This window comes from Peromyscus leucopus, chromosome 19, assembly GCF_004664715.2.
Source record: "Peromyscus leucopus breed LL Stock chromosome 19, UCI_PerLeu_2.1, whole genome shotgun sequence".
NCBI classification, from domain to species: Eukaryota; Metazoa; Chordata; class Mammalia; order Rodentia; family Cricetidae; genus Peromyscus; species Peromyscus leucopus.
The window spans coordinates 40,461,607-40,522,554 of record NC_051079.1 but is presented as its reverse complement, the minus strand read 5'-3'; the positions used below and the strand labels follow the sequence as shown (position 1 = coordinate 40,522,554).

The 60,948-nt window shown below is 40.1% G+C and overlaps 1 protein-coding gene across 3 annotated transcripts; it reads right to left on the bottom strand.

Annotated features, from left to right (window-relative positions):
• Nucleotides 1-2,122: 2,122 nt before the first annotated feature.
• On the bottom strand, nucleotides 2,123-46,743 carry Snx2 (sorting nexin 2). 3 transcript variants are annotated; one of them, XM_037197145.1, is made up of 16 exons: nucleotides 46,570-46,743; nucleotides 33,411-33,528; nucleotides 28,131-28,294; nucleotides 24,337-24,403; nucleotides 24,020-24,063; nucleotides 22,435-22,576; nucleotides 20,430-20,508; nucleotides 14,759-14,834; nucleotides 13,961-14,074; nucleotides 13,609-13,702; nucleotides 11,018-11,222; nucleotides 6,042-6,186; nucleotides 5,605-5,616; nucleotides 4,343-4,423; nucleotides 4,166-4,237; nucleotides 2,123-2,262 (listed from the first exon to the last, which is right to left on the bottom strand). In XM_037197145.1, exons 1-16 carry the CDS (start codon nucleotides 46,675-46,677, stop codon nucleotides 2,212-2,214), a joined length of 1,572 nt encoding a protein of 523 aa, XP_037053040.1. In that variant the 5' UTR covers nucleotides 46,678-46,743; the 3' UTR covers nucleotides 2,123-2,211. The 3 variants fall into 3 exon arrangements, with proteins under 3 accessions (XP_037053040.1, XP_037053042.1, XP_037053041.1); XM_037197147.1 differs by lacking the exon at nucleotides 46,570-46,743 and adding an exon at nucleotides 28,957-28,978 and having other exon boundaries at nucleotides 33,411-33,522; XM_037197146.1 differs by lacking the exon at nucleotides 5,605-5,616 and having other exon boundaries at nucleotides 46,570-46,742.
• Between the last annotated feature and the right edge of the window lie 14,205 nt (nucleotides 46,744-60,948).

Here is a 60,948-nt window from a genome sequence, read left to right as displayed (position 1 = left end):
AAGCAGTGCAGTGATGTAAGGTTGCATTCCTTCTCTGTAGTTTTCTTAAAAAGCAAACATTATTTTATAATTCTGGGATCATTTTTCCTGTTCAGTCCATTGAGCTTTTTTTTAGTACACTGTGTCAGGTATTCTCCTGGCTTCTAGTAGTCTCATGTGAACAGACCCACAGTGGTGCTGACGTTCAACCAAAACCCATACTCAGGACATGTGAGACACTTCACATATCCAGTAAGACACAGGGGGACGGGATCAAGGAGTTCCAGAAAGGCTTCCTTCGTGTGCATGCTTTTGATAGGAATAGTAGTAGGTTGGAAGTGAGACTCTGGAGATAGGACTATCCTCAAACTAATAATCCTGCCTCAGCCTCTCAAATGCTGGGATTAGATATGTGCCACCATGCCCAAATCAAATAAATGGATGTTTTTAGTAAAAATACTTGAGTTTTTTCTTGTTTATTTTGAGATAAGGTCTCTCTCTGTAGCCAGGTTGGCCTCAAACTCCCAAGCCTGGTTCAGTCTCCCAAGTAGTAGCATTACAGGTATATGCCACCACACCCAGCTTAAGAAGACTTAGTAAAAACTAAAAATTTGGAGAGCCAAAGGCACTGTATGTAATCAGAATGTAACTCAGACAAGTGAAGGATCAAGAGAACCCGGCTAAGATGGAATAAGTAACCCAAGGTCATTTAGCATATGGATGGCAGGGTGGTGGTGTTAAAAGTCTGCTGGCCTGCCTGGAGCCCTACTGCTAACTACTCCAGCATGCTTAGAATACCACTGAACAAGCACCAGACAGTGGAGTCAAAGGGGACTTCAGTGTTTAGCAGAAGATGCTGCAAACAAGCTCACCACCTCAGGACCGTGTGACCAGCTGACGATTGCTCGCTATCTGAGCAGTATGTTGAACAGGCAATCTTAGAGAAGCCCAGGGTGTCACTGCCTCCCTCCATGCACCTTCCTTTCCCTCATGCTGTGCCCTGAAGATCCTGGCTTTGTAGATGCCAAAGACAAGGAATGCAGTTTCATTGGCCAAGTTTACACACCTCTTCAACTGTATATTGCTGTTACCCGACTGGGGGAAAATTAATGATGCCAGTCATAACTTATAATTTCATCATCATTAGGCAATGCACATCAGTCATCTAAACAGGGCACACTAAGACTGTGAGAAGCTGCCAAAGACAGTGCATTTCACTTTCCTTCAAATTTGTTTTTGCTGTCCTTGGCTACTCATCAAACCATGGTGTTTTAATATGGCACCAATTCCTTGTCAATCATGACTACAGATGACATACTTTCAGTTTGAAATAGAAACAGAGGCAACAATAAAACATTTGAAGATAACAAGATGAGCTAAAAAAAAAAAAAAAAAAAGAAAAGAAAAAAAGAAAGGAAAAGATACCCATGACATATATGACTGAAACACAAACACCATCCTTTGTTTTGACTCTCTAGCCCAGACTGGCCTTGAACTTGCAATGATCTATTTACTCCAGCTTTCTCAAGTGCTGGGATTACAGGCATTATTGTATGCCCAACCTCTCCTAAATCTTAAGTTGGGCATTTATAATATTCTCTTCTTTACCTAAAATGATCAAGATCATTGTTCCCTGATTTATGGTTGTTTTATAAGAAAATATATAAACTTCATTTAGCTAATCAATATAAGAACTTGGCATTTTCTATCAATTAAAACATTTAAGGAATAACAGTATTAACTATATACAGTTAGAAGTATTACTTCCTAAAAAGATCCCTAACATGTTAAATACTCAAATAATTTATTACTAATATTTCACAAGTAATATCATTTTATTACTATAATCACAAAAATCATAATTTCTGTACAGGAATGTATAAGTGAACATTAATCAATGCATTTGCTAATTTGCTTCATGAGGGTAAACAGACTACAGAACATAAAAGAAAAAAGATTGTAAAATTTTCTGGCCTTGCGGTGCACTTTTTAGTGCAATTATTTAAGACACAATAGTGTTCAATTCAGCAAAATATTGCAGAATGTCATGCCACAGTCCACTTAATTCAAAGAGGGTCAGGACATGCAGCTTGTAATAAAATGTCAGCGCATAGGTTTTTATATATAAAAAAACCACATGTAATTCATAAAATATATAGTGGTTTATTTAGATGGTTTCTAGATGATCTCACTGAGGAATCCAATGTCTCCTTAACAGGGATAACGTTATCGCTAGGCAATGGCTTTGGCTTCAGGTAGGAATGCCTCCCAGTACTTTATCAGCTGTGGGCGATAATAAAAAAGATATTTTTGTTACATTTTTGTCATTTTAATGCAGATATCCTTTTTTAAAAAGTATATACATAAACAGCTAACTCTAATTTAGTCTTTTAAAATTTATACATATAACTGTATGTACTTATGGGGATCACCTGTTCTTACTTGTTTGAGAAAGGGTCTTACAGTTAGCTCAGGCTGGCCTTAAGTTTCAGGTTTTCAGGCCTCAGCCGCTCCAGTGCTGGGATTACGGGTGCAGCCCCACACCTGCCTGTATGTGGGTTTGGCTTTGTTTTCTGATGGCTTCTTCAAACAGGCTCTCCCTACTGTGTAGAGCTGTGTGGCCTTGATTTTGTGGCAGTTTGTCTGCCTGTGCCTCACTGTGCTGAGATTATAGAGTTCATCACCAATCCTGGCCACATATGGTTCTTAAATGGATCATTTCCTCACCAGATGTCTTATCAACAGAATTAATATGTAATCTATTTAAACATTACTCCTAGATAACTACAGATTCCACTATAAACAACATAACATTTATTTTATACTTCTTAGATATATGCAAAATTATAATAAAACATACTATTATTAAATAGTTAAAACCTGACCATTTCCAACATAAAGCAGTAACATATCCTAATTTCATGTATATTCACATTTTGTATTATTGCTAGTTAAGGAGACTAGAATAAAGCAGGAAAAAAGTCAATACTGAGTAAGGAAGGAAAAGGGGGCCCTGGAAAAACTAGCTGCCAGTCCCCGGGTCACTCAGAAAACAGACTGACTATATACAATTTATCTGACTTAGGTTTTTTTGTTTTGGGTTTTGTTTTTGTTTTTGCTTTTTGAAGACAGGGTTTCTCTGTGTCGGCCTGGCTGTCCCGTTCGTAGACCAGGCTGGCCTTGAACTCAGAGATCCACCTGCCTCAGCCCCTAGAGTGCTAGGTGTGCACGACCACCCATGGCAGTTCGATTTTTAAAAATCTAACTTGTTTAGCCCATTTGAAAATTATATTATGTAGCCTGGTTAGCCTGAAACTGACTACATAGACCAGGCTCACCTCCAGGGTACACACCTCTTCTAAGTGCTAGGATCCAGGCTTGCACCACTGTGCCTGGCTTGAATTTAAAGATATAACATAGTATATAGACAAGTTGCTACTTCTGAACATTTTAAAACTAACCGGAAGAATTATTCTTATTAAAGACACTAAGTTATTTGATTTGTATATGCAAGACTATTTTTTAAAGATTTTATCTAATGTATCATGAAAGCTCATAGTCCTAGGTTGTACCAGTTAATAGCATTCAAGTACCAAAAATTCCAAGTAAAACAAAATTATCAAAATACTACAAAGAAAAAAACTTTTACAGCCAGGGACCATGGTGTTCTGCTACAACCTGAGCACTAGGCAGGCTGAGGCACAAGGAAGCAATTTCCAGGGTACCCTGAGGTATATTCAGAGGCTGTCTCCAAAACAGAATGACCCTCCAAGATAAGGGGACAGCTGTTATTTGCTTTCATGTGTAAGTGTTCTGTCGGAATGCATGTACACCTGGTAGAAGTTCTGGGAGGCCAGAGAGGGTGGTAGATCCACTGGAACTGGATAGAACTGCTATGTGGGTGCTGGGAATTGAACCTGGCTTCTCTGTAAGAGCAGGGAGTGTTCTTAACCACTAAGCTATCTCTCCAGTCCCTCTGACTTTTTAGGGCCTAATTTTGGGATTGTCTATCTCTGTGTATTATTCAGTAGAGGCAAACAGACCTCAGACAGTTTCCAATTACTTCAGTATTTTCCCCTTCATTGTCCTAGCTTTCTTTAGTCTAACTTTCATTTTTCCTCCAGCTTAAAAGCCTTTAAAATAACTTTCAGAAAAACCCTAGAAGTTGTAAGGAAAATGAGCTTACCTGTTGCTGTGTTTGTACTAATGACTCCAAGTACTTGATGATAACAGATTTAAAATCTTTCACTCTTTCTTTCTGTTAAAGTAAATACATTAAAAAAGGGCATTAGTGGGAAATTAAACTGAATTTTACCACAGAGCTGCAGCAAAATTTTTAACAGTACAGAATTTTGATACATGCCTCGAATCTTCCCACTTCTTTTCGAATTGTTTTAGAGATCTGCTCAAAGTCTCTCTCTCCTTGTTGTACTTTCGCCTCCCACTAATGAAAACAAAAGAAGAGGAAAAACTGCTTACTTTTATCTGTAAAGAAACTGTACTGTCATGATTACTCATTTACCTTAACCCAACCTAACCTAACTCAGTGGTGTGTCTAGAAGCCAAAGCCACAACTCAGTGGGAAGCACTTGCTGTGCAAGCGTGACCGTCAGCGCTAGATCTCTCGCCCCCAGCAGATGCCGGGTGGGCACGGCAGCTTGTCTGTAACTACAGCACCCTGCAGGCAGAGACACAAGACCCCTGGGGAAAGCTGGCTAGCTAGGCAAGTCAAATCAGCACGTTCTGGGTCCAAGTGAAATACCGTGACTCAATACATAGGTGGAGCGTGATGGAGTAAGACATCCAAACATGATATTCTGGCCTCCATATGCATGCACACACATGTATGTCCATGCACATACACATATGCCGGCACACATTACAGATGCATACATGCACACCCCATACACACACACACACACACACACACACACACACACACACACACACACACACGGGTGCCTTTCACTTCCTAATGGTACAAATACATGTCAACTTAAATTCCACTAATAGTCCATTACTACATTTATTTAAGAATAGAATACTTCAATATTTAATGAACTATAATGTCCTGTCAGGTGTGGTAGCTCCTGCCTGTAATTCTAACACTGACAAAGAGGACTGTGAATTCCAGGCTGGCCTAAAATTAGATCCCATCTCAAAACCAACAAATGAAAGAGCCACCTTCCCAATCAATGCCCATTAGACACAACTGGAGGGATTTTGAGTATAAAGTTCACTATCAAATAAATTAAAAGTCCTGCAATTCAATTTTTACAAATTTTGAAATATACCAACAATATTAATGCCAATAATACATGTTTATCACAATTCATATGGTCATGGAAATACTTCAACATATGATAAACACTTGAAAAAACATTTTGTAATGGTAAAATGACTAAATTTTTTTAAAAAAAGGAACTATTTATTGTCTAATGAAGACCCATCAATAATCATTAAATTCAATATGATAACAACAAAATGTGACTAGTGACCAATGAAACAGCTAAAATAAAGATTTAAGCAATGAAATGGTATTTTCCCACTATGCAACCAAAACACTGGTCCATACTCTGCAAAGAGCAGGTGTACTTATTTGTAGTAATATAAAGGTTGTCCTACCTCTTCAATTTCCTTATTGAAGCATGGCAAAAAAAGTGTATAAATTATAATAAACTTATACAAATGTATTAAAATACCATATATAATACATATATATGGGGGATAATATTGCCCACAGAACTACCTTTAAAACCATTTTAGACACAAAATGAGTAACCATCTGAAATCAAAACAATTTGAAAAGAAATGTCAAAATGCAAAGGTTAACTAGATCGCTTCCTTGCATGCTTCTTTACGAGTTTCATAATCATGTGAGGTAAGAAAGGTTCCTGGAGACTTCAATGATGATAAAAATGTTAAATACTTCTAACTCACTCACATAATTCATAAAAATATGAAGAAGTAGCTAAGTGCTGAATGATTCAGAAAAAAATATGAAAAATTATGCATATATGAATGACATGAAAAATCTGAGTAAAGAAAGTGTTATTAATTACCTCTCTTATTTCATTTTTAGCTTGTTGAATTTTATCGGGTTTATTAGCAACCATCATTTTTGCTTCAGTTTCACGTTTTTTGAGCAAAGTAATTTGAGCATCTTCCCATTTCTGCCAGCATTTCATGCGATGGTCAAATACCCCTGTAAGTGGATGACATGAGGATATTAAGCAATAGTGTAAAAATACTTTCACTACAATCTAATATAATAATACTGTAAAGTCAACTATTTAAAATGTGATCCTAATATATAGAGACAACGAAAATATGCATGCCAATAGCATTTTCACTAGCTTTTAGGATGTTAGGCTTGCAATAAGATGTAAAAGAGTTGTATAATCTAAATAAAGATGTATTTAATGAAAAAATACTGATATAAATTAGAAGTTCTTCTACTGAACAATATACAAAATAGATTTAAATGTTGGAAAGACAGAAATTAAAAACATAAAATGGGCCAGGCCAGGCCTACCCCTGTAATCCCAGTACCATGAGACAGAGGCAGAGAGACTGTTGCTAAGTTTGAGACCAGTTTTGTTTATATGGTGAGTTCTAAGCAAGTCAGGGATACACAGTGAGACATAGTCTTAAACACACACACACACACACACACACACACAAACGGGGTTGGGGTGGGGAGCAGAGAAGAAGAAAAAGAGGGGAACCCCAAGTAACAGGAAGTGAAGTACAAATATTATAGATGACTCTCATAGAAAAAAGCAAACCATAAAGGAAAAAGTAAAGGCCTAACAAAACGGGGAAGAGGTGAGTCCTGTGCATGGTGAAAAGGGTAAAGAACAAACCAGCAGCAGAACTACATGAAGAAACTGACACAGAGACTCTCCCAGAACAGGCCAGTCAAATTCACGCTTCTTTCCAAGGGGTCTGTCAGAGTGCGATCCAGTGAATGAAGAAGTAGGTGAGACACAGACACAGGAGGGCAGCAAGGATGTGAGCAAAAAGAAATGGGACGGAAAACCCACTCTGAAGTTCTGTCTCGCTTGATGTTGAAGGTATGTTAACATTACGTTAACTATTTACTAACTCAGCAAACAAGCCATTTATTAACAAACTAGGTGAATTAAAAGGCACTACACCAGGGGTTGGGGATTTAGCTCAGCGGCAGAGCGCTTGCCTAGCAAGTGCAAGGCCCTGGGTTCAGGCCTCAGCTCCAACAACAATAACAACAACAACAACAACAACACCCCCACAAAAAACAAACAAACAAAACAACAACAACAAAAAAGGCACTACACCAGAGATATTTCAATTTTAAAACACATTTTAGTCAAGAAGAAGCAGTAAATAGCTGGGCAGTGGTGGCACACGCCTTTAACCCCAGCACTGGGAGGCAGAGCCAGGCGGATCTCTGAGTTCGAGGCCAGCCTGGGCTACAGAGTGAGTTCCAGGACAGCCAGGACAGATACACAGAGAAATCCTGCCTGGGGGGGGTGGGGGGTGGGGGGGAAGGGAAGCAGCAGCAGCAAATAGCTGGGTGTTATGCGTTCAGGCCTGTAATCCCGATACCTGGGAGGCAGAGGTAAGAGAGGCATGAATTCAAGGCTACCTTGGCCTTGACCCTGCCTCAGGAAAACAAAACAAAAGAGAACATCAGGAACTGGGCCCCAAAGCAGCACAAATCTGCCGGGGGATGGGGTTGGGGGTGGGGCGGTGGCGTGGTGGTGGTGGTGGTGGTGGTGGTGGTGGTGGTGGTGGTGGTGCTGCTGCTGCTGCTGCTGCTGCTGCTACTGCAGCACATGCACACCTTTAATCCCAGTGTTTGGGAGGCAGAGTCAGGAGGATCTCTGTGAGTTCGAGGCCAGCCTGGTCTACAGAGCAAGATCCAGGACAGGCACCAAAAACTACACAGAGAAACCCTGTCTCGAAAAACCCAAAAAAAGCACAAATCTTACTTAGTTCAAGCACGACCTTGCATCTAGGAAGCTCTTCTTTTGTGCAGTGCACCTCTGTAATATGTGCTAATCATCCTCAAAGTATTCCTAAATTCAAATTATGATCATATTCATGCCATCTTGACAGGAATAAAACAAAAGGCCAGTTAATATCAAGTAGCTATTAGAGACAGGCATGATTTTTTTTTTTTAAAAAAAGGAACTATGTAAAAAGAAATTAACAATTAATTCAAAGAAAAAGAGAGAAATGGCCTAGGGCTGGGTATGGCTCTGTGGCAGAAAGACCTGGGTTTCTTTAAAGAAAAAAAAGCAGCAGCAGCAGCTAGGCATTGTGGGACACACCTTCAATCCCAGCACTTGGGAGGCAGAGGCAGGCAGATTGCCATGAATTTCAAGGCCAGACTGGTCTCTCTACATAGTGAGTTCTAGGACAACCAGAACTACATAGTGAGACCTTGTCTCCAAACAAACAAAAGCAAAATTGAAACAAAAAAAGAGGAGCTGTGGGGGTTGGCTCAATGTTTAAGAGAATTTGCTGCTCTTTCAGAGGACCTGGGTTTGGTTCCCTGCATCCACATAGTGGCTCACAACAGCCCACTACTCCAGTTCCAGGGGATTAAATACCCTCTTCTGACCATATAGACACCTGGTAAACATGAATACATATGAGAAAAACACTCATACACATAAAATTAATAAATCTTAAAAAAAAAGAAACAGGGGCTGGAGAGATGGCTCAGAGGTTAAGAGCACTGCCTGCTCTTCCAGAGGTCCTGAGTTCAATTCCCAGCAACCACATGGTGGCTCACAACCATCTGCAATGAGATCTGGTGTCTTCTTCTGGCCTGCAGTGCAGGCATGTGTGCAGGCAGAACACTATATACTAAATAAATGAATAAATAAATAAATAAATCTTAAAAAAAAAAAAAAGAAAGAAACAAAGAAAGGGGAAGGAGGAAGATAGCCACTTTATTGTAAACAGAAATGCCACCATTAGGCAGACGAAAGGAATGAATATAAAAGAAAACTGAGTTTCATATCTTTATGTATAAAACCGTTGGTCAATAATTCTACTTCTAGGGATTTTTTTGTCAAAACACCTTGTAAAATTAAGCTTCAATTGCTTGACTATGCCATGGGCTTTAGTCCCAGCATTACTTAAGCAGACGGAATTGCACACACTTGTAATCACAACAGGAGGCAGGAAGCTTTCAAGTCCAAGGTCATCCTTAATCATATGGTTTCTAGGCCAGCCTGGGGTATATGAAACCCTGCCTTAAAAACCAAAACTGGATCAATAAAGTGGCATGTCTATAAATGATCATCTGGAGATAGCTCTGAAAAAGACTGAGTGTAAGACGCAGGCCAAGAACAGTGTGTTCGCTCCTTTTTCAGAAAGGGAGGGAGGGGTATGGGGATGTGCTGAAAAGGACAACACAAGGAGGGGTGGGAATGGAAATTCTCTAGAGATAGATAGCTCACAAAGTATCAATAAACAGGCAATGTGCCGCTGTTTTCTCTATAAATGAATACTAGTTTGCACAAAGAAGTAAAGAAGATGGTCTCATTAGCTCTCTAAAATGTTTGAATTCAAGGTAAAGCAGAGGGTAAATAGCTGGATCACCCTCATTATGACTTTTAACCATAACAGTAACTCAAAGACACTGTAACATCGCAAAAATCTTCTGAAAAATGTTGACAAACTGATAGCTCAGTATGAGAGTATGAATACTGAAGGTATTTGTAGAACACCAATTTTTAACTAGATTCCTTCTGCAACCACTCAAATAGGTTTCTTTATTTTTTTTATTATTTTTTTTTTAAAGATTTATTTATTTATTATGTATACAGAGGAGGGCGCCAGATCTCATTACAGATGGTTGTGAGCCACCATGTGGTTGCTGGGAATTGAACTCAGGACCTCTGGAAGAGCAGTCGGTGCTCTTAACCTCTGAGCCATCTCTCCAGCCCCGGTTTCTTTAAAATGTAATATCATTACATAATATAATCTACGGTCTAATTTAGTCTCATTTCATCTATAAATACGTGTACATATTTGAGTACAGAGACAGAAAATCCTTTTATTGTCCAAATTCATGCTAAAGACCTTCTGAACCATTAAGACAATAATCACTCCTACTTTATCCTATTTCTTTTTTTTTTAACTCCTCAAGACAATTCTGGCTTTGTAGACCAAACTGGCCTTGAACTCGATCCCCCTGCCTCTGATTAAAGGTCTCACCACTGCCTGGCTTTTATCCTATTTCTTATGTGAACAAACCTGGTAGGCAGCTTCAGTTACTGCTAGAATAAGCAAATAAATACAAATAGTTACATATTTGAATATGAATATGTAAACAAATATATACTGTTTTCACTTCTTATTTGGCATTCCTTAGACTTCTTACATTTTTTGGTTGAGGCTACACTTTAATGGCTGAGTCATCTCTCCAGCCTTCTTTTTCTTTTTCCAATGTTCATTGGTGTTTTGCCTATACATATGTCTGTGTAAGGGTGTCAGAAATCTTGGAACTGGAGTTACAGACAGGTGGGAGCTGCCATGTGGGTGCTGGGAATTAAACCTGGGTCCTCTGGAAGAACAGCCAAGTGCTCAAAACTGCTAAGCCCTCTCTCCAGCCATCCTTAGACCTAAAAACTGTTGTACCGTACTATCCATGTCGGAAGAAGAAATTGGTAAGTTACAAGTACTCATTTTGAAGTTATTTTTATGTTGTAGTGCAGTATAGGATTTGCACTTAAATGTATATCTAGTAGACAACCAAATGAGGTTGTGCGTTTTTGCTTGAGCATGCGCACGCATACACACACACACACACACACGCACACACGCACGCACGCACGCACGCACGCACGCACGGTGTAATCCAGACTGGCCTAGAATTTACTACGTAGACCAGGCTGGCTCCGAACATGTGATCCTCCTGCATCTGCTACCCAAGTGGTAGTATTATAGACAATTCGTACTGTGTCTAGCCTAAACTATTTTAAAGCCAATGGCTTACGTAAAAGAATGTAAGAAAGCTTGTGGGAGAGGGCTTACTTTCACTGCAGCAATGAGCCGAATGTAGTCACTAAGAAGCTCTGAGAACATGTAAAAGTCGGCAAAAGCTTGTTCTTGATGTAACTGGTCTATCTTCTCCTCAACCTCTGCAAGCTGAGACAAGGCTCTAGACAGGGCAGTGTGGTCCTCAGAATTACCTAGCATGGCAGCACTCTTAGCAAAGGCAGCTGTGTTGGCTGAAAGTTCTGAAATAAAAAAGCATTTAGTATTTATTAGTAAAATGTTAATAGTCTCTCTAAATTGTATTTATTCGTGAATTTAGTAAATTTTAAATTAAATGAAACAGCCAATAACATGCCTCGGGCTGAGATCCTAGCAGAAGCACCAGTGCCGCCCGTCCGAAGGAGCAGCTGCAGAGCACTCACCAGCAGGTACAAAGAAGGCCTGTGCTTACACCAGTCCCAGCACAGCCCCACAACCCTCCAGAAAAGAGCCACAGCTGTGCCTTCAGATGGCGAACTGTGTCTGAATAATTCAGCACCCTGCCTTCCCTTTTCACCCCAAAGTACTCATTTATTCTCTTCTGCATTCTTTTAAAGAGCTAAGTGTGTTTCTAACAGGAAAAGTATGAAGATAAAAATTAAAGGGGCTGAAGAGATGGCTCCAAGGTTAAGAGTTTGTACTGATGTTCTGGAGGACCGAAGTTTGTAAACCCACACACTGGCACACGCCAAGTACTTATAATTAAGGATAATACTTTTAAAAAGATCATAATTAATTTATACTACTCTTTGGCATTTAAACATTTGTCAATGAAAAATAATACCTCAATTTTTAATGAGAATCTTATCTACCCAGAAAGAAAAACAAGGTAAACTTGTAGATACAATTTATATCAACTTAAAAAAAAAAAGAAAAGAGAAAAAATGCCAGGCATAGTGGCACACACCTTTAATCCCAGCACTTGGGAGGCAGAGGCAGGCGGATCTCTGTGAGTTTGAGGCTAGCCTGGTCCAGAGAGTGAGTTGCAGAACAGTCAGGACTGTTTCACAGAGATACCCTGTCTCGAAAAACCAAGAAACAAACAAACAAAACTAAAAAACAATTTATATCAAATTAAGTCATTTTTTGTTTATTTGTTGTGCAATGATACTAAGAGTTAGGTTTTTTGTTTTTTTTTTTTTTTTTTTTTTTGAGACAAGAGCTAGCCTGGAACTCATTATTTAGTTCAGGCTGTTCTTAAACACATGACTTCTCCAATCAGAATTTCTAGATTATTTTTAATATAACCATTTCAGGTATTTCAAATGAAGAAAAATTAGGTGTTTAAAGGCTACTGACAATAAGTAAGAATTAGTATTTTCTGAAAACTGTTCCATTATCTATAATTTCTTTTTTAAAAAATCCAAAGTCCACTTCCTAAGAGACATATAATACAAACAGTTAAGCTACAACAAACTATTAAGATAGAAATATTATCATTCTGGGGCTGAAGAAATGGCTCAGCAGTTAAGAGCACTGGCTGCTCTTCCAGAGGACCCAGGTTCAATTCCCAACACTGGCACAGCAGCTCTCAACTGTCTGTAACTCCAGTTCCAGGGGATCTAGCACCCCCACACGAACATACATGCAGGCAAAACACCAATGCACATGAAATAAAAATAAATAAATCTTTAGAAAATATTCATCATATATATAAGTAATTAGTTTTATTACTGTTACTTTAATGAAATCTATTAAACATTATGTCACATAGTAAGTATCTTAGAAAACCATTATTAAGAGTCTTGGACACTAAAAATACCCCCACCCCTAAAGTCAAACAAAGCAAAACAAACAAACAAACAAAAATCCAACCCCAAAACCTTGTGGATTAAAAAAATTAAAACTTAAATTTCTATCAACTTTTTACTCCCCAAAACCTAGTTTTAAATATAGTTTGGGCTTCCTAATTTTTTTCTGTCTCTAGCCCAGGCTGGCCCTCAACTCCTGACTGCCTGCTTTATGTGGTGGAGCTCAAACCCAGGGCCTTCAATAAGCACTACCAAGTAAGAGACATCCTCTAAATACTATGGAGACAAGCAAAATAATTCACTGAGTTTTTTAAGAAACAGAGACACAATACAAATACTTCAAGGGAAATCTGTAAATATCAATTTTTAGTCTTCCCCACCATGGGTCAGAGAATTGAACTCAGGTCTCATGTATACTAAATAAGCACTCTACCTCTGAGCTATCATCTGAGCACTATAAATACAAATTGTAGAATCTCAAATTTATATTATCAGTTACTAATAAGAGATTCTTATCTATTAAATTATAAATGTTATATATCAAGAGTTAACCAAATGAGTAATAATTTTAAATTAAAAGTTTTATAAGCCTTGATTTTTCTAATTTCAAACCAAGTTAGATCAAACTACAGCAGAAAGTCTTGAATGGGATTGAAACAAACTACTCTCTTTTTCTGTCTTGATACAGTCTCACTACGTACTCTGGGCTAGCTTCAAACTCCCAGCAGTTCTGCTTCCGTCTAAGTGCCCCACACCCAGCACAAAATACTCTCTGAAACCACTGTTTTCTCCTTCCCATAATTGCTGCCGAGTGTTCACTTTAACAAGGCAAACAAACCTTTTCTATGACAGACCAAGGCTTCAACACTGGCATGAAGTTTCCGAAGTTGCTGGTCAAGATTTTCAAATTGTTGCTGCTTTTCTTCAAACCACTAAGAAAAAAAAAAAATGAAAAATGGAGCTAATTTAGGACGAATGAACCATTGTAAATTAGGTTACCAATAGCAAGCTACCTTCCTTGTGTTAGAACAGCAAATTAGCTGTATATAACCATGGTGGTCAACTGGTGTAGTTCAGAACTGAACTCAATAAGCAAATTAATATCCTATTTTCTGCTTGTGCAGCTTTAAAATGCAATTGTTGGGCTCATTAATTCATTTCATTATTCAAGTCGAAAAATCAGCTCTTACTGCATCCGATTCATTCATCTTGATTGTCATTTTGTTGACAGCGTCGGCCGCCTTGTTCACCATCCTCAATATTCCTGCTCCACTCAGAGCCTGTGTATTAACTGCTCTCGGCAGCTGGAATTGAATGACAAATAAGGGCAAACAAACCGGTTAAAAGCCTAGAGATTTAACTGGGCACAAAAGGAACCCCTCCCGAAATAAAGAAAAGAGAGAAGAAAAGAGAAAAGAGGCTGTATTTTCTTCACCCTCATACATTTCAACAGTGAGATCTAATTTCTCAAAGGCACTACTTGTACATTCTCAAAGGAAAACTTAAAAAATAGACTTTCCATTTGCTTTTCTTCTGCACGTTTACATTTAGATGGAACAAACGCTGTTTGTCAAAATACATTAAGAAATTGCCAGGCTCTAACGCTGGCCACCTGTCTGCAAGCACCAACAAGCTGCTGTGAGCAAAGACGCTCCTGAGAAAAGTCTCCTCATGCTGCGAAAACTATGCTTGTGAGTTTCTAGAAAGTTCTGAGACTCAAGCAAAGTTTTTTAAAAATCTCAAGCAGTAACAATTAAGGCAGTGACAGTGAAATTATTTATAATCTACTTGATTAAATCCAGTTTACATTTTTCAAAAAAGGACTGATCAACCTCTATCACTAAAAGAAGGCATTTGATAATTTAATTAAGCAGAATTCAAAGTCCCAAACATGGTCTTACTGTGTTCACTGAACTAATTATTTACTGAATATCTAACCTTATATTAATTACAACAAATACAAGTGAGACAACTTAAAGTAGAAATACCTCTGAGCTCTCCAAGAACTGCCTTAAGTCAGGATCTTGAAGCAAGGTTGGATGCTTTACTGTTCTTTGAAGATACCTATATTTAAGAGTTGAATTGATCCAATTTTAGTATACAATTTTAAATTGTGTTTCAACAAAAGAATAAAATAACTAGGTAAAAAATATCTTCAATCTATCTCTTTTTAGTCTGCAATCACCATTTCTCTAGAATTTTATACAAATTGATAGGGTCTAGAATTTTACACAAATTGATAGGGCATAGTGATACACACACACCTTAGTCCCAGAATTTGGGAGGCAAAGGCTGGTGAAGACCTTAGTCCCAGAATTTGGGAGGCAGAGGCTGGTGAAGACCTTAGTCCCAGAATTTGGAAGGCAGAATTTGGGAGGCAGAGGCAGAGTTTGGGGCCAGACTGGTCTACATAGCAAGTTCTAGACTAGGTCTACACATGAGACCTTATCTCAGGGAGAACTTTATAGAAACAAAATAAAAAGATTTTGTTCATTTTTAAAAATTATTTTATCTGTAAGTGCCTCAATGTGCACATACATGGCTGGTGCCCATGGAGGCCAGAGCTGGACTCAGAGGCAGTTGGGAGCCACCATGTGGGTATTGGGAACAAACCCACATCCTCTGCAAGAGCAGCAAATACTCTTAACCTTTGAGCTATCTCTCTGCTGTGGGATGTCTTTCTGTATGCTGTGAATATATGCTGTTCTCATTGGTTAGTGAATAAAGCTGTTTTGGCCTATGGCAAGAAAGCTTACAGCCAGGCAGGAAATCCAAGCAGAGATACAGAGAGAAGGGCGGGGTGAGAGAGACACAAACCACCGGCCAAGGAGCAGTGAGATGCTAGGGACTGCTGGGCTGGGTAAGACCAGAGAAACATCTGACTACAGATTGGAGAAAATTCCACTACATCTCTCTAGTCCCTTTGCTCATCTTTTGAAAGTGGGTACAGAATAAATAATTTATCCACTTCTCACTGTGACATTTTAGTTAGAAAAGGATGTATGAGCTTGTGTAACAATTTTCCTTTGGGTAAAGTTAATGTTTCCAGTTATAATTTTAGAGAATTAAGTTAACATATCACTATGTATATTTTCTTCGCAACAAGTGTCATTACTACTGTCTCCAAATTAGGCGATTGCCTATCAATATTCTGTTTGTTGGTAGATTTAAACAATAGTCAGCTTTTGGTCCTTGGTTCTGATTTGATGAAGACTAAATTTTAACATTTCCTTTTTTCCTTTCTATTGTTTGGAGGTAAGTTCTCATTAAGTAGCCCACACTGGTCTTCTCTTTGTGTCCTCTGTGTTAGCTTCACATGGGCTGAAGTTACTGGTGTATAGTACCATGTTTAGCAATTTCTCTGGTTTTTTTTAAAGGTTTTATTTCATGGTTAACCCAATTTTAGTCATTATCTTCCTAGAAAAGTCTGTATTTGATTGCCATCCATAATAAATTAGCAATCATGATTTCACAGAAATGAAAAAGGCTAAGTAGGTGATTTTCACTTATCTAATTCAATTTTGTTAAAAATGTTTCCCTCCATGCTGGAGGGATAGCTTAGCAGCTAAGAGCACTGGCTGCTCTTCCAGAGGACCTAGCTTCAATTCCTAGCACCTACATGGCAGCTCACAACTATCTGTAACTCCAGTTCCAGGGGATCCAACACCCTCTTTTGGCCTCCGTGGGGACCAGGTACACGCATAGTGCACTGACCTGCATATAAGCAAAACATCCATATATAGTTAAAAAAAAAAAAAAAAAGTTTCCCTAGATTAGTGACCACAAACAGTAATGTTTCTATTGTATTTCCAAATCCTCAGGGCTTGCTGGCCAGCCAGTCTCGCCAACTGGTAAACTGGAGCACTCCAGGTTCAGTGAGAGACCTTGTCTCAAAAAATTAAGGTAGAGTGTGACTTAGCATGATACCTGATGTCTCAATCTCTAAACTCATGTGCACAGGCAGATACACACACACACACACACACACACACACACACACACACACACACACACACACCACCTGCCTAAAGTTGGGGCTGAAGAGATACCTCAGCAATTAAGAGCACCAGTTGCTTTTCCAGAGGAGCTGGTTTAATTCCCAGCACATACATACACTGCAGCTCACAACCACCTGAAATTCCAGCTCCAGAGAACCCAATACACTCTTCTGGCATTAGCTGGTACTGCACACATATGATGCAGACATACATGCAGGTAAAACATCCATATTACATGACAAGTAAGATGAAAATAAATTAATTTAGAACATAACATAAGAAGAGTTAAAATTTTAAATGTTGATACTTTTAAATAGTAAGAGTCAGGTTTACAATTTTAACAGTGAAATTCTCCTAACACTATTGATAAGTTATTCAATTTAGACTTCACACTACATGAAGCAGTCTGTATAGATTGTTAATCTCAGTGCTGGAAAACAGTAGGTGCTCACATACAATGACAAGACATGTACCACTCAATCTCTAAAAAGCTTTCCAGCCAAGTGTGGCAACATGTGTAATCCTCAACATTTTGGAAGCAGCCAAATGGCCAACCTGGGCTACGTAGTGAGACCCTGTCTCAAAAAGAAAAGAAAGTGACAAACATTCCATATTTTGAGCCTAAATAAAAATTCCTACCACTACTTACACTCTTAAACAACTTTCCAAAGCACACTTTATAGGTTACAAGCTTCAAAGAGTAATAAAAAGACTAATCTATAATTAAGAAAGTTTGGGATATATTATATATATAATTTCTTCTTTAAAAAAGTCATTTGTGGTCAGGCAGTGTTGGTGCATGTGTTTGGTGCATGCATTTAATCCTTGCACTCGGGAGGCAGAGCCAGGAAGATCTTTGTGAGTTCGAGGCCAGCCTGGTCTACAGAGTGATCCAGAACAGGCACCAAAACTACACATAAAAACCCTGTCTTGTAGAGAAAAAAAAAATGGGGGGGAAAAAGTCATTTGTGGGGCAGGGGGCACCTGTGAAAGGTCAGAGGACAAGGACAACTTGCAGGAGTGTTTTTACCTTCTGAGGATCAACCTCAGGTTGTCAGGTTTGGAAGCCATTACCTTTACCTGCTGAACCATCTCATCAGCCCACATATTCCTTTAAGAATCACTGAGTAGTATTAAACTGATACTGCAATGTAATATACATGTCTTATAAGATTTAACTGTTTTGTTTTGGTTTTTGAGATGGGATCTCACTACATAGCCTTGGCTAGTCTAGAATTATAGACTAGGCTATCCTTGAACTCATAGAGACCTGCCCATCTCAGCTTCCTGAGTGCTGGGATTAAACACACTTGGCAAGATTCAACTTTTTTTTTTTTTTTTTTTTTTTTGGTTTTTCGAGACAGGGTTTCTCTGTGTAGCTTTGCGCCTTTCCTGGAGCTCACTTGGTAGCCAGGTTGGCCTCGAACTCACAGAGATCCACCTGGCTCTGGTTCCCGAGTGCTGGGATTAAAGGCGTGCGCCACCACCGCCTGGCTAAGATTCAACTTTTTAACTTTGGTAAATTCTGTTACCAAAATTCAGTTGACAATGGATCTTGTTTTTACCCTGGCACATAAAAGCTTTCTGAGGAATCAATTTCAGAAAGTAGTATTAGAGAAAAAGATATAAAACTTTTTTCTTAAGGGCTCTAGGTAAGTAAATAAGGAAATAAAAGATACTGTGGCTTTTGTAATGTTAAAAATGAAGAACGGGTTTTAAACAACAAACATTTATAAACACATGCCAACTCAGGGAGGGCACAGTGAGGCCCAAGTTCAAGGGGAAAGAAAGAAATAAAACATACAAACAGAAAAAACATGATATAAAAACCAATATGGCCAGGCGTTGGTGGCGCACGCCTTTAATCCCAGCACTCGGGAGACAGAGCCAGGCGGATCTCTGTGAGTTCGAGGCCAGCCTGGGCTACCAAGTGAGCTCCAGGAAAGGCGCAAAACTACACAGAGAAACCTTGTCTCGAAAAACAAAAACAAAAAAAAACAAAAAAAAAAACCAATATGAAGAGAAAGAAAAACAGGAAGCCTCACTAAAGGAAGTAAGTGTAAAGGCAACTGAAGTTGATGCTAGCTAGCATCATACTCCTAAGAGGTGGCCAGCAGCAACCCAGGTCTGCCTTAAGCAGAATGAACTGAACAGAATCATTTGGGCTATCCAATTTCTACTTGCATATGAAGACAAAACAAAGACGGCCGCATAAAATCCTTAAAATGAATAGTTAAAAATGTATGTCTGTGCATCATATGTGTGCAGTACCAGCTAATGCCAGAAGAGAGTACTGGATCCTCTGGAGCTGGAACTTCAGGTGGTTGTGAGCTGCAGTGTATGTGCTGGTAATTGACCCTACCTCCAAAAAACAAAACAAACAAAAACGGTTTGTTGTACTGTGAAGCTGACTGCTGACAGTCTCACTGCTGTTTTCACATTTCAGCACAGTAAGAAAGGACTAGATGCTAAGAAGCTGAGAGTGGAATATTCTAGCCTGTTATTGAAAAGGTAAGTTTTAGGCCAGTGTGGCAATGCATTTGATCCTAGTACTACAGGAGGCAGAGGCAGGCTGACCTCTACTCTATGCTCAAGGCCAACCAGGACTACACAGTGAGACCTTGTCTCAAAAAGTAAAGAAGAACAGCAACTCTTTAAATCTATAAAACATGTATAATTATATATTCTAAAGGAAAATATAACATAGCTGTAATTAGTCTTTATATAATGAATAAGCAAGGAGTAAAATTACTATCCATTAAAGTCAAAATCAAGTACACAAAAATGACAAGGCACACACATGCAGTCTTCACTGTTTAGAGTGCTTATACCAAACAAATATTCAAACAAAAAATTAACTGAGGGATGGAGGGCTGGCTCAGTAATTATAAACAGCTGGTCCTGGAGAAGATCCAGCTCTGGTTCCCAGCACCCACACAGTGGTTCACAACCATCTATAACTCTAGTTCCAGGAGACCCAACCCACTCTTCTGAACTCCACTGGCACCAAGCTTGCATATGTGGTACATATACTTTCCATCAGGCCAAACACTCATATACATTAAAATAATTCTTCAGGCAAAACACTCAAATACATTAAAATAATTCTAAGTTAAGAAATCAATTTAGACAAACTTTAACTAAATTATTAGGTAAGATAATAAGTAAATATGGCATAATTAAAATAGTAGATAAATATGGCATAACTTTCTGAGAATCTAAATAATTTATATCTGCTGTATTTGGGAAGGGGCTGTACTAAGAGTCTGGTCCAAGGCCCCAGAAATGTTCTATAGGCATTTCTCCATGGAGGACCAGTCTTCTCCCTGTTTCTGTTTGTCTTTTGAGACTTGAGTCTTTCTATGTAGCCCAGGATATGCCTGGACTAAAAGTTCTCCTGCCAGTTTATTGAACACTGGGACTGCAGGAGTATACACCTCACATGGCTTCTCCACTTATCAAGTGTTCCGACAAGCACAACAATTTCCATGCTTCCCTCTTACAACTACAGCCATTGTTCAGTGCTCTTGGTGATTATGATGTAATCCTAACATCAATTTCCTGCTTATGACGTGGTATAGATGCAGGTGTCATGCTGCTAGTCTACAAAGCTGAGGACTAATGAAAGCATGGTAACGGTGGTGCTATGACTTGGAATTACCTCTCCAGTGCTGCTCTTCGTTTTTCTACAAACTCAGTGGACGATGAGTCTTCTTTACCTACTTTGACCTTGGTCATACCTTTGAAGAAGTTGGATGAAATTTGTAAGAATTTTAGATTTTGAAACAGGTCATCATAATATCTTCATAATCAAAATATACTCTTAACTTTATAGTAATGTCCCTAGGTTGGTAATTGGGATCTTACTTAAAGAGGAACCCATTTTGAAGAATTACATCTCATAATATGTTAATATCTCTAATGAATAAATATCTATGGCAGGAACATGTATATAAGGTATAACTTGAGCTGTATTTGTGAGTTTTGAACGCACACAGTAAGTTTATATAAAAGTTTACAAAAAAATTCATTATTTGTGGTATTTCACATTTTAAAAACACAAATGTTTTGATATTTCAAAACTATTTTCTCCCTAGACCTGACCTAAGTCCCCAGCCTAATTTTTTTCTCTACATTTCTTTTTAGAAGGATGTCAGTATTTACTTCTGTGCATGTGTGTATATCATTATGTATACATGCAGATAGGTGCTGCAGAGACCAGTGAGGACAGCAGGTCCTCTGGAATCAAACTCCAGTTCTTTGCAAAAGCAGCAAGCACCGTCTCCTACATTTCAACACGTAAAATGAGTTTAAAAAACTATAGCCACTGAATGTCAACAGAGGTGTTTATGAGAAAATGTGTTCAATGTAATGGATGAATTCGCTAAATGTTTTCCCTGCTTCAGAACTAGTGTGTTCTTATTTGTCATGACCAGTTCTGTTGTTTTTGTCTTTATTTTTTTGTTTTGTTTTGTTTTTCCGAGAGGGGAGGGGAGGGGAAGGGAGGGAAAAAGAGGAGAGGAGACAAGAATCTGTGGGTTTGAGGCCAGCCTGGTCTACAGAGTTCCAAGATAGCCAGATCTACACAGTAAGACCCTATCTTGAAAAAACAACAACAAAACCCCAAAAACTTAGCCCAGAAAGTTTTCTATTTAAGGATCAAGAAAAAGATAAAACAAATTAACAAATTCATTTGAACACATCAAATTTCAAAATGATAAATTATAAAATGATTTCAGGCCAAACATTTAATAAAACTAATGATCAGCAAAATTTATTTTAAATATATTTCAGAGTAATAATTTTGAGTGTAAAGAAAATTAAAGTGGGGTCATCAAAAACTTAATGACTTAAGGACTTAAACAGACTGGTAATAACCTACAAATTTTAAGACATAAGTCTTAAAAGTAGAATAATGGGGGCCAGTGAGATGACTCAGTGTATGAAGATGCTTGTTGCCAAACCTGACTAACCTGAGTTCAATCCCAGGGATCCATGTGAAAGGAGAGCACCAACTTCCCTGCATTGTCCTGACCTCCAAATGCATGTGGTGGGAAGAGTGACACCCCCCAACACACACAGGAAGTGAAGTAGCAAAAATTTTATAATAAAGATAATCAAGGCTTTCTGCTTCTTTTGAAATGTTCTGAATTTGATAACTAAGCCCTTAATGCTGATCACAATAGAAATGTTTTTTGTTTTATTTCAGGCAGGATCTCACTAAGCTTGGCTGGGAACTCAATAAGCTAAGATAAATTCAAATAGTCCTTATATGAGCAAAGCTAAATTGAACTTCTCTTTGGACAATATATAGCTGAGCACCAGATAGCACCTAGCTCTTAGAGAAAACATTAACATTTTAACAACATTAAGTATCACCAGAAAAGGATTCAGTAAATTGGTATTCTAATGACCTTAGAAAGTTAGTTTCTAACCTCCTTCAATTTGATCAATTTCAACCCAATATTCAACAACCAGATATTTGTATGTTAGAAACTAAAACTATGAGCTACACATTCTTCAAGGATACACAAGATCATCACAGCACATATAAACCTGCACCTCTAGAGAGGAGCCCTGAATGGGGATGATTAAGGGACACATAAACCAAAACAGCTAAAATTGAATCAGGAAGAGTAAAAAGTAATACTCTGACATATGCTTACCTACTATACTCTTTTCTGGAGCTGGTGGCACAATGTAACCAACATGTAAATATTTGCTTGCTAATTTGCTATGCAAACCAAGAAAGTCACTGAATCTTCTTTTGACTGAAAACTCACTCTTACTGAACATGGAAAGAGAAGTCTACAAATGAAGAAGAGGTATTTCACATTAATAGAAAGCTATCATTTACAAATTAATGCTGCACATAACTGCAAGTATAGTCTGCTCTATTTTGCAAATAAATGCAGAGTACTTAGTGTGGCTTATACATAAAGACAACAACAACAACAAATAAACTAAAATTTAGGTCCTAAGACAGTTTTTGTTTTGTTTTAATTAATATAAGAGGTTAGAAAACACTTGCTTCATTCTATGTTTAACCTATAATGCATTCTCTACCGTATTTTTGCTATTATTTTCACCCTTTTTTGGTTTCGAATCAGGCAAGTCTTGATATATAACACCTAGGTTAGCTTTGAACTCATGATGCATAGGCTACTGATTCTTCAATATTTACCCATGGCACAGCCCTCCCAAAAGGGAGCTCCACACAAATCTCACTGAGCTTGAACTCACTGAATTTTCCGTTAGAGTAAGAGTCCCAGAAGAACAGCATTTTCCTCTCCTGTTTCCTGCTAGTCCCAGGTGCTTGCAACAGAGTCAATGAACAAATCTCACCCCATCTCACTGTGTCCCTCCCCATCTTGGCTTTCTCCAACTACAAAGTTCCTATATCATAAATAAGTATATTCCTTACTGCTTATATTCAAACATTATTGGTTCTCCTACCTACATAATTAAAAAGCAAACATTTATTTTGATTACTTTCAAAACTCTTTCTTCAGTATCAAGTGCCAATGCCATCCCTAGTTGTAGTTGTTTGTGTGTCTCAAGCTGGCTTAGAACTCACTATGAACTTCTTTCTGCTCGTCTTGCCCCTGCCTACCTCCTGAGTGTTGAAGTCACAGGTGTACTCCACTTCCCCTGTTTTTCCTGTATACTGGAGAGTGAATCCAGGGCTTCATGCATGTTAGGCAAGCACTCTAACCAACTAAGCTACATCCCCAATATAAAGTTAAGATCATTACGACAGACTGCTTTCTGTTCCAAGACTTAATCCTTTAATAACTGCAGTAGCCTTTTAACTAGAAATCTTGACCTGTACTTGGATCCTCCCAATTCACCCTGAGTTAAGACAACTGTCCTAACAAAAATCTAATAGTGCCATGCTTTTGTCTGAACCTCTCTAACAGCTCTCCTGCATGCTAAGGATAAAATAAAAAAAACTCCTTATTGTGGCCACTCGAAATACATGAGATGAATTCAGTCACAAGTTACTTACAGACGAGACTCTAGAAAACGCAATGCCTTGACTCTGGGCTCTTACACAGCAAATCTTTTGCCTGAAAGAAGCACCCTGCTCCTCCTTCCCTCACCTATGTTTTACCTTAGAACTACTCTGGCCATGCCTAACCTTCAAGTCTACGTTAGTTTACTTCCTGCACACTCTCGTTCTTATACTCACATCCTCGCTACTATCCAGAGTGAGGGGCCAACACTCCATTAAAAAAGCAAAAAGCTCACCTTTGTTGTCACTCTATATGCCATGTAAGCATTCATGCCATCACCTATAAAGAAAAAAGTCAAAGAATATTACTACAATTCAAATGCTTGGGCTAGACGAGGTAAAAGGTAGACTGTTTGCCTAGTGTATGTAAGACCCTGGGTTTAATTCTTAGTACCACCAAAATAAATTAATTGAACTAAATGCTTTAAAAATAAAATACACAAAAAAAATTTTAAAGAAAAAAAAAACACTATAACCATATATTTAAGTGGAAAACTACAGGATCTAACAATCAAGATAACAAAAAGAAGTACAAAAAATAATAATGACTCACCAACTTTTTCTGGATCTGACACACCAATTTCTATATCAAAAATATCTCCATTTGCTTCTTCTTCAATCTATAAAAGTATATTTTGGTGTTAAAAAAATCCCATTTCTCTTGAAGGTAACCGGCAGCTGTCTAAGTAGACTCAAGGCCCTGTCAACAGGAGGGAATGCATGCCTAGTACTGCAGCTCTGGCCAGCTCTCTGTGTCTGAAGAGATCCTACTAGTGTCCTTTCTCCAAACCAATAGGATTTCTAACTGCATTCTAAATACTCCTCCGTATACCCACATATAGGTGTAGCTCTCTCCCATCATCAAAGAAGCTTCTTTCTGCAAAATAAAGAGACTATTACAGAGATCCCCAACTAGTCAACATATAGAGAATGAGAGACTGCCACGTGCCCAGCCCGACTGACAGATCTACAACGCAACCCTACCTCTAAGGCTCAGGAAGACCATGGAAGAGGGCAGAAAGACTCTAAGAGTCGGAGATCACTGCTAGATATTATCTTTAGGCACGACAGGAAAGCCACACCCATGAAACCTCAGCAATATGGTTGCCTCAACAAGATCTGCAGATGACAATATCAGCTGACATGCCAATGTGGGTGGGAGAAATTTCACAAGATCCCTAATCTTAGATGAAGAGCTATAGATAATCACTGGCTGCCCAGAGAGGGAGAATCTGTGTTCTCTAGGGATGAGCCCACTAATGGGAGATCCAATATCAAGTGGACAGTCATAAAACACAGTACTCATGTATAAAATTTTCAAAGCACACAAAAATTTTAAAATTCCAACTTATATTACTGTTACAGCACCAATGACTAGTTTTTACTATTTCTGACTACTAAATATTCATATCACAATAATTTAAAAATACATATGCTGACTGTAAACAAACAAAACACTCAAATAATAAAGATCATATGGAGAACAGAAAATGTCTTAACTCCTCAGATGTATATATAGAAAAAAATAACAGAAAACTCTTTACAAAAAGGGGTGTGTGTGTGTGTGATTTTCTAACTACTGTGACTTTTTTGCTGTTGCTGTTGTTTAATATGGACTCTCTTGTTCCTTTGCCTCTACATCCTGTGTGCTGGAATTAGAGTATGCTTCACCATACTCAGCTAATGAATGCAATCTTTAGATTTAGAGTAATAAATGCTTAGTGCCTTACTTTTATTTAGCTTCCCAACCCCACAGATTTGACTAGTCTACCGAGTTAACTTAGTCTAGGGTTCCAGTTTCTGGCTCTCTAGCATTGGGATTTATGTTGGTTAAGGTATCCAAACCGCAGGCACACAGGCCTTGCCCTGTAATTTCCAATCCTGAATAACTAAAAAGAACTCATTACTTGAACTAGTAGAAATTTACATACTTGTAGAAATTATATCTAAAACCAACTTTAACAGAATGATTCCGCTAATTAATCTAATAAAAAGCACATTTTTTTCTTGAAGACAATAAAGGCCCTGTAAAACTCAATTTTCAAAATCAACAAGTAGGAAGAATAATTTGATGGGACTACAGAGAGGCCCTTTTGAAGGCAATTTAAAAACAAGCATTTTGGGGATGGAGAGGTGGCTCTGCTTTTCCAGAGGACCCAGGTTCAATTCCTAGCACCCACATGACGGCTCACAACTGTCTTTAATGTCAGTTCCGGGGGGCGACACCCTCATACATACATGCAGGCAACACACTAATACACATGAAATAACAATAAATAAATATTTTAAATTACAAACAAACAAACAAAAAAACCAAGCATTTCAGCCAGGCTGTGATGTCCCTCCCATGCCTTTGATCCCAGGTCTCAGGAGGCAGAGGCAGGTAAATTTTTCAGCTCAAGGCCAGTCTGGTTTGTATAGTGAGTTCCAGTACAGCCAGGGCCACACAGAGAAACCCTGTCTTGAAAAACAAAACAAAGAAACAAACCCAAGCATTTCAAATATTTTGCTACAGGAAGAGTTTGCAGAAAGGTCAGTGGGAACTTAACTCAGAGGTAGTGTGCCTGACTAGCATAAACAAGGCCTGGATTCAATTCACAGCACTGAACAAAAGCAAAAAACAAAGGACAAGAAATCTCAGAGTATTAAATCCCCAAAATGTCAAGGCAATATTAGCAATATAAAGCTGTAACAAAGCATATTCTCCATCTTTCTTTTCAAAGTCACGTTTTTATAAAGACATTAAGCTAATCTTCTCTACATGGACACTGTGATTTGGAAAAATGTATTAACTGTTAAGTGAACTCCCCTTTGTAAGCAGCAACCAAATGAGAAATGCAAGCAACAAGTCCACCCCAAGGGCCCTCTTCCAGCTTGCCTTCCAGTGAGGCCTTTTCACCCTGCCAAGGCAGCCGCTGCCCTATATCTAACGCTGCACAGACTGTTCACTAATTTTATCTGTTTTTAATGTTCATATTATGGAATCATACAGTGTGAGTACTCATTTATATCTTACCACTTTCCCTTTGAATTATTTTGAGGAGGTTATTCACATTTGTACAGTCATTCTTTAATTACATTGGTTATAAATTTCCAGTTGAATAATTTTTAAATGTTTTATATTTAAAATAATCTCCATACCATGATTTTTTTCTTCTTCTCCAAATGTGTCATTTCTTTTTTGTTTCGTTTTACTTTGGTTTGTGTGTGTGTGTGTGTGTGTGTGTGTCGTTTCTTAATAATTCTATCCTTTATAATAAAGTAAAACGATTATCAGGTCATGAGAAAGCAACTTTAACTGATCTGTGCCTCTTTAAAAACAAACAAACAAACAAAACAAAAACAAACCCAAAAAACTAAAAGCTTGAGGCAGTTCAAAAAGAAATAAAGATAAAGGCTTGGGCTGGGCATACAGCTCAGAGGTAAACCAGTTGTTTCCTTTCATGCAAGAGCCCCTGGGTCCAATCCTCAGTGCTATAAAAATAAATAGGGGCTAGATAGCAATCTTAAGTATCAATAGCATTCACTATCCAAATAGTACTCACTCTCAAAGAAAACCACTTACAGTACCACTTAAGTACTTTCACCCATCACCTGTTCAGCAAAGGAACCCTCAGAGGCATACACTATTATTATCCTAAGACCACAAATGTCAAATACCTCGATTTAATCATTAAACAGTCTTCTTTTTTGACAGCTCTGGGGACAGAATCTAGGATCCTGAGCATATGAAGCAATCACTCTACCACTGAGTTACATTCCAGCTTCAAACTCTTTGATTTAAGAAGGTTAAATGGTAGGGTTTGGTAGGGTGGAAGATTTAGAGAAGCTAGACCGGGAGCATTGTAGAGTTTTAAGCCAGTCAGGATACTTTAAGTCCCAGGCCAGCATGGGCTACAGACTCAAAAAGACCCTGTCTCAAAATCAAATCAAACCAGAACAAAAAGAATGTACATAATATGCTAGGTCAATTTCTTAAGATATCTCTCTCTCTCTCTCTCTCTCTCTCTCTCTCTGGTGTGTGTGTGTGTGTGTGTGTGTGTGTGTGTGTGTGTGTGTGTGTGCGCGCCTCCCACTTATCTGTTTTAACACCAGGTCTCACACTATGTAACCCTAGCTGGGTTAGAACTCAATTGTAGAACCAGGCTGTCTTCTAAACAGAGAGCTACCTGCCTCTGCCTCTCAAGTACTGGGATTATAGACATGTGGCACCACACCTTTTTTCTTAGTAGAGTTTTTCCATCCAAAATGTCTGAAAGGCTTTGATTAGGAATAGTTGAACAGGAGAGAAGTGCTGGGTAAGGAACAAAGATATGTATTCTTTCCACATTAAAAACATCTCCATACCTCTTCCCTGGATCTATCAAAGATCACTGGAGCAGAAAGACTCTTTGATTCGATTCTAGGAGCAATGAGTGCGGTGGGCGTGACAGGAGTGACTGCAGGCGAAGGGTCGGAGGAGAGGATAGGCTCCCTTTCTGGACTGTCCAAAGAAACTTCTTCTGTGGCTTCTAGACATAAATGAAACAAGTTAATCAAGGAAGTACAGCATATAGCAGCTCATGAAATATGAAAAACATACCTACAAACAAGTCTCAAAAGTACCATGATTTATAAGTTATCACTACAAGGGACTTTATGCAACTAATTATTTAGTTGTTTATGAAAATTTTACGACAAACAGGAACTGCGTTGATTTTTATGAAGAACTATATTAAGTCTGCTTAATTATCTATACTAGGGGAAAAGCAATGATGTGCATAATTCCACATTCATTTGTGTTTGGATTGGTAATACATTTTACATGTGGTAACTTACCTTTCAAATATTTTATTCGGGCTAATATGATTATTTCATACATATAAAAACAAATTTTATAAAAGAAAACTACCTTTAACTATCCCAATTGGGATTAAAAATCTGTTATGGAAAACCCACCAAGTTAGTAATCTAAAGCAATTAATTGCCAAAGATTACTGGATATTAGTTGAATATACAAATATGACACAAAGCAAAGAGATGTTTAAGTTTTAATTTTAAATGCTCATTCACTTGAAATATCTAAAATTAAATATATTTAAAATCAAACCACATTAATAAACTGAAGTCTACAGGCTATAATACTGTGCTAAATGCAATGAAGAAACACAAAGAAATGGAAAAAAAATCATACCTGCCCTCAGGGAGTTTATAATCTAGTTGAGAAAACAAGACATGTGGAATGTTAAAAAATAATAAAAGACTTAAGAGAACAATACAGAATGTTATAAGACATTCAATTACTATATGAACGATAGAACAAACACTATAATTTGAGTAGACACAGGAGCCAATACTTCAGGGTGTGGAAAATCAGAAATAGTCTGTGACTCTGATTTGAGATGGTTTAAATAAGGTATAGGAAGAAGTTGGAGAAAAATTCCATGCAAATAGAATAACAGCATAAGTAGAAGAAAAAAAAAAAAAGGCCAGGATAGTGAAATTTAATCAGCAAGCCTAAGACAAAACAGCCCTGCTGGCTTGTAGAATTAATACCTAGAAGATGAAATTATAAGGCAAACAAGGGATCAGACCAATGGTTTTCAGCCTACGGTTTCTGGATTCTTGGGATTTTGGGAAAGCAGTAATTGTGGTCAGTGAGCCACTTTAAGCAGTCAACTTGAAATTACACAGCTTGACATGTTATCAAATTATTTGGACTGGCTATTTGGATAAGATAGCTGGTATGAATCTCTTCAAATTTATGTATTAAAAGAAAAATGATTAATAACCAAAACCTTCCAAACTATGGTAACCAAAGGGGAAAATATAAACTTCAGATACAACAGACTGAATATGCCTCTGACAGAACAAGCTAAAAGCTTAGACCACTCAGGCTTTGTAGATATTTGTCACTTTTTTTTTTTTTTTTAAAAGAAATGAAAACAGGGCCAGAGAATGGTTCACTGGGTAAAGGTGCTTTCCACCAAGCCTGACAATTTGAGTTTGATTCTTGGGACCCACATGGTAGGAAGAGAGCTAATTCTACAAGTTATCCTCTGACCTCCATGCACACACGCACACACAAATGAATTCATAAATAAATAAATGTAATAAGAAAAATCTGAAAGATGAAAATAGTCAACAATAAAGTTGGCATGGTGGTGCTCGCCTTTAATCCCAGCACTTGGGAGGCAGAGACAGGTAGATCCCTATAAGGTTGTGGCTTGATCTACATAGTGAGACCTTGTCTTAAAAACAAAACAGTCAACAAAGTATGAAAGTACAAAGTAGTACATCAAAACTAGGTGTGATGGGCTGGAGGGATGGCTCAGTTGTTAAGCTGCTCCACTGGTTCCCAGAACCCACATGTAAGCTCATCACCATCCGTAAGTCCAGTTCCAGGAAATCTAATGCCTCTACAGGCACTGCATGCACCTGGTGACATATACGAATGCAGAAAAAACACTCACATGTGTAAAAACGCTTTTTTAAAGAAACCAAGGTGTGAGAAGTTTGCAGAGTCCCATCAACGCCCATGAACCCCGAGGAGGCACTGCTACAGCAATACCAAATGAGCAGCAACAAACCAAAAACAGAAATGCACTGACATCAGTGTAAACTCAGCGGTTCTCAGCTTGTGGGCTGTGACCTCTCACAGGGGTCACATATCACCTATTTACATTATGAAGTAATAATAAAAATAATGTTATGGCTAGGGGTCACCATCACAACATGAGGAACTGTACTAACAGGTCGCAGCATTAGGAAGGTTGAGAACAACCAGTTTAAAGCCATCCAAAGCTTTTCAGTGACATTTTACTACATTGATGCAAAGTTTTGGGTGCTCGTACTAGTTGCTGCTTTAACAACAAAGGACAGGAAACTTTAAGTAAGGCTAAGCGGGATCTAAGCAACTAATATGGAAAGAGAAGAAATCAAATCGATAGGCATAGGTTCAGCACACTGACGGTCTGCCTTTAAATTTTTGGTATTTGGTTTTTAAGACATGGTCTGGGCTGGCAGGGGTGGCACATGACTTGGAAGGCAGAGGCAGGCAGAGCGATGTAAGTTCAAGGCCTGCCTGGTCTACAGAGCTAGTTCTTGGATAGTCAAGGCTAACAGTAAAACCAAATAAAAAAAGTCTTGGTCTCATGAATCCTCCAACTCATGTTACCGAGGAGGATCTGCTCCTGCAGTTGCCACCCCACATGCTGGAATTGGAGGTGTGTATCACTATGTCCAGACTTGAAATGGGTGACATGACTTCTAGCTTAAGTAAGCAACTACAAATATAGAGGGCTCAGTTCCAAACAGAGGAGCTAAAGGTTAAGGAAGATAGAGAGCTATATAACTTGAGGGTGTATACACATTGATTTTGTCAACATTCAGGCATTCTTTTAAGATGTACCAAATGGAAAAGAAGGGTTAGATAGATGAACACACTTGGTGAATATCTTATAAGGAAGTAACAACATGTCACAGTTAATTTTTTTCAGTAGGATGCTGATATGAACTACCCGTAAACTATATAAGTTTCTAAAACACAACAACACATACAGCAACACTAGCTGGTTTCTTCTTCTTCTTTTTTTTTTTTTTAAGATTTATTTATTATGTCTACAGTGTTCTGCCTGCATGCTTTGCCTGAAGGCCAGAAGAGGCCATCAGATTTCATTATAGATGGTTGGGAGCCACCATGTGGTTGCTGGGAATTGAACTCAGGATCTTTAGAAGAGCAGCCAGTGCTCTTAACCACTGAGCCATCTCTCCAGCCCATAGCTGGTTTCTTTATGGCTTATAAAATCACAATGGCTACTTTGCATTAGCCAGATCTGTATTCTGTGCACCGAAAACATATTACTACTAGATACAAGTTTCATCATCCTGATTTTAAAAAAATATCTTAGATCACCCAAAGATGTCATTATAAAACATAGTTAAGTTAAACTGTAAAACATAAAAATGATTTTATTTAAAATTTTCTTGTGTGAGTATGTATGCATGGCGTATATATGGCAGTGCACAAATACATGCCACAGAGTACACGTAGGAGTCAGAGGACAGTTTTCAGAGTCAGTTCTCTCAACTTCCTGAGAGTTCATTGGATCAAACTCAAAAATAGTCAGTGTTATACAGAAAGAACTTCACCCACTGATTCCTTCTCACCAACCCCAAATTATTTAGTCTTTAAACCAATACTGACAATACGATGTTGTTCTTTCTTTCTTTGACTCAGTCTTGCTAAGTATCCTGATCTTGTTATTCATTATATAGCCTAGGCTGGCCTCACACTCACAACAATCTTTGTTACAGGCTATCAAAATGAAATTATATGGACTTTTGCAATAAAGAATTGTACCTTCGAAGTACAAATGTGAATTTAACAAGAAGTTGTAGATTTTCAACACTGTACACAAACTCCTTTGTTACAAATAAATATTTATGCTTCTAAAAAAAAAAGAAAAAAAGAATTGTACCTTCAAGCATAATTTATATCAAGGGCTCAAGGGGCACAGAGCTCATGGACCACTACAAAAGTTGAGAACATTAATAACTTAAAGCTAAAAAATATTTACTATTTTAATTTTGTGTCAATATTAAAATTGTAATTTTTGCTTTTTAATATTAAAATGCTAACTTAAATCTTAACTTAATTTTAAGGCATAACTATTTAGAAGAGTCAAGCATTTTTTAAAGTTAGAATGGACTACACCAAATTCTATCCTTACATCCAAAACAAACTCAAACCATCAACTCACCTAACAATAAACCTATAACACACAGTGATTCTTTTTTATTTTTTATGTGTATGGATTTTTGCCTGCAGGTATATCTATGAACTACATGTGTGCCTGGTACCAGCAGAGGCCAGAAGAAGGCATCAAATCCCCTGTTAACAGATGGCTGTAAGCCACCATGTAGGTGCTAGGAATCAAACCTGGGTCCCTGGAAGAACTGCTGAGGCTTTTCTCTAGCCCCCATATAGTGATTCTTAAATCCATACTTTGATTTTGCTTTGTGACAACTTGTAAGAAACGTTAACAACAAAAACAATAGAGTCATTGCTACCTCCCAAGGGTATGGTCAATACCATGTACCTATTTTCAAATGCTTAAAAAATAAAGGGCAGTTTTGCTTCTCTTACTGGTCTGTGTGTATTTCTTACAGAGCGACCTAACTAGATAGGCCCTAGCCTGCTAAGTTTTTGTTTTGTTTTGGGTTGGTTATAGCCCTATAAGCCAGGCTGACCTTGATTTTTTTTTTTTTTTTTTTTTTTTTTTTTGGTTTTTCGAGACAGGGTTTCTCCGTGTAGCTTTGCGCCTTTCCTGGAACTCACTTGGTAGCCCAGGCTGGCCTTGAACTCACAGAGATCCGCCTGTCTCTGCCTCCCGAGTGCTGGGATTAAAGGCGTGCGCCACCACCGCCCGGCGCCAGGCTGACCTTGAACTCATAGCAATCCTCATGCCTCAATGTCCCAAATGCTAAGATTACAGGCATCAACCATGCTCAGATTCACTTTTTAGGGTGTTACAAGAATTCCCATTAAGGCACAGAATTTTAGTTGCCTTACAGAGTATTCTAAAAGCATATATTATTATAATTGGCTATTACTAAAAAAAGAAAAAATCAAGATATGACAATTACCTGCAAAAAGATCTTCTCTGTCATCGTCTAGAATGACTTCTACAGGTTTGGAGCCATTGGAATTTGCACTAATATCTTCTGCAGGAAGACTGGCTGGTTCAGGAGAGGATGGACTTGACTGTTAAAAGAACAATAGTGGACAATGGATTGGAATGCTTCCTTGCTTTTTATTGTACCTCATAAACTAAAGAAATACAGCATTCTCTTGATTAGAGAGGAAAACAATGCCAGACAGTGGTGGTGCACACCTTTGATCCCAGCACTTGGAAGGCAGAGGCAGGCGGATCTCTGTGAGTTCAAGGCCAGCCTGGTCTACAGAGTGAGTTCCAGGACAGCCAAAGCTACACAGAGAAACCTTGTCTCAAAAAACCAAAAAAGAGAGAGAGAACCTTGTCTCAAAAAAACAAAAAAGAGCAAGAGGGAGAGCAAGAGCGAGAGAGCGAGAGAGAGGAAAAGAACAGCTACTTATATTTTCTTCTCTAAGGTTCAAAATACACTGTAAGCAACGCCTTTGCTCAACAGTCTCTTAATATCATCCCTTTAAAAGCACGTATTTATCATCCTTAGTTATAATTAACAAAACCATACTATCCACAATACAACAAAATTTGGAACAAGTCGCTTGATTTTTAAGAGTCAGGGCTGGAGAGACGGCTCAGGGGTTAAGAGCACTGACTGCTCTTCCAGAGGACCTGCCTGGGTTCAATTCCTAGCACTCACATGGCAGGTCATAATTTTTGGTAACTCTAAGATCTGACACCTTCACACAGACATACATACAGGTAAAATACCAATGCATATAAAATAAAGTAAATAAATTATTTGAAAAACAAAACAGAGTCTGCTGTGGATATCGCTCTGTATAAATAAAATGCTGATTGGCCAGTAGCCAGGCAGGAAGCATAGGTGGGACAAGCAGAGAAGAGAATTCTGGAACAGGAAAGCTGAGTTAGGAGATGCCAGCCCACCGTCCAGGGAGTAGCATATAACAGGCACACAGGTAAAGCCACGCAACACGTGGCAGCATATAGATAACAGAAACAGGCTGAGTTTAAGTGTAGGAGCTAGTCAGTGGTAGGCCTGAGCTAATGGCCAAGCAGTTTTAAATAATATCAGCCTGTGTGTTTATTTGGGTCTGAATGGCTGCAGTACTGGCGGGTAAGAGAGATTTGTCTTGACCAATCCAGCAGCTGGAGAAAACTCCAGCTACAAGAGTCAGTGTTTTTTTTTTTTTTTTTAAGATTATGGTTATTTTTCTACTGGAGGCAGATATTTCAAAGTCCTGCTTTAGAATAGGAAAATAAAGGGTACACATGGTAGTTTACACCTACAATCCCAGAATTTGGGAGATGGGGCAAGAGGATTAGGAGTTCAAGGTCATCCCCAACTACACTGAAAGTTCTAGACTAGCCTAAGGCCATGCCTCGAAGAAACCAAAAGAAAAATACATGAATAAAATAAACTAGAGCCTGTGAGACGAGTCAGCGACAAAGGCTCTTACTACCAGACATGATGACCGAGTTCAGTCTCTCAGAGAAGTGAGTCTCCAAGTCACCTGCAACCTCTACAAGTGTACTGAGGCACACAGGTTTAATGCTAGGTGAGTTACGAATAAAGCCACTTCTAAGATTCTATATTTTCAAACTAAAGCTATGCTATCTCTCAAGATACTTTTTCTTTTCTGGTGACAAGGGGTTTTATATGTAGCACAGCCCAGGATGGACTTACACTCTCATGCCTCATGTAGTTGCGTGTAGGTGTACACTACATCCATCTGGAAAATTTAATTACTCTTTTTTTTTTTTTTTTGGTTTTTCGAGACAGGGTTTCTCTGTGTAGCTTTGCGCCTTTCCTGGAACTTGATTTGAAGACCAGGCTGGCCTCGAACTCACAGAGATCTGCCTGCCTCTGCCTCCCGAGTGCTGGGATTAAAGGCGTGCACCACTACCGCCTGGAGCTCTTCTCTTTTTTTTTTTTTTTTTTTTTTTTTTTTTGGTTTTTTGAGACAGGGTTTCTCTGTGTAGCTTTGCGCCTTTCCTGGGACTCACTTGGTAGCCCAGGCTGGCCTCGAACTCACAGAGATCCGCCTGCCTCTGCCTCCCGAGTGCTGGGATTAAAGGCGTGGGCCACCACCGCCCGGCTAGCTCTTCTCTTTTTTAATAAGACTTGGCTATGAAACCCAGGCAGATCTAGAAACCGGAAGCCCTCTTGCCTCCTCCCCTCCCAAGTCTGGGATTATTGACACTCTATCATACCTAGCAGTTTTTCCTACTTAATGCTATGCCTATGTGAAACTCTTCTGTTCTGGTCTGTGTAGCAAATCACTCATTGTAATATGCTTTCCCACTTCAATTAACCTAACCTAGATGAACCGGAAAAGACATGCCCAGAGATATGGTTCCATGGTGGTTCTAAGTCCCATGGAGGGACAAGACTGACACAGGTTTCAAGCATTTTGTAAAAATAAAATAAAAAAAATAAACATTAACAGTGTTTTGTTTTGTTTTTTCAAGACAGAATTTCTCTGTGTAGCCCCAGCTGTCCTGGAACTTGTTCAATAGATCCGGCTGGCCTCAAACTCTGAGATCTGCCAGCCTTTGCTCCAGAGGGCTGGAGGTGTGCACCCCTATCACCCAGCTTGCAGAGGGTCTTTATATATTTTTAGATAAAAGGGTTTGTTTGGGAGAGGGGGTCAGATTTAAATTACAGATATTTCAAGCAGTCTATGGCTTACCTTTCTACATTAATAGTAGACCTACAACAGAATTTCTTAATTTCATAGGGCAAAAAAAAATTTTCCTTCTTTAGTGGTTAGCAAACTTTTTGTAGGATGAATGCTTCTTTTTTGTGGTGGTAGAGGTTGAACCTAGAGCCCTGTACACGTGCCCGGCAAATACTCTGCTACTGAACCACACCCACATTCCTCTAATCTTCATTTTGATCTTCTGGGCATGGTGGTACATGTAATCTTGGTGTTTTATGGAGGCAGAGGGAGGACGTTAGTAGATCAAGCCATGTCTGACTACAAAGCAAGTCTGGGGCCAGCCTGAGCTACTTGAGATCACATCTTAGAACAGAATGAAGGAAGCTGGAAACTGAACTGGCTCAGTGATTAAGAGTTTTTGCTATTCTTGCAGAGAACTCACATCCAGTCCCCAGTTCCACATGGGGCAGCTTACAACAGCCTACAAACTCAGTCTTCAGGGGTTCAACACCTACTTGTAGCCTCTGTGGGCACCCACATGCACATCTGCACACAAACACAACGTTTTTTTTTTTTAAACTAAATAAAGGAAAAGCAAAGAAGTCATGTGTGGTGGGGCACTCATACCATCCAAACAATGGGAAAACTAAGGGAGGAGGATTACTAGTTTTGGGGCAGCCCAGACTACATTGTGTGAGAGAGAGAGAGAGAAAAAAAAAAAAAGAGAAGAGAAGAAGAGAGAAAAAAAAAAAAAACGGTTAAAGAAAACCAAAGTCTGCCAGGCGGTGGTGGCGCACACCTTTAATCCCAGCCCTCGGGAGGCAGAGGCAGGCGGATCTCTGTGAGTTTGAGGCCAGCCTGGTGTACAGTGAGTCCCCAGACAGGATGCAAAGCTACACAGACAAACTCTGTCTCAAGAAAAAAAAAAGAAAAAGAAAAAGAAAAAAAGAAAAGGAAAGGAAAAGGGAAAAGAAAAGAACAGAAGAAAAAAGAAAAGAGACCAAAGCCTTAATCCTTGTGACCCTGCATTCACAGATACTGAGCATGACACTGAAAAGCATCACCATGAAAGTGGAAGCCAGGCACAGTGACAAACTTTTGAGACTGTAGCACTGAGAAGAAACTGAAGCCAGAGGATCACAAGTTTACAGCTACTCTGAACTACAAGGCAAGACCCTATTTTCATTTATTTACACTGTCATAGCTGTAGACAATGAACTATGATAACATCTCTTGCCCCCGAAATACTACAGTAGGAGTAGGAAAAACACATTTAAACACACACACACCACACACACACACACACATATATGGTTCTACTCATTCAAACTCCAGAACAGGGAAATCTACAGAAATATATTAGTTGCTATATTAAGGTTAGAGACTAGGAAAATAGCGGAACAACATCTGAAGGGTACATGATATGTTTCTAAAATAGTGAAAATATTCTAAAACTAACTGTGTAACAGATACATATATCTCACTATACTAAAAACCACAGGAATGCACACCCTAACAGGTGAACAATTTGGCACGTAAGCTGTACCTTAACAATGCTGTTCAGAGAAAGAGGTATAGTGAAGCATGGTGGTTCATGCTTGCAGGGCCGGAACTTGGGAGGGTCCAGTTGGAGAATTGCTGAAAGCTGAAAACCTATGGCCAGCCTGGGCTATGTAAGTGAGACCCTTCTCAAAAACAAACGGATGAACAAACAAACCCAAAAAGACTAGCACGATGGTTCAGTGAGTAGGATGCTTGCTGTCCATCCTGATGACAAACCTGAGTTTGATTCCTAGAAACCACATGATAGAGACAACTCCTATAAGCTACATACCACACACAAAAATTGTAAACAAAAACAAAAAACAGGACTTCCAGGTGAGATAAGAGGATCAGAAGTTCCATTAATGTGATGGTAAAACACACAATAATGTCTACTCCTTCAAGATATAATTGCTTAAAAATGGGCTAAAGAGCTAAACAGAGAATTCATAAAACAAGAAACACAAATGGCTGAAAGACATTTAAAGAAATGCTCAACATCCTTAATCATCAGAGAAATGCAAATCAAAACGACTCTAAGATACCACCTTACACCTGTCAGAATGGCTATGATCAAAAACACCAACGACAGTCAATGTTGGAGAGGATGTGGAGCAAAGGGAACACTCCTCCACTGTTGGTGGGAATGTAAACTGTACAACCACTGTGGACATCAGTATGGCGGTTTCTCAGAAAATTAGGAATCGAACTACCTCAAGACCCAGCCATCCCACTCTTGGGCATATACCCAAGGAATGCTGATTCATACCATAAAGATACATGCTCAGCTATGTTCTTAGCAGCACTATTTGTAATAGAACCTGGAAACAACCTAGATGCCCGTCAACGGAAGAATGGATGAAAAAAATGTGGTACATATACACAATGGAGTACTACTCAGCAGAGAAAAACAATGAAAGCATGAAATTTGCAGGCAAATGGATGGAACTAGAAAAAAATCATCCTGAGTGAGGTAACCCAAACCCAGAAAGACAGTCATGATATGTACTCACTCATAAGTGGATTCTAGATATAAAATAAAGAACAATCAGACCACAACCCATAGAACCATGGAGGCTATATATATATAGCATGGAGGTCCCTAGGACGACTGTGGCTTATAATAAATTTCAGTTTTACTCAATTATTGAAAAAAAAATAGCCAAATGAATGGAAACACATGAACTATGAACCAAACGCTAAGGGGCCCCCAGCTGGATCAGGCCCTCTGAATAGGTGTGACAGTTGATTGGCTTGATCAGTTTGGGAGGTAACTAGGCAGTGGGACCAAGTCCTGTGCTCATTGCATGAGTTGGCTGTTTGAAACCTGAAGCTTATACAGGGACACTTGGCTCAGGCTGGGAGGAAGGGACTGGACCTGCCTGGACTGAGTCTACCAGGTTGATCACAGTCCTCTGGAGAGGATTTGCCCTGGAGAAGGTGGGAATGGGGGGTGGGCTGGGGGTAAGGGGAGGGTGTGGGAGGGGGGAGAATAGGGGAACCCGTGGCTGATATGTAGAACTGAATGGTATTGTAAAATAAAATAAATAAAATTTAAAAAAAGATATAATTGCTATAAAATAATTCATTAAGCCAGTTGCAATCTTTGTAAGAGAAGCAGGTATGACTGTGACCAGTGCCCAGCTGACCCAGATGGCTCTCAAAGTCTGTGGCAAACACATACACAAACACAATTTTTTAAAACTTAAAAGTCAAGGACTGTAGAGAGATGACTTGATGATTAACAGCACTTGCTGCTCTTGCAGAGAACCCGGATTCAGTTTCCAGCATTTTCATCATCAGGTAGCTCATAACCACCTGTAACTCTACTTCCAAGAGATCCAACCATCTCTTCTAGCCTCTGTGGACACCAAGCTTGGATGTGGTGCAAAGACATACATGCAGGCAAAACACCCATACACATAAAAATAAATAAATAAAAAAAACCAATAAAACGGGATCCCCATATTTGCTACCTCCAAGAAATGTGCTTCACCATCAAAGACAAATGAAACAATAGAGTGAATGGATGGGAAAAACATATTCCAAGGAAAGAAAAACAGGCAGTAAATATGTGTCACTCTGCTAACATCTGACAAAACAGACTTCAACCCAAAAGATAAAGAAAGTCACTTCATACTGATGAGGGAGCAATCTACCAAGAAGACTACAACTTAAACATATGCACACCACATGGGTGCACCCAGTTCATACAACAAACGCTACTAGATATAAGATCTAATTAACCTCAACACAATAATGGTGACTTTGATACCCTACTCTCACCAATAAGACAGGTTATCACACCAATACAAACAAACAAAATATCGAAGGGGAGAGCCAATTCCACAAAGCTGTTCACTTACCCCCTCCTCTCTAACCATGTATTCTAACATGTGCAACTGCATACACCCTCACAGACACACACACACAATTTAAAAAATAAAAATAAAGCCTAGGGGTGGTGATGCACGCCTTTAGTCCCAGAACTCAGGAGGCAGAGGCAGAGGCAGACAGATCTCTGTGAGTTCAAGGCCAGCCTAGTCTGGTCTACAGAGTGAGTTCCATGACAACTAGGGATACACAGTGAAACCCTGTCTCAAAAAAAAACCAAATAAATAAATAAATAAATTTTTAAAATACAGACTCTTCTCAGTAGCCCATGGAACTTTCTCTAAAATAGATCCTATTAGAACATAAATAGAGAATACTAGAATAGCTTTTTGTTGTTTCCAATCTGGCCACAGTGTAATGAAGCAGAAATCAATAACAAGAGAAGCTATAGAAAACACATAAACTCATGGGAATTAAACAACACCCAACTGAATGATAAATGGGTCATTGAAGAAATCAAGAAGGAAAATTTTAACAATTATAAGAATTGAATGAAAATGTAGAGAACATATCAAAACCTATGGGATATAATGAAAGCACTCCTAAGAGGAAAGTTCATAACTACCAGTGCATATATTTTAAAAAATCAGAGGGTTCTCACATAACCTCAGTACCTGGAAATACAAGAACAAGGCAAACCCAAGTCAGTAGATTGAAAAAGAAAAAGAAAAAAAAAATCAGGAAATAAATGACAGAAAATTTTAAACATACAACCCCCCCCAAAAAAAAAAAACTCAACAAAGAGATGAAAAGGTAGACAACCAATGAAAGTCAACATCAGTGGTGCATGTCTTTAATCCCAGCACTGGAAAAGCAGACAGGTCTCAAGTTTCAGGCCAGCCAGGTTGACAGAGCGATTTCCAGGACAACCAGGGCTACACAGAGAAACCCTGTCAGTCAGAAATCAGGGCTGGTGAGATGACTCAAGGTAAAGGGCTCTCAGGCAAGCCCAGCAATCCACGTTTCCCAGGACCTACATAACTGAAAGAATCAACCCCCAAATTTGTCCTGACTGCCACACATGCCCTGTATGTAGGCAGCACACATCCCAACCCCCAATACAACGGAAAAGAATCAGCCATAAAATCCTAAGGTACACATTAAGAATGTATTTTGGGGCTAGGCGATAGCTCAGCAGATAAGAGCACTTGCTGCCCTTCCAGAGGACCCAAGTTTCATTCTAGAATCCACGTCAGGTGGCCTATAAGGCCTATAACTCTAGATCCAAGGGATCTCATGTTCTCTCTTGGCCTCCACAGGAACCACATACATGCAGCATTCATTCACCCACACAGATACACATAAAAATAGTAAAAATAAATCCTTTTTTAAATTTAAAATACTTATATTCCACTAAATTTGAAAACCAAGAGGAAAGTAATTTCTAGATGCATATGACCTACTGAAGTAAAACTAAGGAAGAGATAAATGATGTAACCAGGTCTGTGACAAGCAAGATTTAGACAGTAATAAAAATCTTCCAACTAAAGAAATCCAGCCCCAGATGTATTCACTACAGAATTCTACCAAACGTGTAAGAAGAATCAACAACAATCATTCACAAAGTAGTTCATAAAACAGAAAAGAAAAGAATGCTTCCATACTCTTCTTATGACTTCTTATGACTCCAGTGTTATGTTGGTGGCATAACCAGACAAAAACACAACAACAACAACAACAACAAAAAGAAAGAAAGAAAGAAAGAAAGAAAGAAAGAAAGAAAGAAAGAAAAAGAAAGAAAGAAAATTACAGACACATCTCTCTGGTGAATACAGACACAAAAATCCTCAATAAAATAATTACAAACCAAATTCAAGATCAAATCACAAAGGTAATTCAGGGACTAGAGAGATGGCTCAGACAGAGGTTATGAGCATGTGTTATTATTCTTGCAGAGGAACCCAGGTTCCACCAGCACCCACATGGTGGCCCACAACTACCTGTAACTCCAGTTACTCCAGATGCTTCTGAGCTCTGAATGCATGAGCCATGCACACAGTATACATTAATACAGCCACCTCCCCACCCCTGGCGGGGGGGGGGGGGACGGAACTCATACACAAAAAATAAAAAAAATCTTTTTTTTTTTTTTAAAAAAAAAGGATAATTCAGGCTAGAGAGGTGGCTTAGTGGTTAGAGTACTTACTGATCTTTCACAAGACCCAGGTTCAATTCCCAGCACCCACATGATCGCTCACAACTGTAACTCCAGTTCCAGGGGATCCAACACTCTCTTCTGGCCTCCTTGGGCCCCTGCATGCACACTGTGTACATACATATACTCAGGATACATCATTTTTTTTTTTCAAAAAAGGTAATTCATCATGATCAAGTTAGCTTCATTTCAGAGATGTGGGGGTGATACATCATACAAATCAATAAATGTTACATATCACATGAATGGACTCAAGGAAAGAAATCACATAATTGTCTCAATAGATGCAGAAAAGGCTTTTGACAAAATCCTCCATGATAAAAGAAGTCTACAGTCAACATCGCAATAAATGGAGATAAACTGAAAAGCATTTCTACTATTATCAGGAACAAGGATATCCACTAACATTCCTATTCAATATAGTGCTTGAATTCTTGGCTAGAGCAATAAATAAAAAGAATGAAATAAAAAGAATGTAAATAGGAAGGAAGTCAACTTATCTTTATTTGCAGATGATACGTTTTTATATAATAGACCCTAAAGACTCCACCAGGAAATCTTGCATATGACAAACACTTCCAGTAATGTGCCAGGATAAACTGACAGACAAAAATCAGTAGTTTTCCTATTTACTAATAACAAACATGCTAAGCAAGAAATTAGGAAAACAATCCCATCAAAAATCTCTAAAAATAAATAAACAAACATAGACACATCTTGGAATAAACCTAACCAAGGAAGCAAAAGACCTACAAAAAAATTAAAACAATGAAGAAATAAACCTGAAGACACTATGAAATGAGATAACTCCCCTCACTCACAGATCAACAGAATTACTATTATGAAGATTTGTCTTTCAAAAGGCAATCTACAGACTCAATGCAACCCCTAACAAAACTCCAGTAACATTCTTTACAAAAATATAAAGAATACTGAGATTCATATGAAAGCGTCAACAAACTGGAAAGCAAGGAAAAGAGCAATGGTGCAATCATAACTGATTTCAAGTGATACTACAAAACATAGTACTAGCACAAAACAAGCATGCAGGCAGATGGAATAAAATAGAAGATCCAGGCACCTGATTAAAAACAAATTTAATTTACATTTATTGAGGGGATGAGGGGAATATGCATGCCATTGTGGAGGTCAAAGGGCAATGTGTAGGGAGTTGGTTACCTCCTTGGGAATTGAACTGTGGTCATCAGGATTGACGGCAAGTTACACACTAAACCATCTCACCAGCTCCCAGCCAGATTTTTGACAAAGATGTCCAAAATACACACCACTGAAAACACACCCTTTTCAACAAATGGGCCTGGGAAAATTGGCTATCTACGTGTACAAGAATGAAAGTGACTATTACTGGCCTTGTATAAAAACCGACTCTGAATGCACTGAAGACCCTAAAACAGGACCTGAAGCCCTGGAACTGTCAGAGGAAAGACAGGGGAAGCGCTGGCACAAGGACTTTCTGGAAAGGTCACCACAAACTCAGGAGACAACGCTAACAACTTACAAATGGGATTTCAGAACATTAAAAAGCATCTGCACAGCAAAGGAAGCAACTGAGTGAAGAGACAGTCTACAGAATAGGGAAAAAATAATCTTTATACACCAGACAGAAGATTAATATCCAGAACATACAAACAAAAAAAAAGAAAAAAACCTAAAGAAATCAAACATCCCAATCAATAAATGAGCTGATGGACTAGGCATAGTGGTGCACACCTTTAATCTCAGCACTCAGGAGGCAGAGGCAAGAGGTTCTCTACGAGTTTAAAGCCAACCTGGTCTATATATTGAGTTCCAGGTCAGCCAGAGCTACACAGTGAGAACCTGTCTCAAAACAAACAAATGATAGGTCTCTACATAGTGTCCTACAGAATCATGATATGTAGGAAAGCCAGTCTCAAAACAAACAAAACAAACAAATGATAGGCCTCTATGGTGTCCTACAGAATCATGATATGTAGGAAAGCCAGTCTCAAAACAAACAAACAAACAAACAAACAAATAAATGATAGGCCTCTACAGTGTCCTATAGAATCATGATACGTACAACAACAAGACCCCTGAATAAATTTTATCTATAGTTTGAAGACACTGATCTGGGGCTGGGAGTGTTGCTGAGCATGTTCAACCCAAGTACAAGAAAAATACCAGTCCACAGCCAGGAGCAGAGGTACATGTTTGTAACACTAGCACTCAGGCTCAGCCAAGAGGAGTTCCATGCCAGTCTAGGCTACACAGAGAGAAAGAAAAAGCATTTGTTAAACATCTAGAATTGCAGCCAGGTGCAGGCATCTGTGCATGAACACTGGGGATTCTTTTGCACCCAAAGTGTAAGACGCTAAAAGAGGTGAAGCAATGACACAGGATCCCTCATAGACATTTCCCAAACATTCTGAAGAGGGGAAAATGAACCTTGTATGCTAACCTGAAAACTTTTAAAACGCAGCTAAAATTCTCACAGTCACACCACTTTCTTTAAAATGAATTCTTGGGATAAGAGGTTCAGGTCAACAACCAATTTAACAACTTTATTTACAACTTTCAAAGTGTATTAACCAAAATAAGTATATTCATAATAAAACTATGCAGACTTTCTTTAAAAAAAAAAAGCCAAACATCAAATGTAGAGATACAGTCCTTTTTACTCTGTGTATTGTATCTAGGGAAGGCAATGCAGGTTTTAGGACCCTGCAGATAGGTTCAACACACCTTAAGCTGCATAGACGATATCAAAGTATACAAGGATACTAACTCTCCCTGCCCAGAAAAATATATCCTGCGAAATAATTTTAACTAATTTTAGGAGATGGGGTTTTGACAAACCAGTATTAGCTACATCAAGACACAAATACTCAAGATTTTGTTCAGAACATATATATAGACGACCAAGGCACCATCCAAGGAAACTACAGTCTGTGGGGAGGTGGGGTTTGGCTTCACCACTACAGACACAATTAGTAGAACGTAGTTAGTGGTTTTCAGTTCCAGGCCAATGAAATTCAGATAAGGGTGTTTGACAGTTAGTTCCGGTTGATTTGGTGCAGAACTGAACTAGAGAACTTTGTAAGAAAGTAGAGAGCAGGTAAGATGCTAAGCTGGGAAACTTAGCTGCCTGACCATAGTGAAAGCAGAGAACCAACTCCCAAAAGTTGTTCTTTGATTTTCATAAGCAAGTGACACACACACACTATATATAATATATATATATATTCAAATGAGAAAAAAAACCCTACATCTGCCTACATCTGAGGCAAACAATTTTCTGAGCAAAGTGCTTACATGCTTAAAATTAGGATTTCCGGTGTATACACTCTCTTTCAATGTAAAGCAATTCAAATGTGACTAGAAAAAGGCGGGCCAACACGGTTAAACTCATCGTGTTTCCTTTGACAAAAACAGGAACACTCAGCTGAAGAGATCGCTGACCATGCGAAAAAAGAGGAAAAAGGAGTGCAGATCTGTTTCTATTTCTCCCCTAGTAATAAAAAAAAAAGTTTCCTGGACTACCTCCTCCTTTGACCTTGTATTTTCCAAACATTACAGCCCCTAAAAAGTCTAAAACCCAAGCGGTGGCCCTCGTCGGCTAATCTCAGCACTTGGAAAGAGGAGAGGCAAGGAAGATCAGAAGTTCAAAGCCATCCTCAGCTACATAGTGAGTTCGAGCCCAGCCTGGGCTGCAGGAGATCTCGCCCCCCACGAAGTCTACTAATTAAATGCAATTACCAATTACCTATTTTTTTTTTTTAAAGACCTCCTATCTCCAAAAGAACGAACAGTCAGTCAGTGCATGAAGGACAGGGGCAGTGAAAAGCGCACCCAGACCTCCCGGGGGGGACCCTCAGCCCCTGAGCGTTCACTTCATGACTTCACGGCTCGCTCTCTCCTTGCAGGGCACACCCTCCGGTGGGCAGGGAAACAAGCCCCTCTCCCCGGGGTGGGGGGCTGCTGAAATCTCAGAGGGAGCGGAGGGGCCCGGGAAGCGGGGGAGAGGACGACAAGCCTTCCTCCTGCCTGGAGGAAGAGGCGCGAGTGACGCGGAAGGCCCGGGAGCCCGCAGAGCACGGCCAGGTTCCATCCGTGGGTCCCGGCCCCCGGAGGATGAGGTCGGACCCCGGGCCCGCAGGCTGCTGCCCCGAGGCCTGCCTGGCCGCCCAGGCCGCCCCAGCTCCCTTGACAGGCACCTGAGGGGCGGCCAGCGTCACAGGTGTCACTGGACCTGGCCTGGGACAAGACCCGGGAGTGGGGAGGGGACGAGGCGCGCGGCCGGGGGAGAGGCGGCCAGGGAGGCGCGCGGCGCGGAGACGCGCGCGGCGCCGGGGCCTCCCCGGCGGGGGGCCCGCCCGCCTCACCTCGAGGGTGGAGACCGTGCTGGTGAACAGGTCCTCTCCGTCCTCCAGCTCCTCGAAGTCGGTGGGCTTCACGTCCCCCAGCGGAGGAGGTTCCCTCTCGGCCGCCATCTTCGCTGGCCTGGACGACTGCGAGAGCCGGGCCGCGCCGACCTGTCACGTGAGCACGCAAGGCAGGGCTGGCGCGCCGACCCGCGGGGCGGGCCCGCCTCCCGGACCCGCCCCTCGGACCCGCCCCCTCGAGGCCCCGCCCCCGACCGAAACCTTGCAAGCCCCAGCAGCTCCGAGCCGGCCCCGCCCCTTCCCCCGCCCCTCCTGCTTCTACATTTGAATCTGGCTGGGCATCCTTACTCAGTTATTGCTTGCGTGCTGACCAGACAAAATTCTCACACTTGTTACTACAGGACTAGGAAGTAGAAGAGCTTAGACACCAGCCTTTGAGCTTGGATTATACACAGATGCAGGGTAAGATGGATTATTGGTAAATAGAGAAGCACACTCCAATGTTGCCAGAGCGGTCTATAAGAAACTCCTGACACAATGGAAGTGTTCTCTTCCTGTACTCTCCAACACAGTAGACAGTTTGCACGGGCCTAATGGGCGCTTGAAATGTGGCTAGTGTGAGAAACTGAGCTTTTTAAAATTTAATTTCACTTTAATTTGTTTATATCTAAATAGATCCACATGGCCAGTAGCTACCTACTATTGCAGCCCTGGATAATTAAAGGGTCCTGGGGAGTGGGCATATCGCTTCATTAGCAGAGTACTTGCCTAGCATGTGCAAAGCCCTGGCGTGATCACCAGCACCGCACAGTATAAAATTGGGTGTGATGGGTGTGGGTCTATAATTCTAGCACTTGGGAGGCTGAAGCAGGAGGATCTGGAGTTCAAGGAGTTCAAGGCCAGCCTGGACGACAGTCGATCCTGTCTTACAAAATACACACATAAACAATGCAAAAAGGGAACCCTGAATAAATTGCTATTGGTACACTGCTGCAATTTCATTAACTATACAACATTTTATCCCAGTTTTGGGGAGAGGTTTGCTGCTCTCTCTCCTTCTCTTAATAAAGCTCTAAAAAAAGAAGAAAGAAAGAAAGAAAGAAAGAAAGAAAGAAAGAAAGAAAGAAAGAAAGAAAGAAAGAAAGAAAGAAAGAAAGGAAGGAAGGAAGGAAGAAAGGAAGAAAGAAAGAAATGCCTTTTCAAGTTTAGCACAGATGTTCACTGAGCAAGCAGCCACATGGCAGGGGTGAGGGTGGGAGAGATAGCTTCAGAGAAATAGTGAGAAAGCCCCAAGTAGCAGAGAAAGCATGTTGGGCTCTGACCAGCACCAAAAAGAAAAAGGGAAAAGTGTGCCTTTCTCATGGGGCCGACTTAATGCAACCCAGGGCTGTCTCTGTACTAACTGCACAGAGGGCTGCAGTTCTGGGAAAGGAAAATACAGTATCTCACTAAAGGAATGATTATTCCTCCCATTTCTTTAGTGGGGTATTAGATGAATCCACTTTCTGGAGCAATGGTCTTTTAGCCAAGTAATTGATAGACCCAACTGGGTTAACTCGTGTTTTAGGAATCCTGGAATGTTAGGTCTCCACCCAGGCCAGTGGTAGATTCCATTCACCGGATCAGCCTGGCCCTGATCGTAGCAACTGTAACATTATCTCCAGCACAACAAACAAATCAAGCAAAATCAAAGGTGGAGTCGTTCACCTAAGTCAACTTGCCTTAAACTAAAACCAAACCAAACCATTTAATTGGGTGTTCAAAGGAGAAGTGAGGTAATAATGCCGTCCCCACACAAGCTCTCTCTGCCTTGGTGCTCACAGGAGGAACAGGGTAAACTGAAATAAGTAATATTAACCAATCTGTGCGTTTTCTATTGTTCCATCAGCACCAACTTTGAAATGATTTGGCTTTGGGATGCTTTTTTTTAGTTTTTCGAGACAGGGTTTCTCTGTGTAGCTTTGCGCCTTTCCTGGAACTCACTCTGTAGCCCAGGCTGGCCTTGAACTCACAAAGATCCGCCTGCCTCTGCCTCCCGAGTGCTGGGATTAAAGGCGTGCGCCACCACCGCCCGGCTTGGGGTTCTTCTAATAGGAATTAGTAAATAGGCAGCTTGTCAGGGTTACAGGTTCTAAGAAAGCAAAAGTGCCTACATATCCCAGCAAAGCTGGTAGTCAGCTTCTAAGAACACCCAGGTTTTATAATGAACTCTGCAAGGCAGTGAGCTCTGGAGCTAAAATCCACAAAGGCCTTGACTCAGCGAGTTATCAGCTAACCACCAGACATCCTTCTTCCCGCTTCCTGACTCTTCTTCCCACCCCCAGACTTCTTTTCCAGGTCATTTTCTCTGGCCTTTTCTTTTTTTCCCCTGAGTTTGCCTTCTTGACCCATCAGAACACCTCCCCTCATACATTCAAAATAGCCGCCAGGGGTTCATCCCGACTCCTTGCTGGATCGAACTGGCCCGTTCTCAGGATATAAAGGCACCTGTGGTCCAGAGTGCTTGCTACTCATTTCCAGGCTCCGCCTGGCTGCAAGAGCTTTCTTCATTTCTCCACACTCTGCTGACTTCCTCTTCTCTTACTGTTGTTCCAGATTGTTGGACAATGAACTCAGCTCTAATGCAGGAAGCCAGGAGCCGCCCTCCCTCCCTCCCCCACCCCTCCCTCCCTTCTGTGTCTTGAGCAGCTCTGACAAGCTTTTAACTCTTGTGATCTTCCCATGTATCTCCTTTCTTCTCCGATTTCTCCTTTCCTTCTCCTCCACTTCTTGTCTGGATTGCTTTTGTTTGTCTTCCCACCCGCCCGCCGCCTTATTTTGAGGCTGATCTGGAATTGGCAGTTAGTTCTCTTGCTTCAACCTCCCTGAGTGCGGGATTGAACATGTACCTGGCTTATTTCTTTTTCATTCAGCCCTCTTCTGTCACAAAACCAACTTATGCTCAGACTCACACCAAGCCTATGCTATGGAATGAAATGCTTCCTGATTTCAGAACTGAACATCGAACCCAGGTCCTCTGGGTCCTCTGCAAGAGCAGGAAGCAAGTGCTCTTAGCCACCGGGCCACATTTTCCAGCCCCAAGACGACCAGAGACTTTAAGAGAAATAAAAATAGAAATCAGATCATCAAATAAATGCAAAATGAGCACAGTGGCACATGCCTGTAATTCCAGCACTCAGGAGGCTGAGACTTGAGGATGTTTAGATCAAGGCTACATAGTTAAGAGTCTGGGCTACATGGTAAGATGGGGAGGGGAGAGCTGAGAGGGATTTGAGATGGTGTAGCCGTTAAAGGCACATACCACTCAACAAACTGGATGATCTGACATGATTCCCCTGGGACTTACTTGGCAGAAGGAGAGAGCAAACTCCCCACAAGTTGTCCTCTGACCTCCACACAGGCACCATGGCATGCTGCTCCCCCAACTCCACTAAGAAAAAAAAAAGTAATAAAAGTTTAGGATGTAATGTTTTTAAATAATAAAGATTACTTCTGGGTTCAACAAAGAGATGCACTGAGCTAGATTTCTGGTGACATATTCTAGTTATAGCAGCCACTCATAGCAAGAGGGACATCTGTGATGACAGAAGACACAACAACCAGCTGGGTGTGGCATCACACGCCTTTAAACCCAATCCAAGAAAGAGGATCTCAGTGACTTCCTGGCCAGCCTGACCTACATAGTGAGTTCCAGGACAGCCTGGACTACATAGAGAGACCAGATTGCATAAAACAAAACAAAACAAAAGTAACAATAAACGAACAAAACCCCTGCAGAACCAAGGAAACCCCTTACTTGTATAGACTTTGGGGGGCATCTCTGAGTTTAGAGGGGATGGTGGTCTCTGAGTTTAGCAGAATAGTGAGGCTGGTCCTATTGCTTCATCCTACCTTGGGGCTGCTATACGCTAGTTAGTAATTTAACTCTTTTAGAAAGTTCTAGATAGGCTAGATGGCATGGCTGATTCCCTCTCCGATTTGATGTTTTGTTTGTGTTGCCCTTTTTTTTTTTTTTTTTTTTTTTTAATTTGGATTTCCCCGGTAGTCCAGTAGGACTCAAACTGACTATATGTGATTGAAGGTAATCTTGAATTTGTGATGCCCCTGCTTCCATTTCCTCAGTGCTCAGGTTATACAGTTCTGGAACTAGTCTTGAACCTCCAGCATGCTAGGCAACCACTCTACTAACCAAGCTATATCCCAGCCTTTAGGGTTGCTTTTTTGAGATATGGTCTTACTGTGTAGCTTCTGCTAGCCTGGAACCAGCTTAAAAAAAAATCCTAGTTGGCTTTATTTTCAGTTCCAAAGTCAGGCAACATTCCATTCCATAAAAGTTTTAGACTGAGCAGAAGTTGATTTTGTGTCAGAAAAGGGCTGAATGAAAAACAAAAAAGCCAGGTATGATGGCACATGGCCTTCAGTATGGCATTATTCCTTTCCCTCTCTCACAAACAAGATTAAAACCTTTGTGTTCAGTAAAAACATCTTGGCTTGAGCTAAGCCCTTGAGACCTAGGGCTTTATCTTATCTGCTGAATCCTGGGCAGCACATAGGAACCCCACCCCAATGATCTCATTTAACAACTTTTCCAGGCATGACTTCAGAATCCACCACAAACAATGTATATAGCTACTGTAAAGACACTTTCTGATAAGCTCTCTGTTGGAGAAGCCCACACCCACGCTCAAGAGCATCTTACTTTCTTCCTGAGTGCCTTTCTATTAACTGTTGTGCCTAAGAGCTATGGGCTACAGAGTTAGACCCTGGATACACACATACATACATACATACATACATACATACATACATATATATATACATACATACACACATATATACATATATATGGAATTAAAGGAATTCCTCTATATATTATTATACATATGTCATAATATGAACATGTATTAAAGGAATTAAATTCCCTGTATACATATATATTAAAAGAATATATATTTCTTTAATAAACTCCAATTTTGCTTCCAACTGGCTCATTCTAAAATTCTTTTCTGTGACAAAGTCAAGATTTAACTTTACTTGAATCGAGGTCCCCCAAAAGATTGAAAGAACCCCTCAGGCTATGGGTGACAGCGTGGGACTGTGACTCTGTCTGTGACACCTCCATCTCCCAAGGGCTGGGAGTACAGGCTTGCAACCACATGCTGGGCTGAGGTTGTACCTTGTGGATAGTTTGAATGAGAATGGCCACCTTGGGCTCATCTATTTGAAGACTTGGTCCCCCAGTTGATGAAACTGTGTGGGAAGAATTAGGAGGTGTGGCCTTGTTGGAGCCAATGTGTTGTTGGAGGTGAGCTTTGAGGTGTGAGCTTTGAGGTCTCAAAAGCCCATGTTATTCCCAGGTATCTCTCTCTGCCCTGTCTCATCATTGTTGTCCCAGCGTGTAAGCTCTCAGTTACTGCTTCAACACCAGGCCTGCTTGCCTGCTGCCATGCTCCCTGCCATGGTGGTTATGGACTCACCCTTTGAAACGGTTAACATCAATAAACTCTTTCTTCTATAAGTTGCCTTGATCATGGTGTCTTATGGCAATAGAAAGGGAACTAAGACACACCTCTTCTATGACCCTACATTACACCTTCTCACTTCCTGCTCTCCCATCTGCTTCATAGTACCTTCCTGACTTGATATCTCTCTATCTGTTCCCAAACCACTCCACAGCATTTTGTGGAATAGATGACAGGTGTGCCTGAATAGCAGCCCAAATACTCATGAAGAAATAGCTCAGTTCTATGAAGAATATCCTTATGTCAGAAGCAGTGGAGGAAGAGGCTGGAGACACAACCGCCTTAGGATTTTATAGCTGTGAAGAGACACCATGACTGCAGCAACTCTTATAAAGAAAAACATTTCATTGGGGCTGGCTTACAGTTCAAAGGTTTAGTCCACGGTCATCATGGAAGAAAATTTGGTGACCCACAGGCAGACATGGTGCTGGAGAAGGAGCCAAGAGTTCTACATCTGCATTGGCAGACAATAGGAAGAAAGAGTGAACCACTGGGCCTGGTTTGAGCTTTTGGAACCTCAAAGCCCACCCCCAGGGACATACTTCCTCCAAGACCCTGCAGCACCACTGCCTAATTCAAATATATGAGCCTATGGGGGCCATTCCTATTCAAACTATCACTACCCTATGCTGTCCGACCAGCAGAAGCCTGAGAATTTCATTTAGAGACCTCTATGCAAGAGAAGCTGGGATCCCTGGATGCTCCAGAAATACATTTCAGGATGAGCTAGAATGATATAGAATTGAAGTTTATTAAAAAGAGATTTTTAACATTGACGTAAGCACGGGGTGACTAGCAAGACAATGCTCAGAAGAAGGATAGTGCACATCTGTGCAGAACTATGGCCTCTCAAGAGAGAGAGAGTGCAAATGCCTTTGCAGAAGCCATACATATGATTTCAGTGGCTTGGAAAATTACATCTCAAAGGACTGTGTTTTATGGAAGACAGGATCATAGTGTGGTTCCAGATGTGTTCCATCACATCCTCAAACAGTGCTACAAGCTGGGGACCAATGAAGGACATTTTTCATTCATACCATCACACCTAGCCTGGCTTTGAAAATTTGGTATGCAGTTGAGGATGACTTTAAACTCCTAGCTTGTCTGTATCTGACAAATGCTGATGTTATAATTCATCCTAAGGTTTTCATTTGTCTTTGCATTTTTATTTCTGTGTCTGTCTATTTGCCTGCCTCTCTCTCTCTCTCTCTTTCACGTGTGTGTGTGTGTGTGTGTGTGTGTGTGTGTGTGTGTGTGTAAGTAAAACAGGGAAAGGGAAACGTTGTAAAGGACGAGAGAAACAAGAAAGGATAAAGGGAAGGAGACACATGTTGCATGTTTTCTCTCATATGCAGAGTCTAGACTTAGCATATATATGGATATGATTTGAAAGTAGATGGTGGCTGTTTGGGTGGAGAGAGCAGACCATCAGGAGGGAAAGAAAAAGCAGGTAAATATGGACAAAGTAAGTGATGTGTATATATAGAAAAATCATAATGAATTTGATGATTTTTATGTGCTCCTCTTTTTAAAAAATTACATTTATGAGTTTGTTTTTCCTTGTATGAGTTAGTGTTGGTGTGTAGGTGCAGATGTAGAGGTCAGAGGACCATCTTTGAGAGTCAGTTCCCTTCTTTCATGACTCAGGTGCCAGGGATTGAACTCAGGTCCTCGGGCTTGGTTGCATGTGCTGTAAACTGATGTTTGTTTGTCTGGCTTTTTTTTTTTTTTTTTTACATTTACTTAATTATTTTGTTGTGTGGTCGGGTATGTACATGCCATGGTGCATGTGTAGAGATCAGAGGACAATTTTTTGGAGACTCTCGCCTTCTACCTTGAGTCTCAGGGACCAGATTCTGTTCCTCAGGCTCAGTGGCAAGTGCCTGTAACTGCCAAGCCATCCAGCTTTCATCTTTCCCATCTTCTTGTCTTTTCTTTCTTTCTTTCTTTCTTTCTTTCTTTCTTTCTTTCTTTCTTTCTTTCTTTCTTTCTTTCTTTCTTCTCTCTCTTTCTCTCTTTCTCTCTTTCTCTCTTTCTCTCTTTCTCTCTCTCTTTCTCTCTTTCTTTCTTTTTTTAGTTTTTAGAGACAGGGTTTCGTTGTGTAGCCCTAGTTGTCCTGGATCTCACTCTATAGACAAAGCTGGCCTTGAACTCACAGAGATCTGCCTGCCTCTGCTTCCCAAGTGCTAAGATTCAAGATGTGTGCTACCACCGCCCCATTTTCTAAAAAGCAAATCGCATATAATTAAAGCTTGGCACAGAGTAAATGTTCGGTGAACTCTTAATGTAGATTACTGAGTCTTTAAAAAAAAAAAAACTGTTCTCAATAAACCCCAATTTTGCTCTAGAAAAAAAGGAAAGAAAAGAACCAATGTCTGGAGGATAAATTTAGCAAGTTAAATTTCAGATTTACAAAGGACAAAGTTGCATCAGCACAGAGAAGGGCTGCATGACAGACATAAAAGCCGTGACCAGGGAATCTGTTCCACTGGATGAGATCTGTGACTTTGAAGTTTCCAGAGTGACATCACAGGTGAGGATTAAATTGTCGACAGTTACGTAAACTTCAGCTAAGGTCATCAGAATTGGCAGCAAGTCCTCTTACCTGCTGAGACATCTCACCGGTCCTCTTCCCCCACACGAGAATCCAATTCTTTAAAGCCCTTAGTTTTGCCAAATCTGAAAATAAAAACCCCAAATCCACCAATCAACATTGATGTGCAAGGCAGAAGCAGTTTCTTTTTCTTTCTTTCCACATTAACATTTTATTTATTTATTTATTTTTATCATACAGACTTTTTTTTTAACATAAAAACAAGTTATAATTCAAAAGTCCAGAGTTATTTGAAACTGGAAAATATTTTCTCTGTAGAAAATAGTAAAAATGATAACATTTCCCAATAAGCCCTTTTAAGCCAAATAGTAGCTAAATTATGCATATAAATATTGATTAGATTCTGGGATACAGAAGAGACCTATCTTTATCTCTTCAGAGAGCAATGTTTTACTTAAGTTGTGTGAGATTCCTATTCATCTTCTCCTTCACTGTTTGATTTACAGCAGAACTTTTTCTATAGGCTAATCCATAATCTAAAAAGATTTTAGCTTCCCCTCTTGAAAGTATGGCCAGAATATTCTTTCATCAGCTTTATACAGTAAAAATTCTTTTTTTAAAAAATTATATGCTTTTATTTTATGTGTATTGGTGTTTTGCCTGCATGTATATCTGTGTGAGGGTGTCAGATCTTGGAGTTACAGACAGTAGTGAGCTGCCATGTGGATGCTGGGAATTGAACTCAGGTCCTCTGGAAGAACAGCCAGTTCTCTTAACTGTTGAGCCATCTCTCCAGCCCCCATGGAACAAATTCTTATCTCAATAGTGAAATGTTTCACTGAAGCTTGCCCAGTGATTGAGTAAAACCAAAACTTATATAAGCCACAGTCATCCTAGGGTCCCCCCTGCTATGTAGCCTCCCTGGTTCTGTGGGTTGCAGTCTGATCGTCCTTTGCTTTATATCTAGTATCCACCTATGAGTGAGTACATACTATGTTTGTCCTTCTGAGTCTGGATTACCTCACTCAGGGTGATATTTTCTAGTTCCATCCATTTGCCTGCAAATTTCATGATGTCATTGTTTTTCTCTGCGGAGTAGTACTCCATTATGTATGTGTACCACATTTTCTTAATCTGTTCCAGAAGCAGTTTCTGTATTCATATATGCAAGTGCTTACACCAATTAACTTATTAGCTGGTCATATTTTCTAAAAAGAAAAAGAAATCAGGCTTGACCAGGATGGTCTCAAACTCACAGAGATCCACCTGCCTCTACCTCCCAAGTGTTGGGGATTAAAGGCATGCACCACTACCCGGCCTGTTTTGCTTTTTCTAAGACAGGTATCACTGTGCAGCACAGGATGGCCTTGAACTTAGACTTTTTCGGCCCCAGTCTCTCAAGATCTGAAATTACAGGAATGCACTACCACATCCAGTAAAGATTTATTTTTGACAAATAGAAGTACGGATAACACCATAAATCATTATATTTAGCTATCATTGATTTTAAAAGATATAGGATATATATCCAGTAACCACATACATGTATATATATGTATATGTATGGTTATAAGATTTTTTTTTGCTTTCAATTCATTCATAATATGTGGAGATAAGTAGAAACATAAAAATATTAAAAGCTCTAGAAAGTCTGTTTGATGAGATAAAGGCTTTTTCAGGGAGGGTTTAAGGAGAAGAAATGATAATGGAAAACAGGTCCTAAGATAATCAGCAAAGAACTTTAGGGCAACAGAGACAGGATGGGCATAAGCGCGTGTTAGCTGTAAAAGAATCCAGATAAGGAGGCTGAAGGAAGTTAATGTGTATTCAGCTTGGTCACAAGGCCCAGGGGTTTATGTATGCAAAACCAGGAGTTTCAAAAGATCTCAAAGTTCAAGTTAAAATGTATTTTCAATCATTTTTTAACAGAAGAAAAGTCCAATTTTTCATAAAGTCACTATCCCATTAGATTGTAAAACTTGATTTCAAGGTGTTAGAAGTAAAACTGTGAGGCTAGCTTTCAGTCAGCATTTTTGAGAAAATAATAGAAGTGCAAGTTTTACTTAGTAGGTATTTTCTTTTCTTTCTTTCTTTCTTTCTTTCTTTCTTTCTTTCTTTCTTTCTTTTTTTTTTTTTTTTTTGAGACAGGATTTTTTTGTGTAACGATCCTGGCTGTCCTGGAACTTGATTTGTAGACCAGGCTGGCCTCAAACTCATAGAGATTCACCTGCCTCTGCTTCTCAAGTGCTGGGATTAAAGGCTTACGCCACCACCTCCCAGCTGTAGGTACTTTCTTATATAAGCTCCAGGAGCCTAAGGCAGGTGGATATGTTAGTCATGGGCATCTATCCTCCTAATGTGAATCTGTGCAGGGAGCGAACACAGAGAGGGGACCAGACTCTTCCTAAATGTCAGGTAAGGGCAATTGCTACATCTTTCTCATGGCTTCCTGTGCGCCCTTCATAGATAGAGCTGGAAATCTGACCTTAATGCTATGACTCTAACCTGGTTTGTTTCCTCCAAAAGTCATGGTGAAATTTAATCTCCATTAGGGCCCAGCCCTCTTAAGTAGACTAACCCATTCATTTGATTAATGGACTAATAGGTTAAATAAGCTATCTCAAGAGTGGGTCTGTAGTAAATCAGTTTGTTTCTCACTACCTGATTCTCTGTGCTGCCTGGGGACTGAACCAGCAAAAATGTCATGAGCAGATGCCACCCTTAGATCTTGGGCTGAGGAGTGGAGAGAGGAACCATGACCCCTGATTCTCTAGCACAAGATAACCTCCTGCTTCCCTGTCTTATTCTTTTCCTTAGGGCCAGGATAAGGGAGAAATATCCTCCATGTGAATAAATTGTAATTGTCTCCACACTTCAGGTTCCCACCTTTGTCAAATGAAATCTTAAACCCTGAACTGTGAAGGTCAGTATGTACATCCAGTATGTTCTGGGAAGGCAGAGCCTGACACACGTGCTAGCCGGGACATAGCAGTACCTGGCTTCTCCATCAGTCACATTCCTTTGGCCACAATTAGTCACAGGGCCACACCTAAAAGCAAGGACTGAATTCCTCTCAGGCTCTGACACCCTCCTCTGTAAATGCGCCTTGAGCCTCATTAGGGTGTAGGCTGGGTCATGCCTCAGATTTTATTCGGATCTACGATGTTGGCCGTGATGATATTAAGATTTTTTTTTTCAACTAGTTGTTAGTACTTTAAACAGAGGAGATATTTATAACAACAACAACAAACCCCAAAAAACAAAGCCCCTACATTTTGGAGTTTTCTCAAGGATCAGACTCTTGGGCAATACTGGGCCTGTATTTCTTCCCAGAAGCTGGCTAGAGCTGGCCGCTGTTTACTTTCCAGTTTGCCTTGTCCCCTCTGGGAACCCTGCCTAGTCTGACCGGCTAGATCTAGTGCTTTGATTACCTGCTTTGTCTCTGCGATGCTGGAGCTTGCAATTGCAGGACAGAAACTCAGCTTACAGCCTGTTTGAACTCGGACCGAACTTGGAAAAAAAAAAAAAAAAAAAAAGAACAACAACTTGTTTTCTTTTCCCATATATGTTAGTTTTCCAGTTCTGCTCTAACAAGGTCTAACAAGGGCCACACACTGGGTGCCTTAAATCATAGAAATTTATCTTCTCCTGGTTTTGTGAGTTGGAGTGTCAGATCAAGACATTTGGTGGAAACTGAGCCTGGTGGTGCACCCTGTAATCCCAACACTCAGGAGGTTGGAAGGAGCTTCATGAGTTCGAGTCCAACCTCAACTATGTCGTGAGACCTTTCCTTCTCCCGAATCTCTCAAATAGATGCTGGGTTCTTCTGAGGCCTCTGAGGGAAGGTTCTATCCTGGTTCTTTCCTTGGCTTTTAGATGCTTATCTTCACATACACTTGGTCATGTTCCTTGTAACCTTCCCTTCTGTTTATTCAGTGTGTGTGTGTGTGTGAATGCATATGTGCCAGAGCACACGTGGGAGGGTCAGGGGACAGCTTTCAGGAGTTAGTCTTTCCTTCTACCACATGGGTTTTGGGGATTGGTCTCCAGGCTTGACTGTGAGTCCTTTACTGACTGAACCCAACTTGCTGACACTATTTCCCCTTTTTAATAAGAGAAGCAGGTCTGGGGATATAGCTCTGTGTTAAAGTGCTTGCCTTGCATGTAAATGTTTCAACTTCATTCTTCAATGCTGGGGGGGGAGGGGGAAGACCCCGTTAATATTGAATGGAGGCCTGTCATACTGAGCTTGCTTTTTTACCTCTTGTAAAGGCCTTTCCTTCCAAACCACATTCCGAGCAACTGGGCACTCAGACATCAACACTATGAATAATTTAACCCACAGCACCACATTAACTCAGTTGATTTCATCTGTGGCTCTTAATTACATAGAAAACAAAAAAACAAAACAAACAAAACCAAAAACCCATCTCAAAACATTTGAAATACAAAGCTGGGCATCTCACCATTGTGTTAAAAACAGCAACAACAACAACAACAACAACAAAAAAACTGAGTCAGTTGTGGTAGCTTAAACCTATAATCCCAGTGTTTGGGAGGTAGAGAGGATCAGGGATTCAAGGTCATCTTTTGTTATACAGCAAGTTCAAAGCCAGCTTGGGCTACAGTGAGATCCTGTCCCAAGAAAACAAAAACAGGCTGGAGAGATGGCTCCATGCTTAAGAACATTTGCTCTTCTTACAGAGGATCTAAGTTAGACTCCCATAACTCCAGCTTCAGGGGACCCCATACCCTCTTCTAGACTCCAAAAGCACCTGTACTTATATATTCGTGCCCTTTGAGCACACACACACACACAGACACACAGACACACACACACAGAGACACACACACACACACACACACACACTAGAAATTTTGAGGGGAGGGAATGGGAGGAGTAGAGGGAGGGGAAAATAGTCAGTATGTAAAAGAAATGAAAAAATGTTAATTAAATTTTAAAAAGAGAAAAAAATTAAAAATTTTAAAGTCTAAAAAAATACCCTAAATTAATCCTGGGCCTATTTTACAAGAGCATGTAATGCAGTTTCAAAGCGAACCTGTATTTTGTTTTGTTTTGCAGAGCACACCGTATCTTTGATTTACACCATGCATAGACATGGCCTGTACCAAGGTCCACAGTCTTTCCACTCCATGGGGAAAGGCTTTTTTTGGTGTGAACAGAGGTGATGCAGATGATGTTTCTTTCTTTGACAAAGCCTGGCACACACTTATTACTACAGCTTGGCCCAATCTTTTCTGACCGTTCCTTCTCTCAAAGGCTGGCGTTCACATCATCGTCCACCCACCTCCCTTATCCCCAGAGCCGTTGTGAAGCTGCACACTCTTCACAGTCTGTCAGCTCTGTCAGCACAGGACTCCCTGCCACCGAGTATGCTGTAGACTGTCACCACAGTTGAAGCTGTGGTGAATTTGACCGTTTACTGGAGTTAAGTGGGAAAGTTGCTCACTGCCATTCACATTTCCCCATCTTCTTTCACTGAGAGTTCACTGATCACTCTACGGGACCATGGAGGCCTTCAGGATGAGGGGGCTAGCTGGGGATGGTCAGCAATGGGCCATGGTGGGTCGAGGGAAAGCGCTCTCAGTAGTCAGGGTATGACAGAGCACACACGCGTGCACACACACAGCACACACACAGCACATACACACAGCACACACACACAGCACACACACAGCACACACAGAGCACACACACAGCACACACACACACAGCACACACACACAGCACACACACAGCACACACACAGCACATACACACAGCACACACACACAGCACACACACAGCACACACAGAGCACACACATACAGCACACACACAGCACACACACACACAGCACACACACACAGCACACACATAGCGCACACCACACACACACACACACACACACAGCACACACATATAGCACACACACAGCACACACAGAGCACACACATACAGCACACACACAGCACACACACACAGCACACACACACACACACACACACACACACAGCACAGCACAGTCTTTCCTTGTGCTCATTCTTTTACAATAAAGCTGCTGGTGACAGGGGAAATAAAAGTGTGCATTGTGACCTGATTCCTCAAAAATATTTTTATGTAACTTAGGGGCTCAAAATGCCAAAACCAAGAAGGAGGGATTCTATGAGCAAGAGATATTGAGACCATGATTGGAAAAAGCACGGGGACAAATAGCCAAACTAGTGGAAACACATGAACTGTGGACCAATAGCTAAGGAGCCCCCATGGAACTGGACCAGGCCCTCTGGATAAGTGAGACA

Excerpts from the sequence above, each read along its gene's own strand:
- Snx2 (XM_037197145.1), bottom strand. The coding sequence starts at position 46,677 with ATGGCGGCCGAGAGGGAACCTCCTCCGCTGGGGGACGTGAAGCCCACC. Across the intron at positions 20,509-22,434 it reads TCCAGAAAAGAGTATAGTAG|GTATGACCAAGGTCAAAGTA; the intron begins GTAAGCATATGT and ends ACTTCTTCAAAG. Across the intron at positions 6,187-11,017 it reads CGGCTCATTGCTGCAGTGAA|AGGGGTATTTGACCATCGCA; the intron begins AGTAAGCCCTCT and ends TCATCCACTTAC.